Source organism: Callorhinus ursinus, unplaced genomic scaffold (genome assembly GCF_003265705.2).
Source record: "Callorhinus ursinus isolate GAN/ISIS: 27379988/994484 unplaced genomic scaffold, GSC_fseal_2.0 scaffold23, whole genome shotgun sequence".
Lineage (NCBI taxonomy): Eukaryota > Metazoa > Chordata > Mammalia > Carnivora > Otariidae > Callorhinus > Callorhinus ursinus.
Genome location: NW_027397085.1, coordinates 22642984 through 22715072, shown reverse-complemented (window position 1 = coordinate 22715072; position 72089 = coordinate 22642984). Strand labels below are relative to the sequence as shown.

The 72089-nt window shown below is 42.3% G+C and overlaps 2 protein-coding genes across 2 annotated transcripts in view; both read right to left on the bottom strand.

Moving 5' to 3' along the window:
- PRELID2 (PRELI domain containing 2) overlaps positions 1 to 6939 on the bottom strand; it is a 76666-nt gene extending 69727 nt beyond the window's left edge. The window contains 1 exon segment of the mRNA XM_025892401.2: positions 6786 to 6939. Coding sequence (XP_025748186.2) covers positions 6786 to 6860 — 75 coding nt within the window. The 5' untranslated portion in view covers positions 6861 to 6939.
- A 23903-nt stretch (positions 6940 to 30842) lies between these two features.
- Positions 30843 to 46793, bottom strand: GRXCR2 (glutaredoxin and cysteine rich domain containing 2). The gene is made up of 3 exons (XM_025892344.2): positions 46458 to 46793; positions 39625 to 39852; positions 30843 to 31617 (listed from the first exon to the last, which is right to left on the bottom strand). The coding sequence occupies exons 1-3, from the start codon at positions 46791 to 46793 to the stop codon at positions 31435 to 31437; spliced, it is 747 nt and encodes a 248-aa protein (XP_025748129.1). The 3' UTR covers positions 30843 to 31434.
- Between the last annotated feature and the right edge of the window lie 25296 nt (positions 46794 to 72089).

Below are 72089 nucleotides of genomic sequence, written 5' to 3'. Positions count from 1 at the left end.
AGACTAGTAAAACTTCACAAGCTAATGCTTTACCGATTTGGGGTCTATGTGACAAGAACTCCTGACACATTCCTCCCTACTAGCATTAGGGAAGGCATCATGTGAGAGAAGGAGGACTAGAGAGAACATTCACTTTTTTAAAAAGGCAATAAACTCTAAGTACTCTAAAAGCTGTCACAGATTTATAATTAAGATACAGGCTGCCTGGCTGGCTCAGTCGTGTGACTCTGGATCTGGTGGTCATGAGTTCGAGCCCCACAGTGGGGTAGAGATTACTTAAAAATAAAATCTTATAAAAAAAAAAAAAACAACTATGATCCTTGCCCCACATACTATGTCTGTAATATGCCCCTGAGAAAGCACTCACGATAAAAATTAATGTATTTCCCTCTGTCCCCTTGACAGTGAGCTCCTTGAGGGCTCAGGCAATGTTTTATTTACCTCCTCGTCTCCGGAGGGCAAAATGATACACAGACTTATTATAAATATCCATTAGTAGACATATGAAAGCTTTACTATTACTGCTTTGATAGTTAAAAACTGCCCTACCTTCTATAAACTAATTAAGCCACAACCAGCACTAGATAAGTTTCCGAGCACACTTTCCCAACGTTTAAATAACATTTAAAAAATAAGTCATAATTCAAATGTGCACCATTATTCATGCTCTTTCTTCTCTTTATTACTCCAGGTTGGTGAAGATTTCTGCAGACTGCTTCTCTCAGCTTTTTATTTTCAGGTTCATGGAATAAATGTGAGAAATTATTATTGTCAGGAACACTATCAAAATTTTTAACAAGTATTCAAAGCACCTACTGTGTGCCGACATGAAGTTAAGTGTGTTACATGCAACTATGTATGCAGCCTGCATACATAATTAAGTTAGCCACTTAATTTCCCCCAACAATGCCAGAAGACAGTTACTATTATCATATTCTGCAGATGAGGACCCTGAGGCAGAGAAAAAGAACTGACTTGCCCAAACTCACACAGCTAGAAGCTCTCCGTCCCCCCGGCTGATATCAGAGCCCGTGCTCTTCCCGTATGCACCATTCTGCTTCATGTCGTACCTAATCTTCTTCTAGCAGGATTGAGGATAGGAAGATAAAAAAAGACTATTACAGTGTAAGTAAAAAGATAAATAACGGTCATGTTAAACTAGCCCTATCATTTGTCAAATCATTTATTTTGGAAATATGGGTTCACCCCAAATAGTTTAGGAGCTTTTCAGGAAGAGATGTTCCCCACAAGTAAGCGGCAGATCTGCAAGGGAGAAAAGATAGGATCAGAAATGGAAACATTAATTACCCAATCAACTTTCTACTCTAAATGGAAATAGCCACTCATAAATCGCCTTTATGAGTTTAAGGGTAAACACTCAAACCATTTTGTTCAGCACGTCAGGCTCCTGGCTAGAATAAATAAAAGTCCGAGGCCACTGTGTTGAAGCAGAAAGAAATTATTTTAATCTGTCCATTTTATTACAGTGCCATAAGTAAGGACATGTTACTGAACCCCACACTAACTTCAGTCTCAAATTACACAAGGCTAAACTCCAGAGTGGTGTACTTCATTCACTCACTCCACAAGGATTTGTTGAGCACCTACTATATTCCAGGATCTCTTTGGGTACTTGGGCTGCATCAGGAACAAATGAAAGATCTCTGCCCATGAAGCTTACACCCAATTCACAATGACTCCTTTGCCTACAGCACAGAAAGAAAATTAACCTGAACAACTCTATAGTAAGAAAAACTCTAACTTCTTTGGCCTTAACTGAGAATAAACAAGAAAATCCAGTCAACACAAGGGCCCTCTGAGTCCTTTTCAATGACTATAAATTTTAGGTAGAAAAACTGAAGAAGTGTTTGAATCCAGCTCATGAATGCAAGCCCAGTAAACAGATCCATGTGGGCTTGAATAGATGAGTGAGCTTCTAGCCTGCAGCCAGGCAACCCTGTCTGCTCTTTGTGGGTGGTTTTAAGTAAAAGGAAGGAAAGAGCTGTAAGTGATAAGAGCTAGAAAGCTAAGAGTCATACAAAGAAAGCAGCCTAAATGCACTGTCAGGTGTAGTGACAATACAGTGCATGGAAACTACAGTTTAGCATCTGATGAATAAACCATTTTGGGTCTCACAGCATTCCTCCATGAAGGGTTCATTGAGAAACACTGTATTCCATGAACAAAGAGTTCTGTGGTGTGTTTTCAAGGTGCCACTTAGCTTTGAAAGCATGTAGCTAATATTTTGCCTGTGGTATCCAACAGGCAGGTGTAAGAAGAGCAAACATTCCTCAGGTTTTAAAAATAGTAGTATATAATAACTTGGAAGGCAAGTCCTAACATACCAAAAGACGTAGATCAGTAGACTCTATTTAAAATAGAACATCCTCAGTGCTGAAACAGCTTCAAACATACCATTGTGCAAAATCAGATTAAATGCTTTCAGAGATCCTCATATGATTGTCCCTTCTGCCAAGTGTCTTCCTTTGAAAAAAATACATAAAGACTAAAAGAAAAATAAAAGTATATTTAGCCACAAAGATCATTCTTACTACCTTATACTTATAAAAAGCTTATGGTTGCAAACTCTTACACATTTGATCCTCACAACAATCCTGGGAGATGGGGTACATGGCATTATTGTTTCACAGACACGAAATGAAGACAGTAGAGTTGTCATGTACAGTTGTGCATGTTGCTCACTGCACAAGGTCTTCTGGTCAAGGAGGCTAGGGGGCACAGGGCTACCCAGCCACCTAGTGGAAGGAGTGCTGAGACAGAGCAGTGACCAGACTTGGGTCCCCACACCCAGGAACTGGCTAACAAACCACAATAACCCAGTTTTCTAGCCCTGCGAGCAGATGTTGCTTGCCATCAGAAACTAAAGACAGATGCCAGGAGCCACAAGCTCCAAACAAGAACCCCTCACCCAGATTTCAACCAGTCTGATCCCCTTCAGACACTGTGCAAACCCTCCAGCGCCTAAAAGGAATGCTTGGCTGTGAAAACCGAACCAATCTAAGCCAAGATGGACCCCACTGATGACCCTTTTTCAGCCTAAGCCTCCTTAAAACTCTCTGAGACCTCTCCTTGGGGAGCCAGACTGCAGAATCTTTATTCTGTCTCCCCTGTACTGAAACATTAAGCCCTGATAAAGCCTTGCCTGGAACTTCCGCTCAGCCTGCATTTCTAGGGCTTAGACAGCTCAAGAGCCTGACTGGGTAACAGCCCCTCTTGCTAATTTGCATAAATAGCCCCATTTCCTTTCCACTAGCCCCACTGACTGTGAGCTTGTGGAGTCCACCATCTAGATGAGGCCTCTTTCTACTTTGCACATGGGCACAGTACAGACTGGCGAAAACCATGTCCCAAGGCCACCCAAAAACTGCTTTGAATGGGGAAAGCACAATGATCAGAAACCAGATCTATTGACTTCCAGTTCATGGCTTTAAGAAATGTAAGGTGAAATGCTCACAGCAAGTGGATTTACTGACATCTCGTAATTTATTGAGTCACACAGCCCCTCTGAGGCATTGCTTTGTGAATAAAAATAACGGAAGTGTGGTGTCACCCATAGTGTTTGCATTGTCCCACTGCTAGGCCTTTTCTGAAAATATTCTTTCCCTAGCCCTGCCTTTCAAAATATCCTATTTACTATGTGTCAGGCACTTGACTAAGTGTTTTATAAGAATTCTAACACATTGTAACTGAATGCAGCCCTATAAATGACCTCAGCTGTAACATATGCACACAAAACCAGTCAGCTGAGCCCCGTCAACCCACAGGATCGTGAGACCCAAAAGTCTACCATTGGTTTAATCCACCAAATCACAGGGGCGATTTGTTACAGAGCAACAGAAAACTGAAACACTGTATTTTCTCACCTTAGCACACATCCCGTACTATACCCTTACATCAGGCACAAAGGGTGCAAGATGAATAAACTGTAAGAGAAGACTAAAGAAAACTGAGATTGGATAAAGAGCACAGCAAAGATGATTCTGGAACGTTTTATTCCCTCAATAATCGTCTGAGTGCCTATTATGTGGCAGGCAGCACAGCCTGGGGACTAGGGGTTGAGACTTTGGATGTGCTGAAATCCTGGATCTCCCAACTGCTGGCTGTGGGAACTTGGAAAAGTTGTTTAAACTTCTCTGAACCTCAGTTTCTCTAGGTAGTGAAATGGAAATCGGTCCTAAGTCCTTCCCGCAGCTGCTGGACAGAGTAAACAGGATAATGTATGAAAGCACTCTCCCTCCTCCTCCCTTCTTCCCTAAGAAACTCCTATTCACACTTCAGCCATCATTTGACAAAGGCCACTTTTTCAAGAAAGGATTTCCTAATGGCCACCTTGGGGGACTTTAGCAGGCCTTCCCTGCTATATTTGGTCCCAGCAATATGAACTTTCTCTGCGTAAATACACATCATCAATTTTAAGTATGTGTTCATTAGTTGTTCATTTCTTAACACCAGTCTCCCCCACTAGAGACCATCAGCTCCGTGAGAAGAGGGTCTATCTGCTGGGCCCTAGCTCTGAGCCTGGCACACAGAAGAAAAGTATCTCTAAACACCTGTTGAATGAAAGAAAAGCATTTAGCCCAGAAGCATGACCACACGCCAAGTACCCTCGAAAAGAGAGCTGGGCATTGTGCTGTGTGCTTCTGCAGGAATGAGTCCTGCCCCCAAGAAGCTTAGGGTCTCATGAGGGAAAAAGGTATGTGCAGAAGTAACTACCCAACACTGCAGAAGATAGTCAGGGATGCCTAGGTCAAGTGCTCCTCCAGTTCTGACAAGACGGAGATCAGCTCTTGATAAGGATAATCCAGAAAGGCATTCCAAGGGAGCAGTGACATGAGAGAATCCATCCTCCAGACTGCCAGACCTAATAAAAAATGGAGTGTTAAATGTAGTGAAAAGAAGGGGCACATGCACCCCAATGTTCACAGCAGCAATGTCTGCAATAGCCAAACTGTGGAAAGAGCCGAGATGCCCTTCAACAGATGCATGGATAAAGAAGATGTGGTCCATATATACAATGGAATACTACTCAGCCATCAGAAAGGATGAATACCCAACTTCTGCATCAACATGGATGGGACTGGAGGAGATTACGCTAAGTGAAATAAGTCAAGCAGAGAAAGTCAATTACCATATGGTTTCACTTATTTGTGGAACATAAGGAAAAGCATGGAGGACATTAGGAGAAGGAAGGGAAAAATGAAGGGGGGGGATCAGAGGGAGAGATGAAGAGACTATGTACTCTGACAAACAAACTGAGGGTTCTAGAGGGGAGTGGGGGGGGGGGTGGGTTAGCCCGGTGATGGGGATTAAGGAGGGCACGTAGTGCATGGAGCACTGGGTGTTAGACGAAAACAATGAATCGTGGATCACTACGTCAAAAACTAATGATGTACTGTATGGTGACTAACATAATAAAATTAAATCAAATTAAATTTTTAAAAAGTTTTTTAAAAAACGGAGTGTTGACTGTTTCTCCTTTGGGCCCAGAAGTCTGGCCTAAGGCAAAGTGTCCACCAGATCCACAATTCATTCTTTCATTCATTTATTCATTCATCATTTACCAGTTTTTACTGAGCACCTACTAGGTGGTAGGCACCATTCTAGCTACTGAAGATCAATGAAAAATAACAACAAACTGACATTCTCCTGAAAAAGAAGGAAAAAAAAGCCTCTATGGCAACACCATGTTAACCAGCGTCCTAACCAATCCTTGTGACTGGGTGCCCAACCGCATCACCTCCTCTAATGGGGGTCCGGTCTTATCACTTAAAAAACTGACTTCCTCTCCCAGCATCTCTGTTTTGCTTCTGGGTTATATATGGAGCACATTGTCTGGTGGCCGCTGCCCAGGCAAACGACAATTCTTGCAAATCTTGCTTTAAAAAGTGAAAGCTGAAGGGGAACCTAAAATACCTTCTGATATAAGGCTCTTATCTTAGATGCAGAAAGCGAGGACTGAAGAGAAGATGACCCTTGACCAAATGAAGTAACTAAAGGCAGAGATAGACTACAGTTCAGGAGTCTCAGCTCCCAGGCCTGGGTGCTCTCGATTTCTCAAAGAAATTTCCGAATCTTCTACCACGAGCATAGCCTTAGGAGGCGCCCCTGGGATAGAGGACCACTGAATATCGAGCCTCGGGTGCAGGTATAGTAATACAAACAACTTTAACATTTCAGTCTAAGCACTTACGTGAACTATCTCACTTGATTCCTCACAACCAGCCCTTGGCGTTAGTACTTTCATTTCCCCCATTTCACAGATCAAAAAACGAAGGCACAAACGAAGCCACCTGCCCCAAGTCCCGCAGCCGTTTCATAAAAAAGAAAGTAGCGAGGTGGTAGAGCGACAACGCTGAGTAAACTAGGGTGATCGCTTCCACGGTTCCCACTGGCTTTTATGGCGGGGGTCCACGATGTACTAGAAAGATCGACAAGTCATGTGCAACTTCAACCAGGCTCCAGAACTTGTATTCCCCACAACTGTGGGGCAGGGTGTGAACGTGCTGCCGCGCACGGTGCCTTCCCCTCATCCCAGGGAGGGGTAGGAAGCCTTCGAGGAAATCCACTTCCACCCCCGCCCCCGCACATCCCGAGGCCAAACCCGCAGCTGGGGCGCGAGAGCGCGGGCGCGGACCCCGCGGGGGCAGGGGAAGGGACCGGGGCAGGCGGCGGGCGGCGGGCGCCGCGGAGCGCGGACAGCTGGGCGGGGGGTCGGGGCGGCCCGGGGGAACGCAAGCGCGGCCCGGGCCGGAGCGGGCGGGTACCTTGCGGAGGAAGCTGGCGACCACCTGCTCGAAGGGGTACTTGTATACCTGGCGCACGTCCACCGTGACCCCCATCCCCGCACGCCAGGGGCCGGGTTGTGCCGCGGCCGCAGGCGTCCAAACCCGCCGGGCCAAAGGGGCGTGGGAGGTTTTTTCCCCCCCTTTTCAAACTTTCGAAACTTTATTGTCCTCCCGAAGGACAGACAGGCGGTCGCGCCCCGCCCCCTTCCGCCCCCGCGGTGTGTGGGCGGCGGGAGGCCCGGGCGCGGCTCCGGAGGTCTGGGCACTGCGGGCGCCTGGCGGGAGGGGCCCGCCCGGAGGGGCCCGGCCCGCGCTCTGCCGCCTGGACCTCCGGACGCGTGCTCTTCTGTCGTCACCTCGCCTGAGCTTCGAACTCAGCAGCCCTAAGAAAAGTGATCATAAATACGGAAACTACTCGCCCTCCAAGTTTGGGTTGTAATATAACCCTCCTCCGTGTTGCTGCGTCCCATGTGACAAAGGTCAGCAACTGCATGACACAGACGACCTGGGCCGCTGCCTCAAAAAGCTGTAAGTTGGGCCTCTAGGAAAAATTGCCTATATGCCCTGGGAGTGTTCAGGAAATAATCATGGCTTAGCATATCCGACCCTGTAAGGAAATTCCTGTGCCCCTCAAAGTTGAAACACCATGGAGCAAGGAACAAAGGGGCAGGAAAATAATTTGAATACTTTTCACTGGACTGTACAGATTTTGCAAGAACGAGCAAGTGAATCCATTTATTCAATTAGTTATTCAACGTATCACTTACTGAGCGTTACTCTGTGCCAAGCACTATGGTAGGCACGGCACATTCAGTAGCAAATAAAGCATGGTCCCTGCTGGCAGGTACGATGGGTCAGCCAGGTGATTTGACATCCAATAAACAAAATAGGAACACAAACAGGATAATGGATTAAAGGTATGGGGGTGGGGCCTGATTTTAGCTAGAATGAATGAGGCAGGTCTCAGAGGTGGTGACTTCCACATTTATAATTTTATAATCTTGCTTGCTACTGACACACAAAGTCATCCTGGGATTGCAAAACCATACACTGGGGTAAATCCAGCTCCCCATTACTCAGGGCTTCACTCCCGCCGCTGCAAGAGACTAGAGACAAATATACACCCATCCTAACAGGCCTCATTTTAAATTCATAACCACTAACCTCAAGGGGCCTTTTAATGGTGCTAGAAAAAAAAAAAAACAAAAAAAAACCCTACATTTCTCTCACCCACTAACTGTCCCATAGTCTTCTCACCTCAAACCCCCAACACTTCCTTCCCAGCCTTATTCTCAGAGGACTTCCTTGCTTCCTTTTTTACTTCGTGATTAGGAAAGCTCTCTCTACCATATCTGTCTACTCATCTGTCCAAATGCCCTGCCTTCTCTCCTGTTCCTGTGAACTGTCATGCTTAATTTAAGGCCATCTCACCACTGGTCCACTGAATAGAGCAGTGGACTCGCAAATGGTTAACAAACAGCTATCCTTCTAAAAAACCACCAAAACAAGTCCCTGATGTCTAATGATTGCAGTCTCTGTTGTGTCAGTACTCCCACCATAGCCAATTTCAAACTACCAAAGTGATGTCACTAACCATGGAGGGGGAAAGACGTGCAAAAATGCACCACTGTGGGCGCCTGGGTGGCTCAGTCATGAAGCGTCTGCCTTCGGCTCAGGTATAATCCCAGGGTCCTGGGATTGAGTCCCGCATCGGGCTCCCTGCTCAGCGGGAAGCCTGCTTCTCCCTCTGCTGCTTCTCCTGCTTGTGCGCTCTCTCTTTGTCTGTCTCTGACAAATAAATAAATAAAATCTTTTAAAAAAATGAGCCACTGTAGTAGACATGACTGCAAGAACGTAGTTAATGGAGCTAATGCAACCTTGAGAAGGAACAAAGCTGGAGGTATCACAAATTCTAGATTTCCAGATATACTACAAAGCTATCATAATCAAAACAGTATGGTACATGCACTCTTGGTAGGAATGTAAATTGGTGCAGCCACTGTGGAAAACAGTGAAGGTTACTCAAAAAGTTAAAAATAGAACTACCATGATTCAATAATTCAACACTATTAAGTATTTACCCAAAGAAAATGAAAACACTAACTCAAAAAGATATATGCCCTCCTATGTTTATTGTAACATTATTTATAATAACCATTATATGGAAACAACCTAAGTGCTCATCAATAGACAAATGGATAAGGAAGATATTGTGTGTATAGACACACACATATATATACATATATGTATACATATATAACAAAGGGTATTTGGAAGAAAGGCAAGCAGGGACAAGGGCCTCTCCCCCACCCTAAGAGGAAACTACCCTTAGAAGGAAAAAGACCCCATCCTGTTATTCTAGTCCCTACTCAATGCCCCAGCTTGAAGTCCTCCTACTGGGAGGACTTACAGCTTGTCTATAACAGAAAGGAAGGGAATGGCCTTGGGTGTCCTAACCCAGGCCCAGAGGGCCAGCTCAAAAGCCAGTGGGATTTTTTTTTTAAGATTTTATATATTCATTTGAGGAGGGGAAAGCGGGGAGCCCGATGTGAGGCTCAATATCTGGACCCCGGGATCATGACCTGAGCCAAAAGCAGACACACTTAACCGACTGAGCCACCCAGGCACCCCGGCCAGTTGGGAATTTAAACAAAGAGCTTGATCTGGCGGCCTGTAGCTGGCCAGCATGCTTTATGGCAGTGGTGGCCACCACCCTCTTGGTCCCAGAACACCACCCTAGAAAGGGCCCTCCACCCTTTCCCATGGAAACAACTCCCTGATAGGTAGATGAGCGTGTGGACAAAAACCTGATTGGATGACAGGTGCGTGGAGGGTTAATCAGATTAAAACAGCCCACACCAGAGAGCCCATAAAACCCCTAGGCTTAAACGTCAAACAAGCAACCCTGTCGGGTCCCCTCCCTCTTCAGGAGCTTTGTACTATAGCTCAGTAAACTTGGCTTTGCTGCCCACCACTCTTTGTCTGGTTTACCTCTTCATTCTTTGAAGCGGCGTGACCAAAAACCACAGGTACTAAAGGAAAAGAAATCCTGCAACATATATGTAATGGAATATTCCACAGCCATAAAAAAAGACGAGATTGTGGCATTTGAGACAACATGGATGGAACTAGAGAGCATTATGCTAAGTGAAACAGGTCAGACGGAGAAAGACAAATACCATATGATTTCACTCATATGTGGGATGTAAAAAATAATGAATAAACAAATAAAAAGCAGAAGCAGACCTATAAATACAGAAAACCAATTGATGGTTGCCAGAGCAAAGGGGGGTGGTTGGATGGGCAAAATGGGTGAAGGGGAATGGGAGATAATAGGCTTCCAGTGAATTAGTCACCGTCATGAAGCGGGAGAGCTAGGTCCTTGTCTGACGGAGTTGAAGAGTGAATCTCGTGGGCGCCTGGGTGGCTCAGTTGGTTAAGCAACTGCCTTCGGCTCAGGTCATGATCCTGGAGTCCCGGGATCGAGTCCCACATCGGGCTCCCTGCTCAGCAGGGAGTCTGCTTCTCCCTCTGACCCTCTTCCCTCTCGTGCTCTCTATCTCTCATTCTCTCTCTCTCAAATAAATAAAATCTTAAAAAAAAAAACTATTTAAAAAAAAAGAATGAATCTCGTTGACAACGGAGAGTGAGTAAAGCGATAGAAGTTTAAGTGAAGACACAGAAAAAGCTCTCAAAGAGTAAGAGTCCCGACAGGGTTGCCACTGAGGGCCTTTAGGGTTGGTCTTTTATAGAAAGCTAAACAGGGAACTTAAATCCTTTTAATACTTCTATTGATATCACCATTGAGCAAGGACTAGTGATAACACCTTCAATGACTTATTTCCTTTTTTTTAGGGTCTGGTTATTCTTTGTTGGTCACAGGTGATTATCATAAAAAGACACCTGCCCCACACGCCTAGGGTAGGGTGGTGCAATTTGCCCCTTATCTCTGGTTTCCCCACACATCCACGTTTTGGGGATTTCTGTGAGCCTGATCACATAGCCCCCTATCTCTCCCTCCCTACCTAGCCCCACCTGTCCCTTACTCAGTAATAAAAGGCACAGCACAGGGAATACAGTCAATGATACTGGAAAAGCGATGTATGGTGGCAAAAGATAGCTACGCTTGTAAGGAGCACAGCATAACACATGGAGAAGCTGAATCACAATGTTGTACACATGAAACTAATGTAACACTGTGTGTCAACTATACTCAAATTAAAAAAATCTTTCTTTAAAAGAATACAGGGGCGCCTGGGTGGTGCAGTCAGTTAAGCAAGGGACTCTTGGTTTCGGCTCAGGTCATGATCTCATGGGTCATGAGATCGAGCCCCACATAGGGCTCCGAAGCCATCGGGGAGTCAGCTTGAAGATTCCCTCCCTCTGCCCATCTTCCCACTTGTTCTCTCTCTCTCCCTCTAAAATAAATAAACCTAAAAAAAAAAAAGAACACAGTTAATGGTTAATGTAGTAATTAAAAAGGGATGAATTTTGAATACCTATTACCTTTTTTTAGAAAAAGATTTTATTTATTTATTTGACAGAGAGAAAGTATAAGCAGGGGGAGTAGCAGGGAGAGGGAGAAGCAAGCTCTCCGCTGAGCAGAGAGCCTGACATGGGGCTCAAACCCAAGAGCCTGGGATCATGACCTGAGCCAAAGGCAGACGCTTAACCAGCTGAGCCACCCAGGGGCCCCAACCTATTACCTTTTTAAATATAGTTTATTTAATTGTAAGTTTATATAATTTAATATTTAATAATGTCTGTTTAACAACCCACCAACAGGATTCAGAGCACAGTAGTCCAAAATATGGCACCATGGCATATTGAATATTTTTAAGCTGAAGGAGTTTGAGAAAATGGCAGAAGCGGGAAGTTCTCTGACCTTCTTCTTGCCTGAAGCAGGTCATAAGACTGTCTTCTAAGGAGTGCTCTCTGCATACCAGAAGGAAAGTAGCAACCTTATCTCCAAGACGGGAATTTTCAGAAGAATCCAAACAAATATGCCTTGCCAAGTTTCCCAACATTGATTACACTTACCTTATATCCTTTGCCTATTAGATTTCTACACTACCACCCACTCTTCATCAAACCTTGTATTAAAATCCTCAGGTACAACCATTTCTTCAGGTCCTCATTTCTGTATGAAGGAGTCCACGTCCCACAGAACTTAGAGTACGTAAATGCGTATGCTTTCTTGTCTTTGTCAGTTTAATTTTTAGACCCAGCCAGGGATCCTAAGATGGTCAAGGAAAACTTTTACCTGCCCTACACAGCTGTACGGCAGCACCAGAAAGTTCCTTGTCCAAGAACATTTATCCATCCATGCCTGCCCTTTCTTACATCGTCAGTTTTGCCTCTACGGGGTCATTCCAACCAGCACACACTATAGGGTATGTTGTGATTTCTTCCATCTTAAAAAAAATCCACTCTTAACCCCATACCATCCTCCAGCTCTAGTCTAATTCTCTGCTCCATTTTTGCTCCTCAGAGGAGTTGCCTACAATCTCTTGAACCCATTCCAATCAATTTGGGCCCCTGCCAGTTCACTGAAACTACTATTGTCAAGGTCGCCAATGACGAAATGGCTATATTTACTAGTTAATTCTTAATCCTCACCTTCTACACCTAAGAGTGGCATTTCCTTGAAATACTTATGAATGGTGGAACGGAGGGTTGGATGTCAAAGCCCTTAAATGTTGATTGTATGTAGAGAGCAACTCTACCATACATAAGAAAAACAAATAAACACCAGCCTCCCTCGGGAACTACAGAGACCCACAAAGGAGAGATAACTGACTTGCGGAGTTGATGGTGACCCTTATCTGCCTCTGTTACCAGAGACTAGCTGGAGACAGGGTGTGACACAGGAGACCCCTGCCAGGCTGGGTCCTGCACCCCCACGCCACTCTGACAACTGCTTTCTTCCAGAATGTATCCTTGGGCTTGCCAACTCCTGATTAGCTGCCCATAAAGGGCCAAGGTTGCTTCTTGAAAGATTAAAGGACCCAGAACCTGTTGGCTTTAGCTGGGCTCATTGGCTGTAAGAACAAAGGCCACCTGCCTACTCCAAGGACATCCAGGTACTCTGAAGGTGGAAATGTGTGTCAGGCTTGACAAGGGAAGCCTTAACTGCCAAGGAATCTTGTGGCTCAGAATCCCAGCCAGCTTGCACAATAGTCTCACTTGCTGTGTCCCCAAGGAAGTGAGAAGGAACTGCAAACAAATTCCCATTGCTTTTGAAATTGGGTGGCTTAACTAGTCAGGGACTCGAGTTTGGAAATTTGAAAACCTCACAAGTTCTTCATTCGGTCTCTGAGATACCAAACTCATCTTTGTGTCTTCAAGGCAAGGCACAGTGGCTTGAACATAGTAGACACCCAGTCCACTTTGAGGGAATGGACGGATGACTGACTCTTTATAAATGCCGTGAGGCTGAAGTGGACAGGGGCTTCAGCCAGGACTCTCTCTCCTCACTCTCTCCCCTCTTTGCTTTTCTCACCCTCTTCATGCTGGTTCACTACGCTCTTCTGACCATCCTGACCATCTCTCCATCATTGATCTTTTTCACCCAATCTTACAATTGTCTGTTTATGGAAATTCTGCACTGAACTACGAGGGTCTCCAGACTGGAAAGAACAGTGTGTTACTCACTCTTCCCTATCCAAGCCCGGGGCCTGCTGCTATGTGCCTCCTTGATTCCTTTGCTGCTACCGTACTCACAACACTTTTGACACCAGCTGTGGAGGTTTTCCCCACACCACGCAATTCTGTGACACCAGCTGGGTGTCCTACAATTTCACTCTGTCTGGAGATAGTGCCAGATCCCACACGTTCAGGGCTCAGTCCTACAAGACTGCCCCTCCCCCACACCACCTCAGGTGCCAATCACAAGGCCAGGTTGCTTCCTGTGCTGACTGATGCGCTATAAATCAAAGGTTCCCATGACCTCCTCCTCAGTTTGATTAACTTGCTAGAGCAGAACTCAGGGAAACCATTTACCTACTGTTTACCTGTTTATCTTAAGAGGATATGATAAAGGGGCGCCTGGGTGGCTCAGTGGTTAAGCGTCCGCCTTTGGCTCAGGTCATGATCCCAGGGTCCTGGGATCGAGCCCCACATCGGGCTCCCTGCTCGGCAGGAAGCCTGCTTCTCCCTCTCCCACTCCCCCTGCTTGTGTTCCTGCTCTCGCTGTCTCTATCTCTGTCAAATAAATAAATAAAATCTTAAAAAAAAAAAGAGGATATGATAAAGGATACAGATGCACATGCAGATGGGAGAGATGCATAGGACAAGGTCCATAGGTGGGAAAGAACATAGAGCTTCCAGGAGCCCTCCAGGTGCGCCACTCTCCAGCACCTGCGTGTGTTCACCAGCCTGGAAGCTCTCCCCAACCCCTACTTGTGGGATTTTTATGGAGGCATCATGTAGGTATGATTAATCATTAACTCCGTTTCCAGCCCTTCTGCACTCTCTGGAGAATGGGGTATGGGGCTGAACATTCCAAGCTTCTAATCATGGCTTGGTGTTTCTGGTGACCACCCCCATCCAGGAGCCCCCCACAGTCACTTCATTAGAACAAAAGACACTCCTATTACCCAGGAAATTTCAAAAGCTTAGAAGCCCAGTTCAAAAACAAAATATTAGAACAAAAGATGCTCCTTGTACTTTTATTGCTTAAGACACTACAAGGGTTTTAGGAACTCTGTGACAGGAAAGAAGTGAAGGGGAGAGTAGAGAGTGGGTAGAGGGAGCGAGGAAGGACCAATATTTTCTATTATCTCACAAGTACCCAGCAAAATATCTGGCACATAGTATATGTTGAATAAATTCACGAATATACTTCACAGAGAATATGACCTTGAGCAAGTTCTTTCCTGTACCTGAAGCTCAACAAAGTGACCAAGAGGGCCAAGGCTATTTCTAAATTCCCTTATAACTCCCCGAGATTTCAGATGCAAGCGAGAGACTCAGGCAGGCAACACAGATAGAGTTACCGGAACCAGGGTACAAAGCAGGAATTTGCTGGGAGAACAAGGCAAAATCTGAGAACAAGGTCGCAGTATCAGGATAAGCATCAGTGAGCCAGACTTTTCTTCCCTCAGTTAAAGATGAAAATGATCAACAGTTTTAGGAAGTTCAAGAACTTTAATCGGCCAGGGAGGAAATATTTCAGGGCAAGGAGCTCCTAGGTCATCATACCATCCCACATGTTACAGAGGACTTAGGTCTACCACATTCCAGTGCCTAGAGAGAGAAATAAGTAAAACTATTACACAAGTAAGGATACCAAAGAGAAAAAAATAAAGTAGGGAAGAAGGATGATAAGTGGGGGTGGCACAGAGGGGAAGACCTCCCTGACAAGCTGACATTTAAGAAGAGAGGGAGCAAGTCATGCCCGTGTTTGGGGAACCATCATTCCAAGCAGAGGGGTGGCCAGTTACAAGGCCCTGAGACAGCAGTTCTTTGCCTGCTGTGTTTGAGAAATGGGAGGAGGCTAGTGCGGCTGGAGCAGAGTCCTGGAAGATAAGATCGAAAAGCAACAGGAATCTAGGCACACGGAGTCTTCTAGGCCCCTGTGAAAATGTTACCTTTATCTCTGTTATGAGATACAGAAATGTTTGAGCTGGGCAGAGACATGATCAGAACTCTGTTTTCACAGAACCATTCTGGCCAGTAATGGTGAAGTGACCTTGGGGAGGCAAGGGGAAGACAGAAACCAACTAGGAGGCCGTTGTAATAATGTGGACCAGAGGTGATGAGTGATCATGGAGGTGCTAAGGGAGCAGGGTTTAGATTCTGGATCTTTTGTGAAGGGAGAGATGGCAAAGCATGCTGAGAGATGAAAAGTGGGGTGTGAGAGGAGCCAAGGACGTCTCAGCGCCATACCGAACACCACCGAGGGGAAAGCCCACCAAACTGGAAAAGGAAATAAAGCCAGATGTATTCACATCCCAGGGCTGCCCAAACAAAGTACCAGAAACTGGGAGGCTTACACAGAAATTTGTCATCTCCCGGTTCTGGAGGCTAGAAGTCTGAAATCAAGGTGTTGGCAGAGTTGTGCTTTCTGAGAGCTAAGGGAGAATCTGTTCCAGGCCTCTCTCCTAGCCTCTGATGGCCTCCGGCATCCCTTCGCTTATAGATGGTGTGCTACCTGTCTTCACATCATCAGCGCTCTATGCTTGTCTGTCTCTGTGTCCAAATTTCCCCTTCTCACTAGGATACCAATCACTGGATTAAGACTTACCCTAATGACCTCATCTGTTATGTGCCGAATTATGACCCCCTCAAAATTTGTATGGTAAGCCCTAACCCTCATACCTCAGAATGTGACTGTATTTGGAGATGAAGCCTTTAAAGAGATAATTAAGGTAAAATGAGGTCATATGGGCGGGCCCTCATCCAGTATGACTAGGGTCCCTATAAGAAGGGAAGATGAGACGTAGACCTGAACAGAGGGAAGACCATGTGAAGACAGAGGGTAAAGACACCCGTCTGTAAGCCAGAGAGGCCTCAGAAGATACACACCTCCTCCCTTTTAACATTGGGAGATGTAGTATATATGATTTTGTATACTTTTGTCATGTTCTCTAACAAATTGAGAGCATTAGCGTCAAAAATATGATTTTAATGATATTAATCATATTCCATTATATGAATGAACCACCATCTTAAATTATGTCTTTTATATTATTTTTTATAACTACTGCTCACAAAAATCCTTGTAGATAAATTTTTATCACCACATTTTATTGCTTTTTTTTAAAATAGAGTCCTAGAAGGGTAGTTCTTGGGTAAAAAGAGAGGACCATTTTGAAGGACCGTGTCAACCCTGTCGACACCTTGATCTTAGGCTTCTAGCCACCAGAACGTTTTGCAAATAAAGTTTGGTTGTATAAGCCATCCAGTCTGTGGTACTTTTGAAGCGGGAGAGCTAGGTACTTGTCTCACAGAGCCGAAGAATGAATCTCATGGACAAAGGGGAGTGAGTAAACTGATAAGAGTTTTATTAAGCAAGGATACAGGAAAAGAGCTCTCAAGAGTGAGGGATCCTGACAGGGTTGCCACCGAGGGCTTTTGGGTTTGGTCTTTTAGGCCAACTTTAAAAGACTGATCTCTCGCCAGCTAACCAGGGAACTTCAATCTTTTTGACTTTTTTACTGGCAGCACCATGGATTAAGGACTAGTGATAACATCTTTAATGGCTTACTTCTTTTTTTTTTTTTAAAGATTTTATTTATTTATTTGAGAGAGAGAGAATGAGAGATAGAGAGCACGAGAGGGAAGAGGGTCAGAGGGAGAAGCAGACTCCCCGCTGAGCAGGGAGCCCGATGTGGGACTCGATCCCGGGACTCCAGGATCATGACCTGAGCCGAAGGCAGTCGCTTAACCGACTGAGCCACCCAGGCGCCCTGGCTTACTTCTTTTGAGGGTCTGGTTATTTTCTGTTGACCACAGGAGACTGACATAAATAAGACTTCCCCCTCAGACACCTAGGGCAGGGTGGTGTGGTGTGTTCCCTTATCTCTGGTTTCCTTACTCCTCCACATTTTGGGGATTTCTGTGAGTCCGATCCCAGAGCTCCTATCTATCTCTCCCTACCTAGCCCGACCTGTCCCTTACTTACTTTGTTATGGCAGCCCTAACAAACTAATACATCAGCTTAACTTAATCATCTTCTAAAATCCTCTTTCCAAATGAGGTCACATTCCCAGGTCCTGGGGGCCAGGACTTAAACATCTTCTGGAGGACATACTTCACCCCACAGCACCAGACACAAAACAAGCAGAGATGAAAGATGAAGACAAAGTCTGGTGGCACCAGATCTTCAGTTCTGGCCTGGGAGCACCACCAGATGCCTTGGTTCTTGCATCTCCTTCTGGAATTTTCTGAGCTTCTCCAGGATCTTCCAGGCAATCTCCTTTTGTGCTTAACTTTATTTGAGTTGAGCTTTCTATCACTTTCAACACAGACTGCTAACTAATCTGATGTGGAAGACAGATTTAGCCATTATGAGTTCATATGCTGGAAGAAAAAGAGAAAAGAAAAGAAAGGAAAGGAAAGGAAAAGGAAGAGAAGAGAAGAGGAAGGAAAAAGAGAAAGAAAAAGAAAAAAAGAGAAGAAAAAGGAACACCTTCACTGTCAGGTCTTTTTCCATCTCCAAATCAACCCAACTCCTGAGACCTCTGAAAGGTGAGCTGCCTAAGACATTTATAAGTTCAATTCTCTATTTTTACTCTTTTCATCTTCATTGTTTAGAAATCCAGTAAGATTTTTATTCATTTTGTTTGTTTGGCAAAATTGCATCCTTTAAGGGCAATTCACCTTACAGTGTTAGTATAAAAGGGAAAATCTTCTCTGTGATAGCAGTAGCAATTAGTTAATTAGTTAATTAATTAATTAATGGCATGCATTTTAAAAGACTCTATCTAAGATATTTCCTGTCTGAGAAGACCAACTTTAAAAGACTGATCTCTCGCCAAAATGAAGACCAGAAATTACTGAAGGGCAGTTATGGTCATAATATAGAGAATGATAATAAAACTAAAGGCACACAAAAAGAATTTTAGATGAAGTATAACTTAGACAGCTAAGGGGTAACATATTGCACCTCAGTGTGAATAAGTTTACCAAATCTTTTCCCTTCCCACACGTTTTCCAGGGGAAGAAGGAGGTATATGCAGTAAAGTACAGAAGGATTAGAATAGGTAGAGGGTGTTAAAAAGAAAAACCACAAGCCAGAAAGGGCATCACTTAGGCCAAGTCACCAAACCGGGGCTCAATACCTAACCTGATTACCTTCAACCTCCCTGGAAATGTAAATTTTAAAGGGTCATTCAGGGAATTTTCTGAGAAGAACAGTGAGGTAACCTGTCACGTGGGCCCTCTCCTAGCCCCAAAGGAAGATAAGGTGATTTGCATAATAAGACCAGCTGTGAAGACATACAAATGGCCAACAGACCCATGAAAAAAATGTTCAGTGTCACTTGGCATCAGAGAAATACAAATCAAAACCACAGTGAGATACCACCTCACACCAGTCAGAATGCCTAAAATTAACAAGTCAGGAAACAACAGATGTTGGCGAGGATGTGGGGAAAGGGGAACCCTCCTACACTGTTGGTGGGAATGCAAGCTGGTGCAGCCACTGTGGAAAACAGTATGGAGGTGCCTCAAAAGGTTGAAAATAGAGCTACCCTACAACCCAGCAATTGCGCTACTAGGTATTTACCCAAAGGATACAAACTTCGGGATCCAAAGGGGCACACGCACCCCGATGTTTATAGCAGCAGTGTCCACAATAGCCAAACTATGGAAAGAGCCCAGATGTCCATCGACAGATGAATGGATAAAGAAGATGTGGTATATATATATACAATGGAATATTACACAGCCATCAAAAAAAATGAAATCTTGCCATTTGCAACCATGTGGATGGAACTAGAGTGTATGATGCTAAGCGAAATAAGTCAATCAGAGAAAGACAATTATCATATGATGTCACTCACTTGAGGAATTTAAGAAACAAAACAGAGGAGCATAGGAGAAGGAAGGGAAAAATAAAATAAGACGATTTAGAGAGGGAGACAAAACATGAGAGACTCTTAATCACAGGAAACAAATTGAGGGTTGCTGGAGGGGAAGGGAGGGGTAGGGGGACGGGGTAACTGGGTGATGGACATTAAGGAGGGCACATGATGTAATGAGCCCTGGGTATTATATAAGACTGGTGAATCGGGGCACCTGGGTGGCTCCATCGGTTGAGCATCTGCCTTTGGCTCAGGTCAGGATCCCAGGGTCCTGGGATCGAGCCCCACATCAGGCTCCCTGCTCAGTGGGGAGCCTGCTTCTCCCTCTCCCTCTGCCATTCCCCCCACTTGTGCTCTCTCTCTCTCGCTTTCTGTCAAATAAATAAATAAAATCTTTAAAAAAAAAAAAAAGACTGGTGACTCACTGAACTCTACCTCTGAAACTAATAATACATTATATGTTAATTAATTGAATTTAAATTAAAAAAAGAAAAGTAAAATAAACCCTAATAGTTAAAGGAAAAAAAAAAAACCCCAGCTGCTACTCTTCTCCAAATGGAAAGTGACCTGGCCTGGAACAATCCTTTTGTTTTGTTTTGTTTTGTTTTGTTTTGTTTTGTTTTGTTTTGTTTATAACTTCCTTACCCTACCTTCCTTCCTATAAAACCTATTTTGTACAACTCTTCAGAGCTCCCCTGTACTTATTAGATGAGATGCTGCCTGATTCATGAATCGCTTAATAAAGCCAAATAGATCTTCAGATTACTTGGTTGAATTTTATTTTTTTTTTAAAGATTTTATTTATTTATTTGAGACAGAGAGAATGAGAGAGAGAGAGTACATGAGAGGGGGGAGGGTCAGAGGGAGAAGCAGACTCCCCGCTGAGCGGGGAGCCCCATGCGGGACTCGATCCAGGGACTCCAGGATCATGACCTGAGCCGAAGGCAGTCGCTTAACCAACTGAGCCACCCAGGCGCCCTGGTTGAATTTTATTTTAATGAGAGGAAGCAGGGAGAATAGAGGTGGTGGAGAAGGAGGCAACCGTGAGGGGCCGCAAGGCAAAGGAAGAATGAGTTGAGGGACAAAAAACAAACTTAACACTACATAACTTTGCCTTGAGCTAGTTATTACATTATTTTTCTCAAAGTACTATCTGACTGATGAGATCAGAAAGAAATGAGACCGTTATCAGTCTATGACATACCATCCAAGAATAATGACAGCTCTCAAATACTAAATCCATTCCCCACTCCAAAGTGAATGCTTCCCAAAGGGCTTTATGTATTCAGTCTTGCAACAGTCTGAAGGAGTGGCATTTATCTTAGATTGGGTTCCCTGGAAACAGACTTTGAGGCAAGAACTTAAATACAAGAAGATTGGGGATGCTTCTGAAGTGAAGAATGCAGTGCTCCAAAATCTGGTTCCAACTGAGGCCTCAGCCAATCCTATAGGAAGCTCTAGCACTGGGCGCCCGCCCCATTGAGGTAAGGGGGCTGGGTGAGCCAGTTCCCTTGCAGTGGAGGACAATTTCCAGTAAGGAGCACAGCTTTGGGATGGGGGTGGGAGGGAAAAACTCTGAAGAGGGGAACTTGGTGGAACACTACTACCATGTCAATTACCACTATTAACCACAGAGAGCCTAATTAACTCATGCAAAGGGAGTAAAATCCAATCCCCCCTAATGTTTATCTGCAAAGGTGTAAACTAATAGATACAAAGTCACTGAAGGAAACTGGAATGGTATGAAGGCAGAACACACAGGAGTGTTCACATTAAAGGCACTGATGTTTCCAAAAAATGAATAAGCCAACCAAAAGAGGTACTGGTGCCTACAGCCATACCATCCTGAACGCATCTGATCTCAAAAGAGGTAATGGTGGCTTATGAGAGCATTAGAAAATGAAATCCAAGAAGTAAACATAGATATTGAAGAAATTACCCTTTGAAATAGATGATTCACATAAGGACTTTGAGTAATTCTTTCCTCAGTAGAAAAGAATATTCATTTCCTAAAATGCTTATGTCAAGATTAACCTAAGCCATCAAGCAAGTGCCTCCCATCTTTGCTCCCAGAGCAGGTTGAGCTCACCAATAGGAGCATTTCTAATTGGTGTAGCAGTGATGTCTCAGAGTAAATAAAGGGGTTCCTGATTTTAGCTTCCCAATAGCTTAAATGACTATTGTGGGTGATATTACGCAGTGGTTGTGTATACTTGGCCACCCCATGTCTACCCCTAAGACATGGATGCTCTCTCCTAGAGATGAGATAAAACAGTTGCCACGCATGCAAGTTAAAGAGTTAATTCCAGGGATGTGACAAACTCACATAAACCCTAACATGTTCCTTACATATGACCAGGCGTAACAGACTTGGTTTTTTTCCTGTAGTTATTACCATTGTGTTACATATAGTGACCAGGAGGCTAGGCCAACCTGAAGTTTTTGCATAAAATAACACTTCAGTGATGCTCTCAGACTCTCCCTGGGACAAATGATTAAACAACTGTTGAAGGATGGGGAGATTGTTCTTAGTCCTCCTAAGATACTAATCAGTCCATCAACAGCTGCTTCCCTAACCTCAGAGCTGGAATAAAGAGGAAGCTTAAAGGAATCTGTGCCCAATTTCTCTGGGCACAAATCTTAAAAGATTGACTCATCTAACAGGATATATGATACCAACCAGCCAAAAGAAGCCCTGGGAATGAATGATGAATGTCATGGTTTATAATTAATCAATGAGGGGACTCCAGAAGAAAGGGCCAATCGAGACTGCCCCTCTGGAACTTCTAGAAACAGCAGGAGTTCACGGTCATGTTGCTAAGAGAGAAGGCAATTAAACCAGAAAAAAGTGGTTATGCTAGTTCCGGGAACAAGCATTTCTAGGACTTTGGAGGCTTATGGAAGGTGAATAAATAATTCTTTGGTAAGTCTATTTGTCCATTCTTTCTACTAGTATTTAGCACCTGGCACAGAACATGAACCTAAAGAAAAGTAAGATACAGTTCTCCCTTCAAAGGGCAGATGGGGAATTGTTGGTAGTTTACTCGGCATTCATTCTGCCCTTCGGTCTTCAAAATAGAACCGTTTTCCTTCAAGTTTTCACCCCACCCCTAGCTCCAGAAGTGGGCCTTATTGCTCTAGGAGTGATCTTTTAGTTGATGAAACCTTATATAAGAAAAGTATAGAATAGCAATATAGTAAGTTAAGTTGGAAATATCAGTGTGAAATAATAACCTTAATAATATGTTTTCAGGTCTCAGTGGCCCACCAACCACATCAGTGCATTCTTGCTCATCGCATTCTCAAGTACACCCCCAGAGTCCAGCTCCTGGTCTTTAGAATTATTGTCTATTCAAAGGAAACAGAATCCCTTAGAAGCTGGCTAATTCCATGATTTAGGACAGAAAAAAAATTAAGAACATTTCTCCAACACCCTATTGTTGCCAAAAAGCAAGAATGTTTTTAAGAACGTCAGGAGCATTGTATAAAAGATAAAAAAGTCAACATAAAGAGCAACCCTGCTCCCCGACTATAAGGTGACAATTTTTGTAAGTGAAATTTTTATTGTAAGAATAAAGCACTGGTAACACACACACACACACACACACACACACACACAATTATAAAATGTGTGCCCAGATCAAAAAGTAGAACTTCCTTTGCTCCTCCCACAAGCTTCTTCCATGAGCCTCATTCTGATCACACCCCCTTTCCTTTCTGTATAAAGACTTGCTTTATTTTTTAATGTTTTATCACCCAAATGTATACCCTTAGACACTAGAGTCTTGCCCCCCCAAAAAAAAAAAAGATTTGTCTCTTAAGATGAAGTTACAATCTGAGTACCCAAATCCCTGTCATCACCAGTACTGACATCGGCATGGCTTCTAGGATAGCATAAGGCTTATGAAAGGCCATGAATTTGAAATGGCTCAAAACAGAGCTAATATGAAGTCTGCCCAAAAGGTCACTGTAATAGAAAATGGTGAATATATAAAAAAAAAAAACCACACATTTATGTTTGTTAGTTTTAATAATCAGGAGAGTTTGATACTTCTTCTGTTAATCCTGTATGTTTATAAAGCTCAATCACATGCCTATCTCTAGCTGCTTAAGGAGAATAAACATTGGAAACCATAACCCAAGTAGTCCCAGAATAAGTAGATGCCAAGAACAGGAAGAACTATTCAGCTTGGGTGGGCACCCACAATAACCAACCAGAAAGAGGACTCCACAGTATTTATCAGTAAAATGTATTAGCCAGATGACCTACAACTACGAACACTCAATCTCTCGACTCTTAAAGAGATTAAATCTCAATGCTAATAAGGGAGATACAAGTTTTTAATGCTAAGAGATAAAATCAATTTTTGATTATGACAGGATAATCGGTTATATAACTATGGGGGCGTGATAATTAAAAAATTTCAGAGATACACACTAGGTTGGAAAATTAAACTTTAGGCATAAGATAAGGCCTGAAATAGTCTCACTGACATAACAGATATCATTTATCCATAGAAAAGCTTACTGTAAAAAAAAGGTGGTTTGGGTTAGAATCACCTTGGGAAAAACAAACAAGTCTGACCAAGAAGTAATCAGTCAATAAACCAAGTTCTACAACCTAGGCGGTGCTGATAAGGTAATCTTTTCTTCGAAATCTGCTAAGAATCCTGTGACTCAAGGAAAGGAGTAAAAATAATAATGCTGTAGCCCTCAGGGTGTATAAAAACTAGCAGAGAAAAATAACAGAAGTAAGAAAGGCATTAAACCCATGATATTGGTGCTTTAGAGTAGATTTAAGTGAAATTACAGCAATAAATTCTGTAATCTTTGTTTTATATGTTTATGAATTAAGGTTTTGAAGTGCTTAAAAGGATCAGCCATTCTAAATATATAATTGCGATTAGTTTAAATTGTTTAAACTTATATGTTTTGTTTTCTTAAGATTCTTTTTATTTATTTGACAGAGACACAGCGAGAGAGGGAACACAAACAGGGGGAGTGGGAGAGGGAGAAGCAGGCTCCCCAATGCGGGGCTCGATCCCAGGACCCCAGGATCCCAGGATCATGACCTGAGCCGAAGGCAGACGCTTAATGACAGAGCCACCCAGGCGCCCCTAAACTTATATGTTTAAAACTGTATGATTAATACATCTGTAATCAATGTTTAAAGGCCTCAAGAAAAAAGATGTTTTCAGTTTGGGGAATTAGATTCATGAACTGAATAAATGGAGCACCAAAGAAGGAATAAACGGTTGTATTTCTCTCCATGGGAACACCCTTTGGAGATCAAAAGATCTGTCATCTTACCTTACGTCACTTATCTATTCCTGTGTTATAAATGGTCCCCAAATTCACCGGCTTGAGGGGGGATTTTTTTTATTAACATATAATGTATTATTTGCTTGAGGGGTACTGGTCTGTGATTCATCAGTCTTCCACAATTCACAGCGCTCTCCCAGTGTCCATCACCCAGCCCCCCCACCCCTCCACTCTAGCAACCTTCAGTTTGTTTCCAGAGATTAAGAGTCTCTTATGGTCTGTCTCCCTCTTAAAACAACATTTATTATCTCACGGTTTATCATCTAACAGGTCAGGGATCCCGCGGGGCTCAGCTGCCTGCTTCTGGCACCAGATCTCTCCACAAGGCTGGAATTAAGATGTCATCCACCCTGAGTCTCAGGCTCAACTAGGGAAGGAGCACCTTCCAAGCTCACTCACGTGGTCGTTGGCAGGATTCAGTTTCTAGCGGGTTGCCGAACTGAGGGCCTCAGTTCCTCCCTGGCTATTGCTCTGCCATGTGGACCTCTGTTCCTTGCCCTGTGGACTTCTGCATAAGGCAGCTCACAACATGGCAGCTGGTTTCAGCAAGTCGGCAGGGGAGAAAGGCCAAAGAAAGTATCGTAGTTTTTTATAACCTAATCTCAGAGGTGACATCCCATCATTTTTGTCACCTCCCACTGTAAGAAGTGAGTCATTAAGTCCGGTTCACACTCAAACGGATTGTACAAAGGCAGGAATACCGAAAGGTGGGGATCACTGGGAGTCATTTTAGAAGCTATCTGTGAAATTTTCCTTAGACATTGGCTCAGAAGAAAACAATACACTGAGGGTCCTGGGTGTGCAACCAAATGTCATGTTTCTGCAAACACCAAATCACCAAATATTTATTGAACACCTTCTATACACCAGGCATTATGGTAGATGCAAGGGATATAATGATAGATGAGGCACACTTTCTGCCCTTAAGGAGCTCATAGCTGAGTGAAGGATACCAACAACTAAAGGAGAGTTAGCCACTCTCTATTCTCTGCCCCTCCTATAATATCTATCATTTTATTTTGCAAATACTCATATAAATCTCTGGTTCCCTGTGAGACTATAACGTCCCTACAAGAAGGTACTATGTCTGTTTCATCTTCTGGCTCCCTGTTTTTTCACATGGCCTTACTCCTAGGAGTCCTTCATTAATATAACACTTTGAACCTATAAAGCAGACATGGTCAATAATCTATTAGCCATTCACACCTTAATATGAATTAACAGCTCCAATCTTGTGAGAAATAATCATTAGCAGGGGAAGAAGAACTTGGGAGCTGGACAGAAGCGATGTTAAGGGACTGGACAAAGAGGAAGCTTGTACCGTTAAAGAAGATAAATGCTAAGTCTAGTTTTGTTGAGGCCTGATTTAACTGCCCCATTCCTACCACCTTTCCCCACTCCTCCACCCCAAACAATGCAGCCGTTATACTGTATTATGGTTCCAGGTCTTTTCTTCTCTGGGTTTTTCCAGGTTCTTTAACACAGGCAGTAATTATATGCCATAATTCCAACACTGACAGAACTCCATTTTTCTCACATAATTGCATGAATGTGAACTCTCTGTAATTACCGTGTTTAATTAGAAAATGAGATGCAACTAATTAGGACAGGTGATAAAAACAACTGCGAACATTTCTTTCAAATTTACCTTTATCATAAAATTCACTCAGATTAAGCCCTAGTGAACCATAGAAACTTTTTTATAAATGCCACTGGCACCAGTCTAAATGAATATTATTACCAGAGTGATTCATATATGTGGACGACTTAGAATAAGAACATCATCTTTCTTAGAAACTTAAGCTTAATTGATGTCTTTGGTCAGCTTAATTTGAAAAGGTAAATTATGGGTTACACAGTTAATGCTTAATGTGGACTTCAAAGAAATATTTGTAATGTGCAACTCTCTCTAAATACAAACAGAAAAAAGCAGGGTTGTTCTAGTGGAAAGGTTTAGGGCAGATGGGTTGGGCCTCCCCTTATCCCACAGAATCGACAGGCAGGGAGGGGAAGATAAGAGCCCTCGCAAAGCACGGTGTCTTTCTAGAAGGGTGGGGTGTGTGAAGGGAAACCTTCTGGCCCTGCAGATCTTTGAAAGAGTAGATAGGTCTTGAGGCTAAGCCACATTTGGGGAGAGGGGCCATATAGATAAGTTCTGCTCTTGAACAGAGTTAGAAGAATAGAGGGTACACTGGGATGGAAAGGTAGAGAAGAAAGCTGGAACTGGCAAGGATGGTTATAAGTGGCCAGCACACCAGCAAACAGGTCTTGCTAAATTCAGCTGAGTTGTTATTACAGTAGTCTCTGCTCCCTGGTTACCACCCACATTTTCAGTACAGTGTGTTACTTTCACAAAAGCCTAGTAAGGCAAGATGTTTGTGAAGATCACTGGAAGGGCTTGCATGTTTATGGTCTGGGTGGATGTGACGTGGAGAGGAACAGCATGTGTGGGGCTAAAAGATGGCCAATACACGGGATTAATTTGATTGTTAGGACAAGTAGTGGAGTGTCAAGTGCCTAGAACAGCATCCTGCACATGGTAGAGCTGATATGTGATTGTTCACATAAATAAATAAATTAATACATAAATACATAAATAAAGTCTGTAATTAAGCCCCCATGGCGAGCTCAGCTAACCTGGCCAAGCAGAGGAACAGAATCTCTGGAGTCAGTAGCAAAGGGTCACGGCAGTGTCCTCCAGAGTTTTACAACCAGATTCATTTATTATGCTGACTCAGGAGCCTAAGACTATAATCTCATTAATGATAAATACTAAGAGTATTTTCATCTTTCAATCTGGACAATCTAGTATAAATACTTGGAATATAGTAGAAATCCAGGAAGAAATTCCTCAATGGAGAAGTAAATAGATAGATGTCTTCTGAAAATCCGTATATTAATTTTTTAAAAATTTTAAATTGACGTATACCTGACATAGTTAAAAATTTTGGATCATTTAAAAGACAGAGCATTATTTTAATTATAACATCACTAGGATATTTGTTTAAGATTTTATTTATTTTGGGGGCACCTGGGTGGTTCAGTCGTTAAGTTTCTGCCTTTAGCTCAGGTCATCATCCCAGGGTCCTGGGATGGAGCCCCGCATCAGGCTCCCTGCTCAGGAGGAAGTCTGCTTTTCCCTCTACCCCTCCCCTCTGCTCATGCGTGCACGCACTCATGCTCTCTCTCTCTCCTGCAAAAATAAATAAAAATCTTTTTAAAAAAATATTTTTATTTATTTTTATTTAGAGAGAGAGAGAGTGTGCACTCGAGCGGGGGGAGGGGCAGAGGGAGAGGGAGAGAGACTCTCAAGCAGACTCCCTGCTGAGCATGGAGCCCCACACGGGACTCAATCTCAGAACCTTCAGATTATGACTTGAGCCGAAATCAAGAGTCGGACACCTAACTGACTGCCCCACCCAAGCACCCCAGCATCACTAAGATATTTTTTAACCATCATAATTGTTTCTAGCTCCAAAGGAATTCTTGTAGCCTTGGGAGTATCAGTTGGCCAACCTTGCTCATGACAGTAAACTTACCCATAGCTCTGCCCAAACCAGCCTCAATGTTTGTAGATCACAAATCTAGAAGTGGTTATTTTAGTGCAAATTTATCTCCACAGATGGGGTTTGCATACCATAGATCATAAGCAATATTTCTGAGTACAAAGGACAGCAGACAAGACTCTATGGTTCTACCTTCAAAATATATCCACAATCCAGCCACTTATACCATTTCCACTAGCAGCACACTGGCCCAGGCCACTTTAGCCACCACCAGAATTACTGCCATGGCCTCCTAACTGGGCTCCCACTTGCACTTTGGCTCTGTGGTGTCTTCTCTCAACACAGGCAGCCTTCTAGAGAAACTTGTTAGGATACAATCAGACTGTGACCCTCCTCTGCTTGAAATATCTGTATCAGTTGGCATTCCATCGGGAAAGCCAGAAACCACTCTTCTGTGCTGTTGCAAAGAGAGGGAATATCTCTTACAGGGCACTGATTACAAAGCTTAGTAACGACCGCAAGCCACCACCCCCCTTTAGGCTGGAGGAACAACAGGGGAAAATGGTGTTCCACTGAGCCTGCGATCAGAGCCGCTGAAGGGACTACAGTTGGAACCGAGCTTCCTGAGCTAGCAGTCCTAGCTGCCGCAGCTGCCACACGGGAGCAGCTGTCCGGATCCCCATCAGAAAGAAAGGGAAGGCTCGCCCTTCCTCCAGTCTTCCTGCTCTGCCGATACCACCTGCTGGCAGAACTTAACAGGAAGCCAGCAGGCAAGACTTCTGGGAAGCAGAGTTTGCAGGCCTCCTGCCCCAGCAGTAAGAGCAGGGTATGGAGGGACAGGGTATGCAGTTGACAGCAAACAGACCCCCTCCCAAGCAGCACTTCACTCAGTAAAACCCACGTTCTTACAAGGGCTCCGAAGGAAGCACGCCAACACACACGTGCCTTCCTTTCTGACCTCGTTTCCCGACACTTGTCATCTTGTTCACTGAGCTCCAGCCACACTGGTTTCTTTGCTGCTCTCCAAACACGTCAGGCTCTCCTTCCTATGGGCCTAGCACTTGCTGTTTTCTCAGGCTGGAATAATCTTACCCCAGATATTCTCACAACTCCCTCCTCATCTCCTTTCGGCCTTTATTTAAAGGAAACCTTCTCAATGATGCTTCCCTGAAAACTAATTTAAATTTGCAACCCCTCCCAACTCTCTATGCCCCTTATTGTTTTATTTTTCATCAAAGCACTTACCCTTTTCTAACACTCTATACACCCATACATTATATATATACATACATAATTATGTATTTTAATTCTCTGTTGTGTACTTTTTGGTTGTCTCTAAATATATACTCTATATACACATATATATTAAATATATGTTTTCTGTTCTCGGCATCCCCCCACCAAAATGTAAGCTCTACGGGGGTTAGGATTTTGTCTGTTTGGTCTACTGATATATCCCCAGGGCTCAATAAATACCTGTTGTCTGAATAAACAGATGTAATCATTAGTGTATATATTTATTATGAGATGAAAAGGATTAAAGTCTCCAAAAAGCATGAAGGAAGGAAAAGAAGCCAACATTGCTTACACTTCTTCCTCTGGGAAGCCCCTTGAACCCCACTCAGGCTACGTGAGATGTCCCTTCTATGTGCTTCAGATGCTCCTTGTAATACCCCTGTCCCAGAACTTGCCACACTATGCTGTAATTATCCGTTTGCTGATCTGTCTCCTCCACTGAAACTGTAAGCCCCATGCACTATCCAAGGGATGGTACCCATCTGGGTAACAGTGCACATCAAGGACGCGGGGCTCAAAATATTTATTGTCGAATGTTCCTGTCAAAAAAGAGAAGAATACACTTAGAGGTCTCCTGTTATCATTCCTTCCTCTGGTACTCTGGAAAAACAGAAGAGTCAAAGGCTGTGAGAAAACATACACCAAGTCAGGAAACAGCTAAGTGTAGAAGCAAAGAAAGTTGGTGAGCCATAGTTCTATCATTCTGGCTAAGAGAGAACAGGCAAAATTTATCATGGATTCCAAAAATATTTTAATCTTTTTATTAGAAGTGTTTATATTTCCTGAAAAGCATTCCACTGTTGCATTATTTTAACAGCTGAATATTAGAGGATAACAAACAAATCTTGAAAAAAATTAAGTTATGAAAATCAAAATTATCATAGAAAAGCCATTGTGTCTCAATAGATAACAGATTTTATAGTGTTATTCTCAAGGGATAAAGGGAGTGGGTGTTAGAGCTACAAAAGTTCATTAACAAAAAAATTTAATTTTATAACCAACTTTAAGACAAAAGAATTACCTTTAGCATGTGTATTCACACAGTAGAAAGATAATTCTTAAAAATCTGCCTTGGTTAGTTTTTCTTTTAGAGGTTTCCAATAGGTAACGATAAAATATCCAATCTTTTTTTGAAGAGATTGTGGCTGTATCTTAGATTTAAAATACATTTATTTATTTGCTAATAATTCAGGGGCTGGAAGAAGTCGTATCACACACACATACTTAAGCACCAAATTTATCATAAATAGCTTTGACTTGGCTTATAACCCCAGTAGTTTAGAGGCACGCAGAAATGTCTTATCTCATCTGGTCTTAAGAAGTAGCATTGCTCATTGCCTGCATGAATACTACCCAAGCATATCACACAGGAGAGACTCGGGACTTGGAAAGAAAGGCCTTCTCAGCTTGCCTATCTCCAGCATGAAGCACATACATGTTGTTTTGTTTTCGGCGGCCTGTGAGTACGTTCCGCATCGGGCATCCCTTTCCTCTTCTGCTTAATTAAAAATTCAATCTGACCAATAATGATTTGAAATGCATTATAAGCTACAGGAATTCAGTTCATCAGAAACCTGCCTTTTTTTATTCCTTTCTCACTGCATAATTTTGCAAAATAACTCCCAACCAGAAAAGGACTTAAACCTGCAGCCTGAAATGTACATGTATTTGCTCACTAGTGCAGGGAAAAAACCTGAGCTAAGTCAAGTAGGATGCATGCACACATTCCTGGAAGGATAATTTTAGAACCCGTTTCAAAGCAGACTCTAATTCAAAAATGCCTCTGCCACTTAGAACCAGACGGAGATGCTCCTAGCCTTATGAAATGTCATCAAGTGATTGAGTTCTGCCAGTGGAGGAAGTGGTCACAGCCACTGTGGCTTCCTTGCTGGGAGAGGGAAGAGAAGGAGGGGGCAGTTTATTAGAAATAGCTTCAGGAAGGATGCGATCACAGCGGACGTACAAAGCCACGGGCTATTGATTGCAAATCTGGCAAGGCTGCAGGCCACTCTCATTGCAGGCAGGGCAGCGCAGGGCCCGATAGGACTCCTTAAATCTGTTGGCCAGCATGGAGAACTTGCTGCCGTGGCACAGAGAGCAGGTGGCACTGCCCGACCCTCGGCAGTGAAAGCAGTTGTCCTCGGGAAGCTCCCCTTCCTGCAAGAGACAGGTCAGGGTTTAGTGACAGCAGTTCCAGACCACGGTTCCAAAACAGGCTGAAGCAGCACAGGGCTGCCCGAAAGGCAGAGACAGAGTGAGAGTACAAAATGCTTCCCACAGTGCCAATGGGGGAACTGGCCAGAGGCACAGAATACTCACTGGAGTTTCATCAGAGGGTTTCCCTGATGGAATCTCTAAGGCAGCAGCTCCTGCCTTGAATTCTGTCCCTTTCCATTCCTCGTCGCCCTTGTCACCACCTGACCCGTGACTTCTGTATGCTCCCACCAGGACAAGGGCTTACTCTTCCTCATGGCCACATACTAACAGCGAACCCCTGTAGCATGCTTAGTAGGTGCAGGTGCGGTTCTAAGCCTTCTCTACATTCACCTATCTAATCCACATGACAGCCCGGCGAGACAGTGCACGTATTATCATCCCTGCTGCAGACAGGAAAATGAGAGACCGAGAAGTTCAGTTATTTGCCGATGGTCACACAGCTTGGAAGACAGGAGGCAGGTTTTGATCCCAGGCCACTGAGCAGCCGAGTTCCTGCTGCTCGTGACTGTGCACACAGCCCCATCTTGTAGCTGTCCAACATCAGGCATTCAAGAAAGACTGTTTTTGTGTGACTGACAGACTGAGGGGATGGATGACTCGATGTTACAGTCCTCCAAAGCTTAGCTCTGAATTCTTGTACTTTATCTTTCTTTTCTTTGAGAACTGTGGTAAGGCCTGGAACAGCAATCATGCACCTTGGACACTTCCCTTGACCTCTAAATCTTTGATTTTCTTCACCTGCGAAATGGGACTGGTAATGCTCACCATTCAGAGTAATTGGAATATTAAATGAGAGAGTACGTGAAAAGACCACAATAGATTATCTGCCATATTACAGGTTCTCCATAAAAGTTAGTTCACTTCTAAGCCTTGCTAGTAAGTCTGGACTTACTAGTCCTCAACTCACATCCTGCAGAATATGCTCCCTATCTACTGCCATGCTCCTTCCCTAAAACCTCTCAAGGAAACCAGCAAACTTTGCACTCTGCAAAGACTGTGCACAGACCACGAACATTCCAAGAAATAAGTGGTGGTACTAGATCAACAACAGGTGGATCCAGCACCGAGTCCTGTCTATTCTACCTGCGAAACATCTCTCAAATCCATCCAGTTTTCTCCGCCCACAACCACAATCCCAGTCCAGATACCCACCAATTCTGGCACAGATTCAGGGCGGAGCCCTTGTGGGCTGTTCTCCCCAACCCAGTCCACTCCTATTGGGTTTCAGACGTCGGCTTAGCAGTGCCTACACCTCTGAACCAGGAGGCCTGACCCACCTGTACTGCCCCAAGCACAGCAGGTCTCATAATCTACTGAAAGCTTCTGCTGACCACATAGGAAGCTATCTGCGCTAGTCCCTGTCACCATCACTTCCAAGACTTAAAGTGCAGTGACTGACACAATATTTGTTGTGGACATGTTTGCTGGATGAATAAACAAAACGACGATATCTGGAGAACCCTTCCAATTCTTAAATTCTAGAAACTAACAAAAGGACTGGAGTCCACTGGGTGGCTCCACCCAGCTAACACAGCTTTCTTTTATAATTTAAGAATAAAAATAATCTTGAAAAGGGAGGTATAAGTTCTGAAAGTAGTTCCATTGTGCTACAAAGTGCCTAAGAAGGCATTAAATTTTATTTATTCTAGATTTAAGGAACAGAAGTGATTACCCAACTGACAAAAACCTAAATGATGTCTATGTATCCTTTTGTTAATATTTTATTGATTGCTGCCATATTTTAATATACTAACAATGGAGAAACTTGTTTTCTTCCCTTAAAGTGTTCAAAAGAAATGTATTTGCCAAAATATTCTTTAAGCAAATTGTCACGGTCCATTTTTTCTGCCAAATCCACATGTTCTTATTTTGTACTGAATCCCAGTGAGATTTTGTCTCTCTCTCTCTGTCAAATAAATAAATAAAATTTTTTTAAAAAAAAGATTTTAATGTTGCCAAAGGAAGTAATGCATACATGTCACCCAAAACTTAATTTGCATAGAATGCCAGGCTCAGATATTAAAAGAAAGAAATAAAAGGCATCCGAATCGGCAAGGAAGAAGTCAAACTCTCACTCTTTGCAGATGATATACTTTATGTGGAAAACCCTAAGACTCTACCCCAAAACTGCTAGAACTCATACAGGAATTCAGTAAAGAGGCAGGATATAAAATCAATGCACAGAAATCAGTGGCATTCCTACACACCAACAACAAGACAGAAGAAAGAGAAATTAAGGAGTCGATCGCATTTACATTTGCACCCAAAACCATAAGATACCTAGGAATAAATCTTTTCTTTTTTTAAAATTTTTAAAAAAGATTTTATTTACTTATTTGACAGAGAGAGAGATAGTGAGAGAGGGAACACAAGCAGGGGGAGTGGGAGAGGGAGAGGCAGGCTTCCTACGGAGCAGGGAGTCCAATGCGGGGCTCGATCCCAGGACCCTGGGACCATGACCTGAGCCGAAGGTAGATGCTTAACGACTGAGCCACCCAGGTGCCCCATACCTAGGAATAAATCTAACCAAAGAGGCAAAGGATCTGTACTCAGAAAACTATAAAATACTCATGAAAGAAATTGAGGAAGACACAAAGAAATGGAAAAACATTCCATGCTCATGGATTGGAAGAACAAACATTGCGAAGATGTCAAGGCTTCCTAGAGCAATCTACACATTCAATGCAATCCCCATCCAAATACCATCCACTTTTTTCAAAGAAATGGAACAAATAATCCTAAAATTTGTATGGAACCAGAAAAGACTCCGAATAGCCAGAGGAATGTTGAAAAAGAAAAGCAAAGCTGGCGGCATCACAATTCCGGACTTCCAGCTCTATTACAAAGCTGTCATCATCAAGACAGTATGGTACTGGCACCAAAACAGACACATAGATCAATGGAACAGAATCGAGAGCCCAGAAATGGACCCTCAAGTCTATGGTCAACTCATCTTCGACAAAGCAGGAAAGAATGTCCCATGGAAAAAAGACGGTCTCTTCAACAAATGGTGCTGGGAAAAAATTGGACAGCCACATGCAGAAGAATGAAACTGGACCATTTCCTTACATCCACAGAAAAATAGACTCCAAATGGTTGAAAGACCTAAACGTGAGACAGGAGTCCATCAAAATCCTAGAGGAGAACACAGGCAGCAACCTCTTCGACCTCAGCCGCAGCAACTTCTTCCTAGAAACATCGCCAAAGGCAAGGGAAGCAAGGGCAAAAATGAACTATTGGGACTTCATCAGGATAAAAAGCTTTTGCACAGCAAGAGAAACAGTCCACAAAACCAAAAGACAACCGACAGAATGGGAGAAGATATTTGCAAATGACATATCAGATAAAGGGCTAGTATCCAAAATCTTACCAAAGAACTTACCAAACTTAACACCCAAAGAACAAATGATCCAATCAAGAAATAGGCAGAAGACATGAACAGACATTTTTCCAAAGAAGACATCGAAATGGCCAACAGACCCATGAAAAAGTGCTCAGCATCGCTCAGCATCAGGGAAATCCAAATCAAAACCTCAATGAGATACCACCTCACACCAGTCAGAATGGCTGAAATTAACAAGTCAGGAAACGACAGATGTTGGCGAGGATGTGGAGAAAGGGGAACCCTCCTACACTGTTGGTGGGAATGCAAGCTGGTGCAGCCACTCTGGAAAACAGTATGGAGGTGCCTCAAAAAGTTGAAAATAGAGCTACCCTAGGACCCAGCAATTGCACCACTGCATATTTACCCCAAAGATACAAATGTAGGTATCTGAAGGGGTATGTGCACCCCGATGTTTACAGCAGCAATGTCCACAATAGTCAAACTATGGAAAGAGCCAAGATGTCCATCGACAGATGAATGGATAAAGAAGATGTGATATATATATGTATATATATATACACACACAATGGAATATTATGCAGCCATCTAAAGGAACGAAATCTTGCCATTTGCAACAACGTGGATCAAACTGGAGGGTATTGTGCTGAGCGAAATAAGCCAATCGGAGAAAGACATGTATCATATGATCTCACTGATATGAGGAATTCTTAATCTCAGGAAACAAACTGAGGGTTGCTGGAGTGGTGCGGGGTGGGAGGGATGGGGTCGCTGGGTGATAGACACTGGGGAGGGTATGTGCTATGGTGAACGCTGTGAATTGTGTAAGACTGTTGAATCACAGACCTGTACCTCTGAAACAAATAATACATTACATGTGAAAAAAAAAAAAAGAAGAAGATAGCAGGAAGGGAAAAATGAAGGGGGGGAATCGGAGGGGGAGATGAACCATGAGGGACTATGGACTCTGAGAAACAAACTGAGGGTTCTGGGTGAGGGGTCGGGGCATAGGTTAGCCTGGTGATGGGTATTAAGGAGGGCACGTACTGAATGGAGCACTGGGTGTTATATGCAAACAACGAATCATGGAACACTACATCAAAAACTAATGATGTAATGTATGGTGATTAACATAACATAATAAAATTTAAAAAAAAGATTAATGAAATGACCTGGCGAGCCTGCTGCAGAGAACAAAAACAAATCATCGATCAAATTTTCTCTAATGTCACGTGGTTATACAATGCAGTATTAGATGCTTGACTGGAGTTTCTGCTCTTACCCTGAGTTACCACCCTCCTTCCAACCACTTGCCCTCAGCATACTCATTGAATCATTTAATGATTCATTAAATCAAGTGTTTCAGAGCCCCTACTCTGTACATGGCATGCGAGATATAAGCTTCTGTCTTTCATTCTCAGCATTTTTAAATTCTTCTCAGAAAATATTCGGTAAGAGGACTTAGAACCTAGTTGTTCTGCACAGCTGAGGTTCTAGAACTGACAGACCTACCCAAACCACCTCTTACTAGCTGCACAAGCAAGGAAAGGGGTCTCAGCTTTCATCAGAGACTCAAAGGCTTGGGTAGCACCGAAGTGGCCAACAAGCACCAATCTGGAGGCTGCTCAGCAGGCGGGTTAAGATTATAAGATTGGGGGGTGCCTGGGTGGCTCAGTCGGTTTAGCGACTGCTTGATCCAGGATCCCAGGGTCCTGGGATCAAGCCCCGCGTCGGGCTCCCTGCTCGGCAGGAAGCCTGCTTCTCCCTCTCCCACTCCCCCTGCTTGCATTCCCTCTCTCGCTGTCTCTCTCTCTGTCTCTCTCTGCCAAGTAAATAAATAAAATCTTAAAAAAAAAAAAAAAAGATTATAATGTTGGTAGTCAGGTAGACCGGGGTTTGACCACTGGCTCTGATGACCTCTGGCAAGTTACTTAACTTCTCTGTGCCTTGGTTTTCCCAGCTACAGAAGAAGACCGCTAACAATACCGCCCTCAGAGAGTCCTTGTGAAAATGAAAGAGACTAATGCATGGAAAGCACTGTGCCCAGTGATCATGGGCCCTCAATAAATGGCAGTTCTTCTTCTTATTATTACTATTATTTCAAAGGCAAGATCTTTAAAGCATAAAGAAGCCCAGATGACTTATGTTCTCGGATCCACTGAACACACAGCCAGATTTTTCCCCTTCCCTATTTCACTGTGGCTCAATTCAATTATTCCTCTCCTTTTCTTTTATAGTGAATACAGAGGGTCAGCAGGGTCTGGCTTTTAGCCTCGGCCCACTGTTTCATCAAGGTTCCCACTGCTTCCCTGTTCCATCTGCCACAACAAAGAGTCTCCTGGTCAGAAGGGGCTCCTTGATGTTCTCTGACCCTCTTTTTTAGAATAAAACCTGTCTGGGCATTTACTGCACGAGGGATTTGGCAAACAAATAGCAATTTAAAACAGAGTTTAAAAGACAGGCAAGTGAAGTATAACCTTTCACGGCAACGTTCTGCTGCACGCCTCTGTCCTAGTTTATGGTTGTAGAGCAAAAACACATGGATCTCTCCAAATTGAATTTAAAGATAATTGTCATGTCAGGCCTGTCGCTGCCTTTTTATTCAGGCCTGCAGCGTGACCTGCATTTTATCATGTCTGGCTCTCTACTGAAAATATATGCTCCTACAAATTACCAAATGGTATGGAAAAGAATAGAATTAGTGAATTTTAAAGTGGAAAGGTAATGCTTTGGATCACAACGTTTAGTAGTCCGCCTGCACCTCTGCTAGGCTCTGGACAGTGCTATATAAAAGGCAAGAGGCAAGACAGTTCTTACCAGCAGGCTCTCTGGTCCCAAATTCCAGTACTCTTTCCACGAACATTTAACTAATATCTACTGCACACCTACTCTGTGCCAGGCTCTATTTTTTATTTTTATTTTTCATTTTTTTTTGACATGGGAACTACTATGCTATACCCAACATAAATACGGCCCCTGCCCTCATGGAGAGAAATTCTAGCGGGTGACAGTAAACATTAACCAAATATTTACACAGGGAAATACAAGACTGCAACTGAGGAGGGATGTGAGGTGCTCTGAGGGGTCCACCCTTGGGTACTTCATCCTCCTGGAAGTGAGGGGAGGCCCCTCTGAAGAAGTGATGTCTCCACTGAGATTTCAGGTGCTAAGGGCAAGGCGGTGGGGAATCTGGAGAACATTCCAGGCACAGGGAAGTTGCCTCTGGCAGGAAAGAGCAAAGAGCATAGGAGTGGTAGCTAGATGGGCAGCGTGTCTGGGACAGAGAATGAACAGAGATGTGTAAGAGTAGGCTAAACAGGTGAACAGTGTCCAGGCTATCTACTGTTTTATTCTAAGCAATGAGAGGTCACTGAAGTTTGCGGTCGGGGAAAAGAGCGATGAAGGGGTGACGTGATCATATTTGCATTTCAAAAATATCAAGTGTGAGATCAGGTTGGAAAGGGATATGAGTCCTTGTGAGCAGAACTTTAATAAGAGTCTTTTGCTAGAGTCTGGTCATCACCTTCTTGTTCTGTCCTCTAAACCCTACGAGGGTAGGGACATCACTCACGTATGAGGAAGTCCCTGGCCCATTTTGTCACATCAACCCAGAGGAGATGAGAGAGTCCCACAGTAAAGCTGCAACTCCCAAGAGATGGAAACTGAAGAGAGAGAAAATTCATTTCTGCTGCTATCCAAGCTTTTACCCTCTTAGCTTAAACCCATCAAAATTGCTTTTCCCACTGCCAATCCCACACTGTGAACTAATGAATATCATCACTCTACCCCTTTATCTGAGCACGTCTGAGCAACGGTTTCCAAGGTGAGGAGTCCGCACCTCCAAGAGGTATGGGCAGAAAATCATTCTAAGTATTTCTATTTACTTTTTATCTTAAAAAGGCAAGAAATTAAGCTTCAATCATATTTTCAAAAGAAACTGTTATGCTAATTTTTAATAAATTAGTTGCTCCTGGCCCCTTCACTAGGTCAGGCAGTCAGCAGACAAATACAGCACCCAAGGGACCCTGGAGTAATCATGATGGAAAGTGACCTCACTGCACGTACAGTGACAGTGGTGTCCCAGCTCATTCATTCACTTTGAGCATACTGCCGCATACGAAGTTCACTTGTCCCTGGTCCAGCGGATGTACAGAGGATAGTGCTTAGTTTTAACTAACTAATCTCTACAAAACCCAAACACGTGGCTTGATAAGATTCTTTAAGGAAACTGGATTGAAGATAACCCCAATAACAGAAGCACAAGCAGACCCACAAGAAAAAGAACAGAGCTTATTTTTCCCATCTCTGGAATAAGCTGTTCTATGCCACAATGCAGAGTGAAAACAATAAATACCTAATGAGATCTCAGAAGAAGTCACCAAAAACAATTAAAATTATGCATATTTGAAATATAGACATAACTATTATTGCTAATCACATACCATTAAAATATAATAAACTTAAAATTCCTTAACATTTTTAACAGTTAAACATCTTAAGTATTTATATTCAAGTTTTCACTTAAGTAGTGCACAATCAAAACCATTTGGAGACCACTGCTGTAGGGCCAGCCCCAAGGAGGACAGTGAACCATTCTGACACACCTGTGGGTACCGGTTATGGGGAAATGTGCATTCCGCGTCTGGCAAATGCCTGTCGTTCTGGTCACGGTCTCCATTGATTTCTTCTTTGCTCATCAGAGACTCTTCCTCAGCCTCCTCTTCCTTCTGGAGAATTCTCCTCATGAAGTCTCTCTTGTCCATTGGGGTTCGAATGATTTTCAAGTTATTCGTGTAGATGATGATCTTTCCAAAATCTATAATAGGTGGGGACTAGAGAAATGAAGAATGAGCATGGCGACTTACCAGCAATCACCACATACAGGGCTGCAGAACCTGTTCAGCATCCCAGGAAATAGGGGAGAAAGAACTTGTAACTCTCTAGCCCGTAGAATTCCAACAGACCCCAAAGCTACAATTCACTCCCTGGTTTGTTCGCTCTCTCTTGAAAACCCTGAAAACCAGCTTCCTTCTCCCTGTTGATGGTAACCAACCAAAGCTAAACTAATCCTATAACTGGGGTGTAAGACTCTGCATGGCCAGGGCCAAAGCTTCTATTCCCACTGCCCAGAGCTGGGCACAGTGAGTGTTTTATAAACACAGAAGAATGCTTAAAAAAATAAATAGCTCTCCAAAATTTTTATGCATAAATAACAGTAGATAAAATTTCCTGAATTATTATCATTATTTTATTATAGTGATAGCATTTATTTTGTGTCAGACATCATGCTAAGCATTTTACAAACACTACCTCACTTTCCCCTCAAACATCCCTTGAGGCGGACAGTATGATTTCTACATTTTTACAGATGAGGAGACTGAGTCACAGTGGGGTCAAGAGCCTCCTAAGGTTACCGTTGGTCAGGGTCTGTGGCTGGGATTCGAACCCCAGTCTGTCTAACTCTAAAGCCCATATTCTTAACACCTACACTGCACTATTCACAAGTATTTTCCCCCCAAAAAACCTGTAAGATCATTATGTATATAAGGATCATATATATATATACATATATATGTATGCATATATATAGTAGTGATCTTACATATATGTAATATCTTATATATGTAAAGTTTTTTATTATTTGTACAATATATAAATCTTTTTATATCAATAAATATACTTTGGTAGCATCATTACTAACAGCTTATGTTCCTTTACGTGGATTTATCATGTATTACTTGATAATTTGCTGAGGAATAATTTATGCAATACAACAATGCAGCAGAGAAGCATGGAGGAGTAAATGTTTAGGGATTACTTAACTAAGAACCCAGAGATAGGATAGCTTGGCAACAAACAACACCGATCTTAATTCTGCTGTTCACCAACTGTAAGATATAGGAGAGTCATCTGGCCTCTTAGAACCTCAGTTTGTTCATTTGCAAATGGGGTGACATCTAACTGGTGGGCATCACCACAGACAAAATCATTATTAAAACAGGAATACGTGGGGCACCTGGGAGGCTCAGTCGATTGAGCGTCCAACTCTTGATTTCTGCTCAGGTCATGATCTCAGGGTCGTAAGATCGAGGCCCGAGTCGGACTCTGCGCCCAACCTGGAGTCTGCTCAAGATCCTCTCTCCCTTTCCCTCTGCCCGCCACCCCCCCACTGCCCCGCTTCACACACTTGCGCACACATGCTCTCTCACTCCCTGTCTCTCAAGAAAACCAAAGAAAACAAAACAAAAAAACAGGAATACTTGGATACTGGCCAGTAAGAGGTGCTGTCATGTGACTCCTGAGTGCCCTCCTGTCACCCCCAGCTCTCTTCAGGGAGGCTCTACCACCCCCCAAACCCAGTAATGTAGCAGTTAATGCTTAGGAGCCCAGGCCTCAGGACCCTGCCCCAACGCTCAGCTGGCTTCTGTGCTGGTGCTGGCTGGGCAATGTTCCTGTGGGGAAAGATTCTGATGCTCCTCCCTGAGGCTAATTATATCGATTTCTAGGGGTGGAGGTGCAATGAAGAAGATACAAAACAGGGTTTTCAAAGCTAAAGATACTATGCAGGGGTGGGCATTGTTACTGTGGCTGGTATTAAAAACTGTTCATTAGTACTGCATGCACAATCATGCTACACAGCTAAGTGGCCCAGCACCAAAGATCCTGCCCTGCCTTTATAGAAGTGCAGAAACCAAATTTTATCAGGATGCTGCAATCAAGCAGTCTCCTATTTATAGCCATAACACATTCAGTCACAACCTGGCTTAAACAGGACTTCAGTACTAGGATCCCCCTTCCTTGAAACAGTTTTCTATTATTATTTATGAAGCCACGAGCTTCCTACTTGGCCCTGTTTTCTCTCCCTCTCTTCAAGGGATCGTGTGGCAGGCTCCATTTCCTATTGTTTGATGCACCCTGGGTTCCTGTTTCACACTCTGGACTATCAGTTTCTGAACATCAGAAGATAAAGATGGTGGCACTTTTAGAAGGTTCCATTTCCACTTCCACTAATAGCCAAAGAGGCTTAGTTACTAGGGAGCTTTTTTTCACATGTAAAACTGGTTTTTTCAAGGTGAAACTCTCAATCTATTTAAAAAAGGGGGGGGCGCCTGGGTGGCTCAGTCATTAAGTGTCAGCCTTCGGCTCAGGTCATGGTCCCAGGGTCCTGGGATCGAGCCCCGCATCGGGCTCCCTGCTCCGCGGGGAGCCTGCTTCTCCCTCTCCCACTCCCCCTGCTTGTGTTCCCTCTCTCGCTGCATCTATCTCTGTCAAATAAATAAATAAAATCTTAAAATAAGAAAAAAGAAAAAAAAATCTGTGGTCATCTGGTCCAACCTCCTGCCTCTAAGCCGGTCTATATCTGAGACACCCAAGATAGTACATTTATTTTTAATGTACTTGAAAGAAGGACGGTCCCAAATCACCTGTAAGGTGTGTTTATGTTTCATTCACCCTGACAGCCAAGTTCTTCCTTGTGTCTAAGGAAACCCTTCAGGTGAAACTAAAGTTCACATTATCTAGTGACACCAAAAGCCTGTGAGGAACACCCACTCCTACATTACAGAGGGCCCGGACGAAGCCAGGAATTTTTGTGTTTCCTTCCATAGTGCCCAGAATGACATCTTGGGTGACCAAGCTTCGTAAGTGCTCTGACGTCAGTGGTCACGTGCCTGGAGACCGCTATTCAGGCACCATGAAACCTTTCCACTTAAAATGCAGGGACACCTTCCTGAGTCCTAGAAATGCAAAGGGCTTTGGGGCAGGCAGGCCTGAGGTCAATTTTTCTGTGTAAGATTTGCAAGTTCCCAAACCCCATGCGCTGTTTGTCCAATTTGTAGAATTCTCAAAGAATTACTGTGAAGATGAAATGACCTATGTACAAAATATGTGTTCAGTAAATGCCACATCCCTTCCTTCACTTCCATTTTTTAAATGAACCTTATAAACTTCAGATGGTTTCAATTCTTTAAAATATTTATTTATTTATAACCACTTTCCCTATCATATACAATTTTTTTAAAAGACTCAATATTTCTTTGATGAGAATCTGGTCGTTATCACAATGGTAGGGAATATTTGCTAAGCACATCCAATGTTCCAGGCACAATGCTAAGTATTTCGTACGTATATTCTTTTTTTAATCACCACAACAATCTTCATAAGTAGATACTTTTATTACTCTCATCTCCTAGAGGATGACATTGAAGCAAGATTAAGTGGTCTGCTCAAGCTCCCACAGCTAAGTAGGTAGAGTGGCCAGCAAGCCCAGGTTTAAGAGACATCATAGTCCCTGCTTTTTTTAAATTTTATTTATTTATTTAACTGACAGAGAGAGAGAGACAGCTAGAGAAAGAACACAAGCAGGAGGAGTGGGAGAAGGAGAAACAGGCTTCCCGCCAAGCAGGGAGCCCGATGCGGGGCTCGATCCCAGGACCCCGGGATCATGACCTGAGCTGAAGGCAGCTGCTTAACCAACTGAGCCACCCAGGTGCCCCACCTGCCTTTTTTTTTTAAGATTTTATTTATTTAGTAAATAAATAAATATTTATTTCTTTAAGAGACAGAGAGAAAGACAGCACAAGCCGGGGCGGGGCGGGGGGGGGGGGGGGGGTGGGAGGGGCCGAGGGAGCAAGGGGAGGCCACTCCCCCCCGAGCAGGGAGCCTGATGAGGAACTCAATCCCAGGAACCTGAGATCGTGACCTGAGCCAAAGGAGACATTTAACTGACTGAACCACACAGGCACCCGCCCGTTTTTTTTTTTTTTTAATGATTATTTTTACGGTGGTAAAATATACAGTACATAAAATTTACCACTTCAACCATTTCTAAATGTACAGGTTAGTGGTATTAGTACGTTCACACTACTGTGTAACCATTACTACCAGTCATCCCCTGAACTTCACCTGCTCAAACTGAAACTGTATCCCCAGTAAACTCCCACTTCTCCCCTCCCCCAGCCCCTGGCAACCACGGCTCTATTTTCTGTCTCTTTAAATCTGACTGTTCTAGGCGCTTCACAGAGATGGAATCATATAATTCTGTCTTTATGACTGGTGTATTTCACTTAGCGTAATGTCTTCAAGTTTCATCCATCTTGCAGCATGTGTCAGAATAGCCTTCCTTTTTTAAGGCTGACTAATATTCGACTGTGTGTATATACATTTTATTCGTCTACTGATGGACATTTGGGTGTTTCCACTTGTGAGCAACTGTGAAAAAGCTGCTATAAACATTGATGTACAAATACCTGCTCAAATTCAGAGCTTTTACTGTAATTGTTGTGCTTAACTGCTACCCAGTGTTGCTTCATAATCAATATTGACTAGGGTTCATTTTACAGTTGGATTCGCTACTGAAAAACCATGGCTTTCCAGTTCTCGTTTCCTTATGTTTCATAAATACCACACTGACAGCCTGTTTCAGTGGGCGGAGCTGCAGGAATCCATCCTGACCCCTCTCTCAACCAGAGGTGGGCTAAGATTGGGAGGTAGCATTTGGATCAGGCAACAAAGAAAACAAGGATAACTGGATCAAGCAGGAAACCCGATCAAGCAGGAATCAAACTCTTAAAAATGGTCTCCAGAGTACTGTGTTTAAACCAATGTCGTGGTGCTGCTATGAAGACTCAATTAGGGGCGCCTGGGTGGCTCAGTTGGTTAAGCGACTGCCTTCGGCTCAGGTCATGATCCTGGAGTCCCTGGATTGAGTCCCGCATCGGGCTCCCTGCTCGGCAGGGAGTCTGCTTCTCCCTCTGACCCTCTTCCCTCTCATGCTCTCTATCTCTCATTCTCTCTCAAATAAATAAATAATCTTAAAAAAAAAAAGACTCAATTATCTGGTTGTATAAGTCCTTACCAATCATACACATTTACATAAGTGCCAAGTTTGACACATGACTTGTGATGGTCCAGTGGTCAAATTATCTACCATGGCCTTGTAAAAGGTCTGTAGAAACTACAACTTTTTAAAGTCTAAACCTACAAGTAAGATTTGGTTTAAAAGAGATATGTAAGTACAAGACATAACCAAGAACCTAGGATATAATAAACACTCGGTAATGGTAACTATTATATTAACATCATCATTATTAGTAATGGTGAGAATGGAACTGGAATAAAAAGAATAATTTTAGAGAATAAAAAGGAACATTCCACACCACCAAAAGCATGAGAAATCAGAATACCTGGGTTCTTATTCTGACTTTGCACCTAATGACTCTCTAATACTGGGTGGATCCCTTAACAACTTGGCACTCGGTTTTCCTCATCTGCAAAATGGGAATGACCGTATTTTGCCTTTCTCCTCAAGGCTGTGGTAAAGACCCAAGGAGAAATTACGTGAAACTACTTTGTAATGCATAAGGCACTCCACTAACATGAGGGGTTGTTCACTCCAGCCCCCTTTATTATCAAAAAGAAACCTGGTATTATCTCTGATAAATGTGGACTCCCATAATTACACTTTTACCAATGCCAGAAAGGCCAATGCATTTTTCTGCCATAGATGAATTATCTGTTCCCTTAGGCAACTAACAATAAAAATGATTAAAGAGTAATTATCTGAATTTCACACTTTAAAGATGAGAGCATATCCTGGTGTACTATTCATTAATAGCCTGGCACATTATATAATTGTATTTAATCTTAAAGAAAAAAGGCATTCATGGTCCCAGTGGCAGACATATACACATCTCCTTTTCATTTTTAGAAATCAGTGAATATTTTCCAAGTTCTTCTAGCTTAAAAGAAAATCATGCAGGGGCTTTTGATTATCCATGGTACTGGGAAAGATAATTGAAATTAACAGATAAAATACACGTTTCAATTGAACTATTAGCTCAGATTTCTTCCCCAAGTAACATTTCCTCTGGTTGACATGCTTTTTGCCATTTCTTCCCAGGACTCCAACCACTCAGTGTTCATGCTAATGAGCAATGGAAAGGCAAAATAAATAAACAAAGAGACAAACATTTTTTAAAAGCAGGCAGCAGGAGGGAGATAGGAAATAAAACAAGACATGGATAAACCACAAGCTGAAAAACTGGCTGGAGTGAAATGAGCACCTTCAAACACTCAGCTCTTTCAGGAAACAAAACAACCAGTTGTCACATAATTTTCTAAAACGGCAGTCTGGCAAGCTGAAAACCACTGCATCTCTATTTAATTTACTTACCAAGATAACCCAGCCAATGACCCAATTACAATTTACTATCCTGGATGGAAATGAACTCTACATGCTTATTGCACTTTCCAATAAGGAGTCAGCAAACATGTTATTTTTGTCCCAGAAATATTATTCCGATAGCGGCTTCCCATTTAGTGCACCTACAGCTCTGGTTGATACTGGAGCATGAGCAAGATACAAATTTGAATCAGTCAGGTGTTCTCCTATATACATTTTAGTCCTTAAAGTTTATACACCACGCACAATACCAACCTTATGGTCATTCGCCTTGTAATCGTTGAAGAAAGCCTGGCTGCCTGCCAAAGCGTAGGCATTGCCCTCTCTAAACACGCTGATCCTTTGAGCAGTCAGCTTAGGGGAGTATGGTCGGGGTTTGGGGGCTTCCCCAGACCCATAAACACCATCCATTGGTTCAAGGGACTCTTGGAGAAAACTGTGAGGGTATTCCTCCTTTGGCGACTCTAATTCCTGCCCATCCTCAAAGACCTGCTTCAACACTCTGCCACTGTAGGAGGAAGAGATTTTAAATCGTACTTTCCGTGGTTTGCTGTCACTCTTCTGGTTCAGCTTCTTCTCAGGGTCCTCCATCAGTAGAAATTTTACCCTGTGGTTTCCAGGCTTCAGGGTTAGCCAGTAAAATTTGGGGCTCTGAGGAAAAGGCATTTTATTTTCTCTCCTCTTGCATATAATTAATTCAAGTTGGTGCTAGGGTATACTCAGTTTACAGCAACTGACACCCACACATTAAATATTGATAGACCCTCATGCAAAGGTAGGTGATTGTGGGTTTATGGAGTGGATGGAGCACAGCGTGAGACAAGATTGGGTCCCCCTTGAATCTTAAACTCCCCTATAACTTCACCCCAACCCTGGCTTTTCCTACCTTGAACAAGGGTAGATTTATTTAGACTGAACAAGTACCAATTCAATAAGGCTCAGTTACTCCATCAGCTGGCAAATGTCTTATTGATATTCTTACCAACAACTATGACCTAATGAGCACTTAATAGGTGCGACAGATTTTTGCATGCATTGCCTTACTTGGTCCTCATAATAAGCCTACATTGGAAGTATAATTATCCTTGTTTTACCGGGGGAAAGTGAGGCTCAGAGCAGTTTCTCCGTTTGTCTATTCTGTTGCAGCTAGGTAAGAGACAGAGCAGGGATTAGAACTCAGTTCTGACCCCCAAACCCATGGCCAGTCCACTAAGCCAAAAGTTTTCGAACTGTGTTTCATGGAGCCCTAGACAGGAGGGAACCACGGATCCTGGATTCCGGGCCTTCGTCCCTGTATGAATCAGACAAGCTACCTTTCCTTTTTTTTTTTTTTTTTTGGCTTCCCAGGGGAATTCTACTTTTTTTTTTTATGTTCAGTCTACATTTCCTATCTACTTTATATTTAAGATTTCATTTGTAAGCACCACACTAGGCCCTGTTGCCTGTTGTAGACAATACCCAGTAAATGCTTGACACTGTGCACTAGCCGATGGGATGAGTATCAGGGAAGTATGAGACGTGGGGCTTGTGAATGACAGTCCTGCAGTCTACTTCAGGAAACAGACCTAACACATATGAAATAACAGCCTCCTGCTTGCAGCAAACTGTCCACTGCTGATTCCCAGAATATCTATTCTGGGAAGAAAGTGGTCCCTAAGGAAACAAGGATGCAAGAAGGCTTGTATAGGAATGGGCCCCTGAGTTACGTCTAAAAGGAGGGGTTGGATTTGAAGAGCTAAGATGGTGGGGGTTGAGTCTTTCTCCTTGTTTCGTTAATGATTTTGTCACTTACTCAGTTGCCCAGACTGACTTGCCTTGTGTTCCTGCAGCTGTTGCTATGGATTCTATCACCACTGCATTCTTTCATCCACCCCCACCAGCCTGACCCTAGGTCAAGCCCTCCTCACTTCTGTTTTCAAGATTGCAACAATCTCCTAATGACCTCCCCATCCAACCATTCTCCACATTGATGCCAGAGCCATGTTTTTAAAAACTGTCTGCAGGGGCGCCTGGGTGGCTCAGTCGGTGAAGCCTCTGTCTTCGGCTCAGGTCATGGTCCCAGGGTCCTGGGATGGAGCCCTGAGTCAGCCTCCACCTCTCCCTACCCCTCTGCCCATCTGCCCTGCTTGTGCTCTCTCACTCTATTTCAAATAAATAAATAAATAAATAAATAAAATCTTAAAAAAAAAAACAAAACTCTGCAGATGTCAGTCTCCTGCATAAAAAGTCCTAGCCTTTCTGTGCAGCAGGCAAAACTCCCCAAAACCTAACTGTACCTTCATTTCCACCCTCATCCTCTGTCACTCTTTTGGTGCTGCCTGAAACTGGCGTTCCAGGCACACTAACAAGCTCCCCTACTTCCTAGAACCACAGGTTTCTGTCTCTTATCCAATGATCTGTTTCCTGACTGAAATGTCAAGCCTTCACTCCTAACTTCAAGCTACACCTCAAATGTCACTGCTTCTGGGAAGTCTTCCCACTTGCCCCAAGTCAAAGGCCACGAAACTTTGGACCAACCACCATTAAGCGCTTCTTGCTTTCTCTGGCCATTCCTGGGTTTCCCTCCAGTTTAGCAAGTCTAAAGTCTAAACGCTTTAGACTCAGAAACCGCCTTTACCATTTCTCTATCCCCAGTGTTTGGCTAAGTACCTGGAACATAAAAGAACTCAGGTAATAACTGTTGAGTGAATGACTCCAGGTAAGAAAATTCAAATAAATCAAACTTTTGGAATCAGGTTGAGCATATTTTATGGAGAACAGGTAGGATCAGAAAGGGGTCAAGAAAAACATCTGTATTTCCACTAAGGAGGGGTTTCACAATTATAAGGTCCTACATAATCAATGTAAGGAATAGGTTACACACATACACACACAGAAGCATTTTTTTTAAAAAGAAAGATATGCTCATCATAACATCAGAATAATACATTCTTCTAGGTGTCCTGGGGTGTAGAGCTGGCCCTGATGTACTCTGAATGCATTACAGGAGGCTGATACATGGCTCCCTCAGCCCTCAGGACAACCAGGCAGGGCCTAGGCTTCTAGGTGGCCATGCCCGACGACATGAGCGTCATTCATTTACTCCAGTGTACAGGATGAATGCCATTATCTTACAGTATTTGAGAAAAGAAATGGATTTGAATCAAGCCGCACCAAACTGGAAGCGGTTAGGAGTGCTCCACCAACAGAAGCGCAGGGAGAGAGACTTGTATAGAGAAAAGGCAGAGACAAGGTCAGGAAATTATTGACTGGCTATTAGTGAATGGCTGCCCTCAGTGCTTTGATTTCATACCCATTAGGTGCACAGGGGCTTAGAGTTGGGGTTATATGGCTTACACAGGCTGCCCCAGCATTAGAGCCACATCAGTTTAATGGCCTCCCTGTTTAATTAATAATTCCCCCATTTGGGTCATCCTCTTATACACAAGAGATTGACCAAACATCTGCTATTGGCGTGATTCTCAGTCACCATCAATACTAAGTTGCTCTTGTTTCATTATGATACTCATAGGGAATGACATCAGATCCATGGAAGAATTGTCTTTGGGTTCCTCTCATTGTTCACCTTGTTTCTGTTTCTCGGAGAGCAGTGAGACCACACAAGGGAGGCTACAAACAATGGCTAACTATTAGGAGGGTAACACCAAGAGACTCAAGTGTACTCATTACCCAGGGCACCCATGAACCATACCAGCTGGTATCAAACAAATTTAAAAAAATATACCTAAAAGGGCATCAACCTATTTTAGCCCAGCAGCATATTTATCCATTTCCTGTATTTGCGATGAGACCACAGGTATTGATTCAGGTACAGTAGGAGTTATTGGCTATGGCACAGACTCCTCTTTGTTCAGCCAGTAAGTAATCTAAAGCAATTCTATTCTCTAAAACCACCTTAGCAGGAAAGTCAAGGGACTTTTACTGTGCAGCTATGGCCCTATTGGTACATTCAGTGAGAGTTGCCAGAATTAAGGAGCACTGTCTTCCTGTGCATTAATAGAGAGAAAAAGCAAGTAGGAACAAAGCAAAAAGAATAAAGTTTTTGTGCTGGAGATGAAGATCTTGATCTGTGAACTCGGGAGAGCTGTCCACTCAAGATGCCATCTGTTTCTGAGGCGTAACCTCCCCAGTCAGGTTTAACTTTAGATCTCTAGCTGATGTGTAATTCCAAGAGTCTGAAGTCTTTTTAACTGGGAGATGTGCATCCAAGATTCAAGTTCCTGAAGTCTGACTTATGTATGGTAGTGAGGAGGACCTGGTACGGTCTCTTCCAAGGAGCGGGTCAAGGCAGTCTTTTTTTCTTTTTGTGATTCCAAATCAGAAGGATGGGAGAAAATTGGAAACTTTAGTATGGAGAGTTGTAGGCACAAGAATTCAAGATCCACTTCAGCTTATAGGTATATAACAAAACCTCAAAGACAATAAATAGGACTAGAATCTGATGTCTACAAGTTTGTGTATAATGTCCTAAAAACATAACTTTTCCCTCTACAATCACCCGCATCTCTATCAAAGATTGTCACAGTAAGACTAATTTGTTTGCAAGATAAGTCTAGTCTCATTAGATTTGGCCTGATTATTTACATAAATGCAGCAAGCACAGTGACCGACCATGTAGGTTCTTCTTAAATCCTCTTTGCTGGACCTTTTCATAATGAATCTTAGACCGGACTGTTAAAAGCCTCTCCAGGCTAAGAAACCAAGCCAAGAACTCGCCATCAGACTTCACCCGGAATACCCACAGATTTGCATGAATTCTTCCTTTTGAAGGTATCCTGAGGGTTCCTGAGGATAAGTTTACAGGGAACCCTTAAGCAAGGTATCAGGCTAGTTTTTCCAAGGGCCTTTTATTGGTTGCATGAAGTCAAACTTGGCTCCTTCAAACTGTCTGGTCATATTTGTTGGGTTTTTTTTTTTTTAAGATTTTATTTATTTATTCGAGAGAAAAGAGAGAGAGAGAGAGCACAAGTTGGGGAGGAGGGGCAGAGGGTGAGAAAGAGAGAGAGGGACAAGGAGACGAGACTCCCCACTGAGCAGGGTGCCCACGTCCAAATCAAATCATATTTGATTGTATACATATTCTCAAACATGACATTCCAGTCAAAGCTTTGATAATATAACCGATGTTTGCCACTGTGTCCTGTTATAAGGAGAACAGATTCTACTGAACTCAGGCAAATTAACCATATTGCCATGAAAATAAGAATACTCAATAGGTTTCTGAATTCTGGAGGGATCAGATAGGAAGAAAAGGTAAATGTTACATTTGTTTACAAGGGTATACTTTACAAAATTACTGTAAGTCATAGATAGCTTAAGAGGAAACAGAAAAAGCTTTCCTTAAATCTGGAAGAAAACAAAACTAAGCCATCAGCAATGTTTCAAAGAAACAGTTGTAAAAAATTACAATCATCCTCATCAGTTCATTCAATTCCATGTTATTAATTTTTGTTCTGCTTGAATCCAGTTTTTCCTTTAGTTCTGGAAATTCTTTCCCAGTTCAGTTTTATGACCTTAAAGTTATCAGAAACCTATAGGAAAGGACTATCAGAGTCCTTTCCATGATTTCTTATCAGAGTCCTTTCCATGAATCTCTCTGAAGATGAAGCACCTTTACAAAAGCATCAGAGTAAAATAGTAATTGTCCGTAAATGAAAAAAAGACCAAATGAAAAAAGACCAAATAGCCATGGTTATAGAGTTCATTTGATAAGGAAATGTTTTTTCTGTGGCACACAATAATTTAAGCTAATAGTTGGACAATATGAGAATATTGACAAATTTCTAGCAACTTTAAACAATTTATGGAATACATATATTAGTGACAGACATTCATATACATATAACCTAAGAAGGTTTATCATCACTTCTTATTTGACAATGCTTCCCAGATAACTTAACATACCAGATAAACCTAATTAGCTTAACATCTCTCTTTAACAAGATGAGAGAGCTTCTAACAATCCTCTGGGGAAATCTCAAAGTTACTCTAAGGTCAAAAAGGCTGCATTTACAATTTGATTTTGGGAAATTGTCAAAATGTCAAAAGGTGACTAAATAGGATCTCAGATCATTATGAGATAATACTTAATTATCAATTTAACTATAGAAGATTTTAAAGACGAATACAGAAGGTTATACAGCTGTGAACAAAACTTAGCTTTTTAATATTGAGAAGAATGGATTTTCTTTTCTTTCTTCTTCTTCTTATTTTATTTTTTTTTTTTGAGAAACAGAGTGAGCCAGACAGCACAGAAACGGGGCAGAGGGAGAGGGAGAAGCAGACTCCCCGCTGAGCAAGGAGCCCAATGTGGGGCTCGATCCCAGGACCCTGGGATCATGACCTGAGCTCAATCATGACTGAGCCACCTAGGCACCCCGAAAACACTGGGTTTTCTTAAGTAATCCAAGATCTGATAAAAACAAGTGAAGAGGGGCGCCTGAGTGACTCCGTCGGTTAAGTGTCTGCCTTCAGCTCAGGTCATGATCTCAGGGTCCTAGCATTGGGCTCCCTGCTCAGCGCAGAGCCTGTTTCTCCCTCTTCCTCCTTGCTTGTGCTCTTTCTTGCTATCTCTGTCTCTCTCTCCCTCAAATAAATAAAATCTTTAAAAAAAAAGTGAAGAAACATTACATTATTTTGATATAAAACAAACTCTTTGCTTTTCAGGTTGATTACCCAAAAGGCAAAAAACAAAACAAACAAACACTGTACCACTGTACTTTTGATACCGAAACTCCTTCTTTAAAAACTTAAAGAAATCCATTTTAATCAGCTTGAGCACACACAAAATTTCTTTTCCAAGATTCCTTTTCCATAAACCTTCTTAAAAAAGTTTTATATTATATATTATATATAATATATGTCACATATATATTATATATATATCTTAAAAAGGTTTTATATATCCCTCTTTTTATATTCATTTAGGTTTTGGCCTATGTTTTCTCTTTCTCATTCTGGAACACCTGGTCATTCTACTTTCCCTACCTACTTTTCAGACACAGCTGTTTCCTTTTACCCTATAATTTCTAAGTGGTTTTAATTACATGTATTAATTAGAATTCTTAAACTTTAGAATCCTTTATTCCTAGTGAAAAGTAAGAAATAAGTAATTCTGGATTGTCTGTCATCTACCACTCTGTGCATCTGCAAATTTATAAATCCGTCTCACAAATTCTAGAAGTATATGTTTCCTCAGACAAATTTTTAGTGTGGCACAAAACATGTTCACTAAAAGACCCAAATATCTTTTTTTTTAAGATTTTATTTATTTATTTGACAGAGAGGGAGAGAGCACGACAGCAGGAACACAAGCAGGGGGAGTGGGAGAGGGAGAAGCAGGCTTCCCGCTGAGCAGGGAGCCCGATGCGGGGCTCGATCCCAGGACCCTGGGATCATGACCTGAGCCAAAGGCAGATGCTCAACCGACTGAGCCACCCAAGCGCCCCTGGACCAAAATATCTTTAAAAGTAAGCCAAAAGTGGATAAACCTATGTTCGTAATTAATTTTTCAGTCCTTTGTCTTATTTGGGAATGATCTAGATATTCAATGACTAGCCATCATTTAATTTATCCCACTATATCTTTAAGGTTACCAAAAAGATTCTGGAAACCGTTTTTAAGTAGACATACCATAAAGCATAATTGTTGTTTAAGAGCTCATTTATAATCTTTTATCTTATTTAGATCTATTTAATTTACTTGTTCTTAACAATTATGTTTAGATTACTCATGAAAAATTTCATGAGACATTAAACAGCTAACTATCATTTTAAGTTATCTCTCTTGCTAACAAATTCTGTAACAGAGATAACATAAGTTTGACTTTTAGTACACCTAGATAGAATAAAAGATTATAGTTAATGCTGCTAACTCTAAAGTCATGTGTTTTAATTAAACCAACAAGCTTAAACTAGCTTTTATATACCAAAGATTATCCTACATCACATGAACTTCAAAAACATTTGTGTTAGTTTCTATATTTCTGAGAGTATACTTGATTAATATAAATGCCTGTTTGTCTTTAAGCCATTTAAATAGAGTTCTTTATAAGTTAATTTGGGCAATACCGTCCAGAGTTAGAAAAATATCACACATCTGTAACATACATATATAAACATACACAAGCATACAGACAGATGCAGAAATCTTACAGCTTTCATTTGAAAATATTAGCCATAAGACAGATTATGATCATGCAAAACTCACTAGTTTATAAAAGAACAGCTGGGTCCAAATTGTGTCTCTAGCAGACAGAATAAGTAAAGATTTTACCTCTTGAGCAGCTAAAATTTTACTAATATTTGTGGAGAAGATTTTTAAGATTTTTTATTCATCTAATTTCCAAATTATTGTCTTTTTTTCCCTCCTGATCAGAATTACCTCCCTGAAGTTCACATTTCAAGAGAGGACTCTGAGTTCCTAGAGGAGGCAGAACATTTACTACTCAGAGGCAAAGAAAAGGATGTAAGTTTCTTCAAGAGGGCGTTTTTTTTTTTTCTCCCTAAATCCATGTCTTCTACAATATCTGCAAGACTTTTGAGATAAATAGGGGAGGTTCTGGTATTAATAAAAAGGATAGGTGGGCTTTGCATTGTTTCTAGAGCCAAATTTCCGTTCTTGTAATGACTCAATTTGTAAGATAAGTACAGTTGTTCTTGACTCCTCGAAGAACTGGGTTGCAACCTGAATGACTTCAAGAGGCTGACCCAGCCATCTGACTACCTTATCATCAATTTGCTTTTTATCAGGCAGATCTTCAACTAGGATAGAAATCAAAAGATTCCCCTGTTCTAGATTTAGAGCTGTGTTTCTTTGGAATGTTCTTTTATTCCTTCCACAATGGCTTCAGAATGTTTTGCTTTCCCTCTGGATACATAGTTTCATTTTAGCTTAAGGGAGAAGATCCAAAAAAAGTTCCTATCAGGCTCTGAATATCAGCTTCCAATTTGGCCAACTTCTGAACTTCTGACCATAGAGCTACTTAAAAACAACAACAACAACAACAACAACAACAAAACACCTTTCAAATGTCTTGTCAGGTTTCAGCCAAGACAAAGAGTAAACATTCCCCCCAGTATTTAACGATTCCATGGACACAAAAGGGGTCCGCAAAGAGGGTTGCAAAAGAAACTACCCTCCCAAGAGCCAGAGCCACTGGCAAACACAACCAAAAGAAAGAAAGACTTGGATAGTTTCCCTGAGAGCTGGCAAAAGTCAGTAGAACCCTAGCCGCAAATAGAGTACAACCCTCATTTCTTTTTTTTTTTTTAAGATTTATTTATTATTTATTTTGAGAGAGTGAGAATGAGAGAGAGAGAGAGTACATGAGAGGGGCAGGGTCAGAGGGAGAAGCAGACTCCCTGCTGAGCAGGGAGCCCGATGCGGGACTCGATCCCGGGACTCCAGGATCATGACCTGAGCCGAAGGCAGTCGCTTAACCAACTGAGCCAGCCAGGCACCCACAACCCTCATTTCTGTCCAGTCATATCAACCATATTTTGGGGGCCTACAACCTGACAGTTGCCAAGCCAAGTTCTCGGGACACAAGATGAGACAAGAGGCAAAAGCTATCCCTGGGAGAGAAAGAATTGATAATTAATGTTGTTTTTTTTTTCCCCGCCAATCTAAATTTGTAAAGAACAATGTGAAATTTACCTCCCTCTCTCGACCAGGAACCAGAGAGAGAGACCTGGGAGAGCTGACTTTGGTTAGTATTCTTAAAATACAGATGACTTCATGCAAATGTCTGGAGAAAACTAAATCTTCAACCTTCTGCCATTTTTCCTCTGGTTGAATTCAAACAATAGAACATGTTTTACTATAAAAAACACATTCTTCATAACATATTAATACAAAAAGGAGTGACTTTAAGTCAAACCTAAGGTAGAATCATTTACTCAGGATTGTGCCCATTTGCAGAAAATTTTGATTGGTTATTGAAAGTAGACATGACTTACATAATAAAATCAATCAATTTATAATCTTATAATGGGGCTCATTACTTTTTAAAAGCACTGATGGACACCTAACCAAGTGATTAGACTTGGTGTCCCTACTGGTGGGACAGATTGATATTCTGTGCTTCTTAATGTGATGCTTCACTGGCTGACTAGGTGTCCAAACCAGGGCATTCTTGATGGTGAAAGGCACTATTTACACTGGGACAGAAGGCAAATGGTAATAAATAATCATCCCACTGATGAGGTACATTTAAAAGTTTAACGTTTATCTAATCCTGAATTTCAACCTAGCTTTTGGGTTACAAGAAGCACAGGAAATAGAAGAATGAGCTAAATGACCCCAAGAGATAACAATCAGATGCACAAAGCCACTTATGTGGGACATCCTACAAGATTACTAGTCTCACCACAAAATCAATATAGTGGAAAAAAATGTTGGGATGAGAGGATTATTCTAGATTTAAAGAGATATAACCAAACGTAATATATGAACCACGATTGTTCCTGAAGAAATTTGACTCCAGAGTTGGTATCACATGGAACTAGAGAATTATTGGCAGAATAAAGCCACGTGATTATATGGGAAAATATCCTTTTAGTAAGAGACACATGCTGAAATATTTAAGGTGAGGTATCACAATGTCTGCAGTTTACTGTGAACAAGTTTATCCACCCAATACATATTTATATTTAAATATATATGCATATATGTGAAGTAAAACAAAATTGAAAAAATGTCAATTCTTGGTGGTTGTTTATTGTACTACTCTAACGTTTTTCTGTTTGAAACACTTAAAATAAAAATTAGGGGCAATAATGTTCTTACAAAAATATTCAAAAATATCTAGGTCTACTTCTATGCATTTTGATTTAGACCTCAGTGTATTCTGAATCTTCCTAGGAGTAGGATTTTTATCCTCACCTGTCTGATGTCATTTACCGGACTTTATTTTTATGTGTACTCTGGGATTTGGGAGATTATATTAGATACGTTTCTTGATGAAAGAAATGTGTAATTATTGCAAATTGAGTATGAACATTATCCTTTAGCAATCTTTCCACATCTATCATTTCTAATCAGAGTAGCGCTTCTAAATTAAACATATCCTTTTAATCTGCTTCTACATAACTACTAAGTGTGTGTGTGCGCATACGTGTGTGTGTGTGTGTATGCATGAGCGTGTGTGTATTTAAACCCCAGTCTGGCATTTTGAAACTCTTTTGAGATCTTGTTATGGCAGAAGATTATGATAGCTATTGATCATTTGTAGAGAATTGTGAGAGTTCATGAGACTTTCTAACTAGTTTGCGGTCCCCTCTGCTCCACCACCAACCAAAATAGAAATTTCCAAGGCAATGCTTTAAGTGACTGTATTTCACACCACTATTTTTTCCCCCTAAGGCTGTCTAAGCTCCCTCGGGGATGGGTTTTTCATTATGCACCTAGGTGACATGGGACGTAGTCTGATGGCTTTGTCGCATTTGTCCCCCCCATGTCACAGGACAATCTGACAAGGAGACCAGCCCATCCAATCAAGGAGTTCTGATTAGGTCAGACATTTTCTCTCATGCTGTTATTTCCCGAAGTATGCTTCACAGAGCTAATAGTTATTTCTTGGAGGGGAAAAAAAGCTGATTAAAATAAGTTTAGGAGAGGCTGGTTTCAGCCAAGTTAAACTGATTTCTTTACTGCAGAACCTCTCAGAATGTTAACTGTGCTAATGTACTTTATCAGTCTCCACTAAGAGATACATCATTTCCAAAATGCAGTGACCACAAAACTCTTTATTGTTGCAATTCTACTTCATGGGACCAGTGTTCTGGGGAATACAGTCTTGGAGATGCTGTTCTAAAATGCTTTTCTGCTTAAAAATTCTCCCCTCCCACTCTCACTTCTTTGTGGTGAGCAACAGTTGCTGCTTACTGAGTATTTGCTCTATATGAAAGAGGTATTTCAGATAGGAAAACTGGAAACTGAAGCTCAGAGAGGTTAAGTCATCTGTCCACAGTTCCACAGCCATGAAATCGGACAGTTGTTATTCTCAGCTTGGTCTGACCCTAAAGTTCAAGCTTCTCAGCATTTTTGCTTCTCTCACCTCACCAAACTGACCACTTGGGGAGAAAAAAAGTCAATCCCTTAAAATTTTTCTAGAACAGAAAATTATTTTATCTAGTCTAGTCGTAATCTAAAACGCTTAACAGACTTCTGAATATGTGATAAGCGAGGCCTCTCCGTGGCTGGAATGTAACTGAGCTGCCCGTGTGCTGGTTCTCTACGGTTGCCTCAGAGGAGACCCCACAGCGTGCTTTGAAATTTAACCACCTGTGTTATCTGTAAGTCACTGGAATGGAACGATAGGCCATCTTTGGTGTACTTTGAAATGCTTTTTCCTCATTGCCTCTGGTAGAGCGGGCACAAGGCTTTGCATCACAGGCCAAAGCCCCCACGTCAGAATGTAAAGGGAAGGTTCCCAGAGGACCGAGCGGAGGGTGCGTTTGTAGTGGAAAAACATCAATCCTGCCAGAAACCACAGGCCAAAATCTGGGGCTTCATTAAAAAATAATAATCACTTGGGATTATTCTACCACTGCAAAGACCCTATCCCTGTAATCGCTGGTTTGCCAGCTAGAGAATAAGGCACTGATGTTTCTAACTCCTCTCTCACTTTTGACTCAATATGCACTGCTACCGGACAAAAAGCAAGAAGGGATCTCAGACGCAGCAAAATGATCCCAACCCCTTCCAACAGAACTAGAACTTGATCCACATACGTAGTTTTAAGTTTTCCAGCAGCAACATTAAAAAAAGTAAAAAGAAACAAATGAAATTCATTTTAATATCCTTGAATCCAAGAAACCCAAACTTCTATCATTTCCACACGTAATCTAATCTAAGAATGGTTGTTCATAACATATTCTGTACTCTTTTTGGCTTACTAAATCTTCAAATTATTCTGATATTTTACCCTCAGAGCATCTCAATTAGTCCAGCAAACTTTCTATTAGAAATATTTGATCTGTATTCAGATTTCAGGAAATTTACAGTAGACAAGGTAGAGATTTACATACCCAACCAAGCTGGTCCCATCACACCTAAAAGTTTCCCAGGAACTGAATCGAACGTTAGTTTTAAAATGGGTAAATTAAATTAAGACTTTCGTTCTTTAGTCGCACTAGCCGCATTTCAGGGCTGAATACAAACCTGTGACTCACGGCTACCCTATTACGCAGCACAGCTAGTGCAGCAGGTCTTAAGGGGACCGGGGGCGCCCCCTTAGGGGCATTCTGGAAACGTACGGAAACATTTATTTCCCAGTACTGTACTCACAATGAATGAACACCACAGATACTTAGTGGGTGGGAGGCCAGGGATGCAGAATATTCTGCAGTATGAAGGGCAGTCCTGCCCAACAGAAAGCCGTCCCACACCCCAGAAGCCCACGTAGGTAAAACACCTGTTTATAATTATCTGACTCTAGAACCTGTTCGTTTGTGTGTTTGTGGGTGTGAGCAGGGAGCTCGGCTTTAATACACAATACATTGGGGGGGACCGAAAAGTCATATAAACTAAGGGAAGTTTGTACTTTATTTTACTCAGAGCTCTGCCAAGCACTATCTACCATTTTAGAAAATCCCTTCACAGACTGAAAGGCTGCTCCTCTCTCAGACAGCATGCGGGGCTGTCGCATTCACAGGGGTCCTAGACAGAGGCAGAATATCTGACCACTTTATTATCACATCTCCTAGGGACATCACACCCAAGCATTTGCTATTACAATACACGCTATTTTATTATCAATTCCTTTCCCCTTCTTTCTATTTATACTCAAGGTTTTTTGAGAACAAGGGTGTTGTGTTGGTTTTTGAAGTTCTCTCTCTAGGTGGATTATTTAATCGACGAGTTTCATCCTAGAATAGTAAAGGGCTGTCAGGAAATAAGTGTTACTGAAAGCACGCCTTGCCTTGCGCCTGAGGCCCGACAGTCACTGCTCCACGAAGTGTGGCTAATTCCAGCCGATGAGGACTGCCACCTGCAGGGAGGGAAGCGAACTGAGGCTGCATCCAGGAACCCAACCCACGAGGAAAGAATGTGAGTCAGGAAAGGGCTGCTTCAATTAAAGAAATAGGTATTTTGCACCTCCGAGGTTGAAAGTCCTCTGCTTCTAGAAGATAAGGCTATGGAAATGGCCAAACAACCATGGCTCTGCTCCCAAGCCGTTCGCAGTCCATATGGGAAAGTACTGGATGTGGGTCTGGGGGGTGAGGATCAGGTCAAGTGGACAAGAATGCGTGGCTGCTCAGAGGCACTCCCCACCCGCTTCAGACCTCTCTGCTGGTAACTTGATCCGGCTGGTTGATCTAGGAAAATGTAACAAGAGTGCTAAATCTTCGGCACATATATATTTTTTTTCAAAATTTACACCAACTTAGAAAATCTATACAAAAACTTAACACAAGTGATGCACGGAAACAGCCTCTTGTAGGATAAATTGTAAAAATTAGAGTGGCATAAAGGATAAAACAAAAGGTCTGCTTTGCTCTTCCAAAATAAGTAACTATTACTGTAAGTCTAGAATATGGCCTTCCCAACATTTTATGCATTTGTATACATACGTATGCAAATACAAGTAGATGGCTTTGGTGTTTTTTATTTTTGTATTTTTTTTAAAGATTTTATTGATTACTTGACACAAAGAGAGAGAGTACAGCAGGGGGAGCTGCAGGGAGAGGGGGAAGCAGGCTCCCACTGAGCAGGGAGACCAATGAAGTACTAGATCCCAGGACCCCGGGATCATGACCTGAGCCGAAGACAGACGCTTAACTGACTGAGCCACCCAGGTGCCCCTGTTTTGGTGTTCTTTAAACATAAATGAAATTATAATATATACATATAGGCACATGTATACAGACACATATGTGTATATAACTCCATTTATATCAAATATATACATTAATAGCTTTACAACTTGATTTAACTTAAAAATATATCTTGGACATCTTTCCATGTGAATTCCAAGGGTCCCTGTCATTGATTTTAAGAGTCCATAATAACTCATTGTAAATAATTCATTCATTCTTCAACAAATATTTATTAAGAACTGACTATATGCTTCAAACTATTCTAGGTGCTGGGGATATAACAGTAAACAACAAAAAAAGCAAAAAAAAAAAAAAATCCTGCCATCAAAGAACTTACATTCCAGTGGCAAGAAACGGACAACACACTTAATAGCTTAATAATATATAGTACATGAAAAAGTGGTAACAGCTAAGAAAAAAATAAAGCAGGGTAAATGGGATTGGGCAAACTAAACTCAGAGTGGGGTAGAATGCAATTAAAAACAGAGTAGATGGGGCGCCTGGGTGGCTCAGTTGGTTAAGCGTCTGTCTTCTGCTCAGGTCATGATCACCCAGCATTGGACTCCCTGCTCAGCCCAGAGTCTGCTCCTCCCTCTCCCTCTGCCCCTCCTTCCCACTCCCCCGTCATGCACTCACTCTCTCAAATACATAAAACATCGTTTAAAAAACAACAACAAAGTAGATAGAGCAGGCCTTAGTGAGAAGCAGGCATGAGCAGATGAGGGAGGGAGCTATGAGGACACTAGTGGAAAAGAGTTTTCCGGACAGTAGGAAAAGCCGGTATAAAGGCCCTAAGACAGAATTCAAAGAAGAGCAAAGATGCCACACTGTAGGTAGAAAGGCAAGAGAGGAAGCAGGAAGACCAAGTAGAAAGTGACTGCAAAAATCTACAGAAGAGGAAAGTGGCTTAAGATCAGGGTAGTAGCTGTGCAGGTACTGAGAAAGGGTCCGAATGTGAACATGTTTTAAAGGGAGAGTCAACAGGATGGACTGATGGTATTCCCGTGGGGAGTGGGAGGAAAACAAAGGAATCAAACACGATTCCATCGTTTTACCTGAAGCCCCTGGAGATACTCTGGTGCATTAACTGAGATGTACCTGTTTCATGAACTAACATTTAGGTAATTTCTGGGTTTTCTCTATTATAAATGATCCTACAAAGATCACCCTCTTACGTGCATCTTTGTGCACACCCAGTTGGGTTTCCCACTGAACAGTTTCGCTTGTCTCTCACCTCTGGAACGAGCTGATCTAATCTAACCAACCAGGGAGGACAGGTGTGCGCTCAGGATGCACAAAGAAATCAGTGAGCTAAACTAAATGAAGCATGGAGAAAAGGTAGTCTTTTCTCTTGTATTTTCCCTTTCTACGTCATCCTTTCCCCAATTAATACTGTGCATGATAAAACCAAGTAACAGCTAACATTTCTGAGCACTCAAGAGCCAGGCATGGTGTTAAGTGATTTATAAGCATTATCTCCCTTTTACCCTCATAACAACATTATGAAGTAAATCTTACGTTACGTCCATTATATAGATAAGAAGCAAAAAAACTCCTCGGAGGGACTGAATGTTTCCCCGTGGTCTCACAGTAAGTGATGGAACTTAGATTTTACCTGGACAGTCTGACCCTGGAGACCACATGCTCCACCAGCTGTACTATGCATCATTTAAATATCAAAAAGCTCCTATATTATCCCTGTGATATTTTTATTAGCACAAGCAATTCCATTTACAGTAGAGAGAATGCCTAGCCCCCTAAAAGGCAGTGCAGGATAATGCAAAGGGCATAGGCTTTAGAATTAACTCCTTCTGGTTGTGTGATCTTGGATAAACTGCCTAACCTCTCTGAATCTCAGAAAAGTGGGTCATGACCCTGAGGAAATGAGACATAGCCTGGCTAATTTTCTAGAGGGACTTGTGGGTATAAAAACCTTTTAAAGATTAATATAATACTGTATGTTAAAAATGCTTCAATTTTAAAAAAAAGAAAAAGAAAACTAAGGATTTTAGATCCAGGTGTCCTGTTTGTTGCTAAAGACTGGCAATAAAGTCAAGGGTCTCTACTGGTGAAATCTAGAGCATTCTGTACACTCCTTGAGGTCCCCCTGTTATAAATCAATTTCCTCAAATAATGCAACATATGTTAAGAAAAAAGAAAAAGAAGAAGATAGCAGGAGGGGAAGAATGAAGGGGAGTAAGTCGGAGGGGGAGACGAACCATGAGAGACGATGGACTCTGAAAAACAAACTGAGGGTTCTAGAGGGGAGGGGGCTGGGGGGATGGGTCAGCCCGGGGATGGGTATTAAGGAGGGCACGTTCTGCGTGGAGCACTGGGTGTTATGCACAGACAGTGAATCATGGAACACTACATCAAAAACTAATGATGTAATGTATGGTGATGAACATAACAATAAAAAAATTTAAAAAAATAAATAAATCAGTTTCCTTTGACAGTCAACATCCTCCGTATCTCCCTTCTTCACAACCTCTCCCTATCCTGTGTTAGAGCTGTCCCTGAAGGCACTGAAAGATTTAAGGGCCATGGGGAGGTTTGCCTTAGAGTCAAAAGATGAGAACTCTTATCCCAACTCAATCCATGGAATTACCGTGTGACAGGTACAAGTCCTTAGCACTCTCTGGGCTTCGATTTCCTCATCTCTAAAAATGTCAGCTGACTAAATAAACTCTAAATTCTCTCTCAGAATGAACATCCTACAACTCTGTCTCTAGTAGTGATGACAAGATGGGAAGGAAGAGAATGGTGGATATGGCGAACATGAAGAATCTGGTTTCCTACTTATATTTATTGTTTTGTCAGAGGCCACAGTTGATTGCCTCTCTCTGGAGTAGATGAGCAACTGTTGTTCACGCAGCAAAAGCCATTTTTTGCCTGAAGAAACAAAATGTCCTGGGAAATTTCACAAAAATTGCTCTTAAATTGTCTAAAGAGCTACAAATTCACACCAAGCAGGGCATTACATGAAGCCCAAGATCCCAAATGTTGCCTATGAGTATTTCTCACCAATGAAAATTTTTACAACACTTCAGAGATGTGCCCTGGGCTGCTTGGTTTAACAATCAATTGTGTCAAAGGCCGAAGAGCACACGTGGCTGGAGCTGACGTAGGTCTGACTAACTCCAAATCGAGGGAGCTGATTTGTATGTGAATATGGGTCTCTGCCCAGAGGGGCATTAGGTGCTGAAAACAGAACTCTGGGAGGATTACATCAATCCCCCCAGCCCCACCCAGCCCAAGGCCCCTCCATCCCACCCAGTCAGACTCCCAGAAACCCACACACAGTCATGCCCACCAACCCCACATCCACCCCACTCCAAGAACCATCACTGCTGAGCAAACAGGGTGATAGAAGGAGACCCAGAGGAGCCGGGATACCGTGGTTCTGGCCTGACAACTGGTGGATCTTGACCCTGGAAATGGTCTTTGGGCCTTAACTGTGCTATCTGTAAAATGAAACAGCTGGACTTGAACTTGGTAACTCTGACACTCTATGATTCTTGCCTGACCCCCTAAGGAGCTATGCTGGCTTTCTCCAGTCTCTACCAGGCTCTGGTAGCTACAATTTTTGTCTGTTCTGCACAATTTCCCAATTGTGGAAGGATCTTTGAGCATCTCTTCCCCCGCTCCATGTGGTCCTTGCAGGAGGCACAAGACCCCACCACCCTGGCCACAGTGATTTGCTCAATGCTGAGCAGGTGAACTCAAAAAGAATGTATCAGATGCTCGTCTCGTCTTTCTGTTACCTATTGCTGAAGACCAAAATGCCCTGAAACTTAACACCTTTAAATGACACCACTTTATTCTCTGTCACGGTTCTGTAGTGGGGATTTCAGTCATGTGGAGGCTAGACTGGGCTGGAACACTCGGGATGCTCACTCACACCTGGCATGTTCACTCATGGTGGTTGTTGGTGCCGGGTAGCAGCTGAAGGCTCAGCTGGGACTGCTGACTGAGCATCTCACTTCTCTCCCATGGTCTCTCCATGTGGCCTGGGCTTCTTAGGGCATGCCAGCTGTGTTCCAAGGGGGAGCATTCCAAGCAGACAAGTCCCAATTTGCCAGCGAATAATCAAGCTTCTGTTTACATCATGCTTGCTAAAGTCCCGTCAGCCAAAAAAAAAAAAAAAAAAAAAAAACCACACATCCAAGCCCAGTCACTGAGGGATGGCATGATACAAAAGCATGAATACCAAAAAGCATAGTTCTTTGGGGGTCACCAATTAACTACTAAATTTCCTTTTGTATTTAACACTGGTTTGAGTTCCTGTCACTTGTTGCCAAAAGACTCATGATTAATATAGAGTTAAAAGATCTGAATTCATGAAAAGTACAGCATAGGGAATATAGTCAATAATATTATAATAACCTTGTATGGTTATATACATATAACTGCACTTGTGTTTAGCATTTCATAATGTATACAATTGTCGAATCACTATGTTGTACACCTGAAACGAATGTAAACTATACTGTAATTAAAAATAAACAAACCTTAGCACAATTTTTAAAATTTTTTATTTAAAGTCAATTTAGTTAACATATAGTGTATTATTAGTTTCAGGGGTAGAATTTAGTAATTCATCAGTTGCATATAACACGCAGTGCTCATTATATCACGTGCCCTCCTTAATGCCCATCACCCAGTTACCCCATCTCCCTACCCCGCTCCCCTCCAGCAGCCCGCAGTTTGTTTCCTATGGTTAAGCGTCTCTTATGGTTTGCCTCCCTCTCTGTTTTTATCTTATTTTATTTTTCCTTCCCTTCCCCTATGTTCATCTGTTCTGTTTCTTATATTTCACATGAGTGAAATCATATGGTATTTGTTTTTCTCTGACAAACACTTAGCATAATACTGTCTAGTTCCATCCACATTGTTGCAAATGGCAAGAGTTCATTCTTTTTAATAGCTGATTGACATTCCATTATACACACATACACACACATACACACACGCACATACCACATCTTCTCTATCTGTTCATCTGTCATTGGACATCTAGACTCTTTCCATAATCTGGCTATTGTGGACACTGCTGCTATAAACATTGGGGTGCATGTGCCCCTTCAGATCACTATTTTTGTATCCTTTGGATAAATACCTAGCAGTGCGATTGCTGGGTCATAGAGTAGTTCTATTTTTAACTTTTGGAGGAACTCCATACTGTTTTCCAGAGTGGCTGCACCAGCTTGGATTCCCACCAACAGTTAACACAATTTTTTTTTAAAGCCCTGTATTCAGTTCTTGTCCTTACCACTGCACGACCAAAAAGTTACCTGCCTGAGATTCAGCTTTTTTATTCTTAAAATAGAGATAATATCCAGTTCAGAATACCATTACAAAAAGTAAGATGAAAGGCCTCAGAACATTTTATAAATCCAAATATACTCTACAAATAGATGTGCTATACAAATAAACATATCATGGCGATGATGAAAAATGACAAACTGAAAGTTTAATTCAATTCAGTTTGTTATTCATTCATTTCACAAACAGTTCTTAGATACTTCTTAGATGTACAGTACTACTATAACTGGCTGGCTGTGTGGGGGGAAAACACGTCCAAGCTCTCAAAGATTTTAGAATCCAATAGGGGAAATAGGTACGTACAGACACAACATCCACCCAAGGCCAAAAAAAAAAAAAAAAAAAATGCTGCCTTAAGAGAGGAATAAATAAAGTACCATGGAGAGAGATGGAGGAAATAAATCATTAAGAGCTGCATGAGGATTAGAAAAATGAGGACAGGGGCGCCTGGGTGGCTCGGCTGGTTGAGCGACTGCCTTCGGCTCGGGTCATGGTCCTGGAGTCCCGGGATCGAGTCCCGCATCGGGCTTCCTGCTCGGCGGGGAGTCTGCTTCTCCCTCTGACCCCCTCCCCTCTCACGCTCTCTCTCTATCTCATTCTCTCTCTCAAATAAATAAATAAAATCTTTAAAAAAGAAAGAAAAATGAGGACATCTTAGAAAATATGTTGGCTTTCATACGCACAGAGAAGGCAAAGGCATTCAGGAGAGCGGTCACTAAATGAACAAAGGCTGGGACACACAGAAGTACCATGTATGTATATGTATAGACTGATGAATGAACAAGTGGTCTCCCAGAATAGCACACAGTCCAGTGTTTCTGCAGTAGGGGAGACGGGAGTGCATGGTGACACAGATTAGGACTACATTATGATGAGTCTTAAAAACCAGACCAAGGATTTTGGCATTTATTTCAACGGGGAGTCACCGAGGATCTTACAGCATAATAGCGACAAGATCAGAACCGTGTTTTGCAAGTACCAATCTGGTGGTAATGTGGGACGAACCTGACAATGACAGCTGCACTTCCCTTTACAGAAGCAGTCCTCCCTCTCTCTCAGTCTACGGAGTGCCGGTGGGCGGATATCCCTACTCTCATATTCTACTTGAGGGGTGGTTAGATGAATCAACTTGGCCAATGGGAGCACTTCATCACCCTGGATCACAGTGACTGGTTCAGAAAGAGGCACCTGATTCAACCTGGGCCAGTGAGATTGTCTCTTGGACTTGTCCCCATTGGGATTATTAACCTAGTATTACGTAATGCTGAAGTTTATGGTGACCAAGAAAGCCTGCCTCAGAATGAAGCTAACAGAGAAGAAAAAGAGGTAATGGACAAAGGGAGTCAATGACCAATGGCTTCATCTGAGTTCCTGGATAGAGCTACCCTGAAAGTAATGCACCCCTGAATTTCGAATCACATCAGAATGATCCAACCACATTCAATTTGAATTGGTTTTCTGTTTGTAGTGAAATGATTCCCGACTTAATAGAGTCGGGCATTACGGTCATCTCTTAACAGTCATTCATTCATTCATTTAAAAAATATGCTTACAAGCCTACTATGCGCCAGGTACTATTGTTTGCACTGTAAATAGAGTGCAAAATCAGGCAAATAGTCCTCCCTCATAGGACTTACATTCTGGAATGGATGGGGGGGTAGATTTGATGAGATTCGAATTAGGACGGGGAGGGGCAGGATCCTGGAGGGCTTCATAGGCCATTTTAAGGATTTAACTTTCTTTTTTAGATTTTATTCATTTATTTGAGAGAGAGGGAAAGCGAGAGAGATCACAGAGGGAGAGGGAGAGGGAGAGGGAGAAGCAGACCCCTGGCTCAGGGGAGAGCCTGACGCGGGGCTGGGATCATGACCTGAGTTGAAGGCAGATGCTTAACCCACTGAGCCACCCAGGTGCCCCTTAACTTTCCGTTCTAAGAGACAGGAAGCCATTGGAGGGTTATGAGCAAAGGTGGGGCATACACAAATGCAGATTTAAAAGGATTACTGTGGCTATCACACTGAGTATGAAGAAGGAGGGCATGAGTGAAAGCAAAAGGCCAGTTGAGAGACCACAGAAATCAGGAAAGAGGATGGTAGCTTGGTCCCTGGTGGCAGCTGTGAAGACAGTGAGACATGGTCAGCTTCTGAATCTATTTTGAAGGTGAAGGCCAACAGGTGTTGCTGATGAACTGGACACGGGGTCATATAAGAGAAGGAGAAATGGCGGAGAAGACGCCAACATGTTTACTTGAGCACATCAAAGAACAGAGTTGCTATTAATAGATATGGGGATACTGAGAGAAGAGCAAGTCCGGGGATGAAAGTCAGAAGTCTGTCTTCATCACATTAAATCTGAGTAGCCTGTCAGACTTCTACGTGGAGACATGGAGAAGACATCTCAAGTCCAAAGACCACATCTGATTTGAAGGTATGCATCAGCACCATTCTCAAAGAAAGATCGGAAGACGATTTAGCCCCCTGAATAACAAGGGGAGAGATACTCCTTCTGCCTTACTTTTCCTCTGTCATGTCCGCTTTCCATTTACAGCTGTAATTGCCTGGCCAGGCAGAGAGCTCAGATGTGTTTTTCTTCCAGTCTCAGAGGCAGATTCTGTATTCCAACAATCCCATCCAAGAATATTTTTTTAAAGAGAAAATTTCAAGTTTAAAGTTCCACTCTAAAAATCCAAGAGAACATGAATGACCACATGCCAAAAACGAGAAAGAAACTTAACTTACCAGGAACAAAGTTTCCTCGCTGAGAGGTCCCAGGGAAACCTGAAATTCCTGGGACGCACACAAGGAGGAGCAAGACAGGCACAGAGCACTGCGCCTGGGCAACAGGTGGCAGAGTAGGTGTCGATTCAGAAACCTGCCGGGTTTCATCAGCTGATGAATACTGAAATGCTCTGATGGTTTGTCAGCTTAAAATAGGAACAATGAATATGGAGGGATCTTTTAAATGTTAATAGAAGCAGTATTAAGGAAGAAAATTGAACCTATTGTTTTGCAAACAGCTGGATCTACTAAAAGCAAATTCAGTGTGTATTTCTGAGGGTTCCTTTCAAAATATGCTTAATTATAATAAGCAAAAACTCCGGGGAGGCACACGACGGGGAAAAGACCTAGGGTTTAGGAATCAGATGATCCGGCTTCCAGCTCCAGCTCTCTGGCAAATCCCTGATTTCTGAAAGTCACATTCTAAAATGCAGGGTCTAAAATCAATCATACTGCTGTAAAGTGGAAGAAAGACAATGTGCGTAAGTAACGATGGGTCTAGAAGCACTAGGAGCCACCACTTGCAGACACTGGGCTAGGTGCCCGGTGGGCACCGTTGTAAGGCTGCCACATCCGGAAGATACCGGGGGTAAGGTTGAGAGCTTTGGAAGAAAAGAGTGTGGATTCAAATCCCAACTCTGAACGACCGTGAGCAAGTTACTCACTATCCCTGCACTCAGTTTCCTCACCTGCAAAACAGGGATTTCAGGGCTTCTTAATTATCAAGAAGATTAAATGCGGTATTATATGTGAAGCACTTAGCACAGTGACCAGCACATAATAAGTACTCAATAGTTACTAGCCTTTATTGCTGTCATGTATAATTCCTGTAAGAAGGCCATGTAGGTGTATAGACTTTATGACTCTCATGTGACAACAGTGAATGAATAACTTGTCCCAGGTCACATTGCTGGTAAGTAATAAACATCACTAGTAAGTAGTTAAGAATGTGGAAGTGTTAATTATTTGTATTTTAGCATTTGGAGGGGGTTGCGGGGTCTCTTTTTCTCCCGGATGTTGAACTTATTCCAGGCACAAGGCTTCCTCCCATTCTGTTCATTAGCAGGCATGCTAACTTCCATCTCTGCAGCTGCGGCCATCCGAAACTCCACTTTTCATTCCCATGTCACATCTTCAGAGAAGTCTTTCCTCTTAGCCTAAAAGTTCCCACTACTCTCATCTGAGAGTCCTATTAACATTACCCGGATTTATTTTCTTTACAGAAGTTACTAATTAACTTGCTCATTTGGTTGGTGTCTCTCTCTTCCTACCAGAATATAAGCTCTTTGAGGGCAAGGATTTTGACTGGCTTCTTAACTTTTCCATTCGCAGTGCCCAGAATAGTGCCTAGCACATAGTAGATGCTCAGTAAATGAAAGATGAATGAATGACTGACAATAATTCTCTCCACCTATCTGAGCCTTCTCACCACGATTTCATTTTATGTATATAAATCCTTTTCAGTTAGTCTTCTGTCTTAGATTCGTGAGCAAATGACCAAAGAGTTGGGATAAATATTCCTGCTCCTTTTACTGCCCTCTCCTGTGAATTTACAAGGCTAACAGGACAGTGCAATCAGACAAGATTTTCTCCTCTCCTGGAGGCTGGTGCTAAATTGTGAGGATTAATGAGATCCCCATTGCTCTCACTCATTCTAAGTGTCATGCCAAGGCTGAACCAATATTGAGACTCATATTGTACATGGGAGTTCATTTCATTCCTATGCTGTGGTACCTGCAAGCAGAGTCTCTGTCAAGTTTGTTTTAATAACAGGGTTCCAGAGGGAGAATGCCAACTGAATTCATTACTAAAATAAATCGAAACTACACAAACAGACTGGAGGGCAAGAGACATCCAAGAAACTTTATCTTCTCAAACTCGGGGGCTGATCGGAAATTGACAGCCACTGAAACACAAGCTCTCACTGGAAGGTAAGATCCTTTTGGTCAGCACCCCCAGACCATGGTTTGACCTTCACGGATCTAAATAAATTAGTCTCTCCATTAACCAAAAAAGAGGATCTTGTTGCCCAGAGATGTGTATTTCTCTTCTTCGCAATAATTTCCCCACTGTCCATAAAAACAGTGGATTAATAATGACATAATAATCTACCACCTCGATACTAACCTCTGTTGCAAAGCCTTGGGTACAGTGCTAACGATAACTATACCTCCTTTCTGCACTCTAATGGGGGAAAGGACACGAAACACATATAAATCAACTCACTATAAATTGTGAGAAGGGCTATGACTGAGACCAAGGGACCTACTTCAGAGAAAGCAGATAAGATTTAAGCTAACATTGAAAGGATAAGAAGGTAAGCCATTTGATGTGTGTGTGTGTGTGTGTGTGTGTGTGTGTGTACACGTGCATGCATGTGTCCATCAATAGCCACATTCCCATTCTGTGGATGAGGAAACCAAGGCTCTGGGAGGTTAAACTTCCTGCCCTAAATCACTCACTTATTACAAAACAGGTTGTGGTTTTCTTTTCTTTATTGAAGTATAATTAACACACAGTGTTATATTAGTTTCATGTGTATAGTATAATGATTCAAAATTCTAGACATTTCTCAATGCTCATCAAGATAAGTGCACCCTTACTCCCTTTTATCTATTTCACCTATCTGCCCACCCACCTCCCCACTGGTAATTACCAGTGTGTTCTCCGTATTTAAGAGTCTGGGTTTTTTGTCTCTTTTTGTTGTTGTTGTTTTTTATTTGTTTCTTAAATTCCGTATATGAATGAAATCATCTGGTATTTGTCTTGCTCTGACTGACTTATTCACTTAGCATTATACACTCTAGGACTACCCATGCATGTTGTTGCAAATGCCAAGATTTCATTCTTTTTATGGTCAAATAACATTCCAGTGTGTGTGTGTGTGTGTGTGTGTGTGTGTAACATCCTTTTTATCCATCATCTGTCAGTAGACACTTGAGCTGCTATAATTTGGCTACTGT

Coding starts and splice junctions, on each gene's coding strand:
- GRXCR2 (XM_025892344.2), bottom strand. CDS start 46,793: ATGGAGGACCCTGAGAAGAAGCTGAACCAGAAGAGTGACAGCAAACCA. Junction 39,853..46,457: donor ACAAGGCGAATGACCATAAG/GTTGGTATTGTG, acceptor TCATTTCTCTAG/TCCCCACCTATTATAGATTT. Junction 31,618..39,624: donor CCCATAACCGGTACCCACAG/GTGTGTCAGAAT, acceptor TGTCTCTTGCAG/GAAGGGGAGCTTCCCGAGGA.